The sequence below is a fragment of the Trematomus bernacchii genome, unplaced genomic scaffold (genome assembly GCF_902827165.1).
Source record: "Trematomus bernacchii unplaced genomic scaffold, fTreBer1.1, whole genome shotgun sequence".
In the NCBI taxonomy this organism is placed as follows: Eukaryota; Metazoa; Chordata; class Actinopteri; order Perciformes; family Nototheniidae; genus Trematomus; species Trematomus bernacchii.
The window spans coordinates 5,143,963-5,216,051 of NW_022987477.1; the positions used below are offsets into that span (position 1 = coordinate 5,143,963).

The 72,089-nt window shown below is 39.7% G+C and overlaps 1 protein-coding gene across 3 annotated transcripts; it reads left to right on the forward strand.

The window, feature by feature from the left end:
* Nucleotides 1-18,414: 18,414 nt before the first annotated feature.
* Nucleotides 18,415-45,818, forward strand: LOC117495971 (enhancer of polycomb homolog 1-like). 3 transcript variants are annotated; one of them, XM_034147628.1, is made up of 15 exons: nucleotides 18,415-18,740; nucleotides 19,417-19,537; nucleotides 30,769-30,928; nucleotides 32,539-32,684; nucleotides 32,992-33,198; nucleotides 33,308-33,456; nucleotides 34,511-34,664; nucleotides 35,907-36,065; nucleotides 36,639-36,728; nucleotides 37,067-37,215; nucleotides 38,376-38,788; nucleotides 41,419-41,540; nucleotides 42,415-42,556; nucleotides 42,678-43,059; nucleotides 44,297-45,818. In XM_034147628.1, the coding sequence occupies exons 3-15, from the start codon at nucleotides 30,829-30,831 to the stop codon at nucleotides 44,367-44,369; spliced, it is 2,286 nt and encodes a 761-aa protein (XP_034003519.1). In that variant the 5' UTR covers nucleotides 18,415-18,740; nucleotides 19,417-19,537; nucleotides 30,769-30,828; the 3' UTR covers nucleotides 44,370-45,818. The 3 variants fall into 3 exon arrangements, with proteins under 3 accessions (XP_034003519.1, XP_034003501.1, XP_034003510.1); XM_034147610.1 differs by lacking the exons at nucleotides 18,415-18,740; nucleotides 19,417-19,537 and adding an exon at nucleotides 21,545-22,065; XM_034147619.1 differs by lacking the exons at nucleotides 18,415-18,740; nucleotides 19,417-19,537 and adding an exon at nucleotides 21,913-22,065 and having other exon boundaries at nucleotides 42,678-43,074.
* The last annotated feature ends 26,271 nt before the right edge of the window (nucleotides 45,819-72,089 follow it).

Consider the following 72,089-nt stretch of genomic DNA (forward strand, 5'->3'; position numbering starts at 1 on the left):
TCAAACATAAGCTGCAGATCCACTTGTGGCTCAAATAAAAAGAATAGGAGAGGGATCGGCGGACGGGAGCGTCTGTCCCTCCCCCACACGGTTGAATCGTTGCAAGTAAGTGCCCTTTTTATTTCTTTTGTATAAACCAAACAGCCAGTAGATCAAATATTGGGCTCTTTTGTGAGCTGCTGGGTGTACAGATTATTTTCCTTAAACAGCAATTACAACTGCACTTCACCTTAATGATTTGAGAGGAAAGAACGGTTCACATTTTCAGTCAGTAAATTGCTTTCCTTTTTTTTCCCTCCAGATGAGCGTGCTATTTGCCACCGTCCTGTTATTGTGCTGCAGATACAACGCCACAGGAACACAAGGTGGGTCAATACTTTTCTCATTGAGGATGCAATAAAAGTAAACTGTCTCATTATTCTTCCCACTCTGAAATTCTCATTTAGATTGTAGCCTGGATCCCACCAGTTGTTTGCCACTTAAAATGTGCACTTGTCATCTCCTCGGGCTGAGGCTCTGCTTTAAATGCAGTTTAAATCCACACAAGGGGGAGGGGGGGGGGGGTGTTGATCAAATGAAACCAGTTGGATAAACTGAGAAAGAGGAGGAATGGCTCTAAAAGAAGTTGTTTAGGAGGTATTATGCTTTTAAGTTTACTTGTCGACAGTTAGAAAATAAGTTTACACTCTTGAAGATAATTTATTATTTCAAAATATTATATCTCCTGGGATTCATCTACATTTTGGGGTTGTCTTTTCCTGCTTTGAAGGCTGTAATACAGTAAAATCATATCATGTTCTGAACTTCCCAGACTGTCCTATTATTTACCATTACCCAAATATTGATAATATCCATATTACTGATGATTATTTATGAAAATCTCATTCAGCAATTCTTTTTTGAAAGCGCCAATGATCAATATTGCAGCCATATCGAAGTTATTATTGGTCAAAAATATTGGGATGATTGATTTTCTCCGTATTGCCTAGCCCTAACTGGAAAACAAGTGAAAACATCTGAGTCTGTTCCAAGGAAACTACACACAATAACTGACCCATACATACACAATTTTTTTAACTGTACAAACTAAAACATTTTGTTTTTACAAGATGTCTGCCAGATTTTTTCTTGGCTGGCGAGCATTTACTTCCTGAAGTCTCAACTGACTGTCTGGCAACTTGAGGATGAAGGCGAGATTAGGTACTGTGCAGCCAATAAATGGTTTGGCACATGATGTGTTAGATAGCCCACACCTTTTTACTTATCAAAAGTATGAGTACAAACCTTCTATACACATAAATACATACTGAAAATGAAGTAGAATAACCTCTAGTTGTTGTATTTACTTCAAATGTGAGTCCATCATGTGAATAAGGTGGTATATACAGTATGTGTATAGATGTGTGTAGATGTGCAGCCAGCCAGCAGCACTCTTCAGATCACAGGCTGCCTTCAAATGGAATATTTAAGGTTGTATTTCTTTGGAAATTCAAGTAAAAGACACACATGGTTTTTAAAATGGTAAACAGTGAGAACACTGTCGCTAGGCAACTGACACCCAAATTGATAATGAGGAATGATAGCGGATTTTTGGGGCAAATTCAATCACAAGCATAAAGGGACGGTTCACCCCAATATCAAAAATACATATCTTTCCCCTTATTTGTAGTGCTATTTATTAGAGTTGATTATTATGGAGGAGTGGGTGTTGGAGATATCAGTGTTGTCTGCTTCTCATTAATATATTGTATATAAATGTCTTCTTCCAGAAATCATGACCTGATTAGTAAAGATAATCCGTCAGACTGTGCCATTTCATGTAGGAACTATTTTCTTTCTACACCCGCCAACAGTATCACTGCACAGTTACGTTGCATCAGAAAATACTTTGCTGTTGAATATTCCAATAGTATGTTTGAGTGATGGCAGACATCATTAAAGCCCATATTTCCAACAATTGGCAATTTACATCAAAGTTGTTCGAGGAACAATAAGTACATTTCCTTTGCTCCCAAAATACCAACCAAATATGTGAAATGAAAACTTGTACAAGTATGGTGCATTCATGCAGTGGAAAAGTCAAACTTTCTGCTGCTTTCTGTTCCACTGACAGACCATTCAGATCACGGATACCAGAGTCAGGGGTCAGAGGTCACTGAGGGTCTTCTGCAGGGCCACACTGACTTCGGGGGGGTGATGGCCTTGAAATACACTCTATGTTCTTCTGCACTGGGATCACTGTTAACACAACCCCGTTGCACTGTTTGAGACCAAGAAGAAACTCCTCAATGCACAAATTCCTTTTTCAAAAATGATTGTTTTTGTGAAATGCTTTGAGTTTTTTGTGAATTCATTCTTGGTTTAAAAGCAAAATCAGTATTTATTTATTTTCTACAGTCGTAGAATTCGACCTACAGATTAAAATATTTTAAGAGGTTGTCAATGTTTATTTCCCATTATTGACTAATATACTATTTCATAGAATTGTTCTACTATGAGAGGAATACATGGAGAATTGTTTGTAACTCTTTAAAACTGTTTGAAAATGCACAATCATAATTAATAATATATATTATAACCAATCACACAGTTATAAAGTTATGTTATAGTTATAGAACTCTCCACCAGACTCTGAGCTGCAGCGCTAGTTGCGATTTGGGATTAAGTGCTTTGCTCAAGGACACATGGTAGTTTTTGAGGCAATTGAGAGCATGAGTGATTCACTTTCCACCCTTCAGTCCCCAAAATCACTTCCCAAAACTTCTTACTCAACCTCCATTCATTCCCTCTCCGAGAGGATTTGGTGGATTCTTGGATTAAACGTTGACATGGCACTGCAAGGGAAATGCTCAAAAATCCCCATCTTCATTTACTCAAGAACTGAATTTAAGTAACATTTTGAGGAAGGTGTACTTATGTATCTGACTGCTTCACTTATTTACAAATCGAGATTATTAGCTAATACAAAATGTAAATCAACTAAAAAATAAACATTGAACTTGATTATAGGTCAAGATATCCAACAGCTGTCTATAACGTCATTAAAATAAGCTCCACTTTGACCAGCTGTGATGAACGCTTTAATGCATCGATAATCATAATCCAGCAGTCCAATATATATCAGAATCAGAATAATTTATTCCAGGGGAAATTGGGTTTTGTGAAGAGCTGTTCCATCTAAGAATGAAAAGGAAAATGTAAAAGAATATAGAAGTAGATAACATATGTACATAAAATAAATATATAAACATGGAGTTAAAATAATATGGGCAGATAAATGGGCCATGCCGCATGATTAGTACTTTTACTTAGATATATTTTGCTGCAAATGCTTTTGTACTTTTACTTAATTGAGATTTTGAGGACTTTTACTGGTAACCACACAGTTTTGCAATTTAGTATTGATGCTTTTACTTCATAAAGAGATCTAAGTACTTCTTTCACCTCCGCTGTGAGACAGGTCATGTGAGGAAGCCCAGCGGGGGGGCAGTATGCAATACGGAGATTGTTCTGTTTGGTGGGCGATGTGTGGAGGAAGTGTGAAGACTGCAAACAATAAACAAGAGGGGGTTTTCAGAATACTAAGCCTTCTTTGAGAAAATGCACCAGTCAATGTGGGAGGATTCTAACCTCGTTATGATTTTTTTAAACATGAATATTTCACTTCAATAATTTCACAATGACAGGTGATAGATTTCAGCCCTGCAGAGCATGAATGCAGAACATATTACTCATCTGCACTCATTTGATAACATGCAAAAGCAGAAAGGTAATTCTTTTTTCCCGAAGCCTGTCAGAATCGCTTCTATCAGACACGGTTCTCCATTTGCTGCCAATTGGGCGTTCATTGACTGTGATGTCTTTCAGTTGCAGGAACACCATCGTACTTCCCAATGAAGTGTCATCTGTATAACATGTGGCCACCAGAGGAAATTCACAGGTTTGGTATGAAGCTTAAATATTCATGTTTTTTATTGCAAAGCCCAATTTAGCACCATTTTAAGGGTAACACAGCAATGTGAATGGGGCTTCAATGTGAATGGGGCCTTTTTACACCAGTGGCGGAGCCAGGACATTTTCAGTGGGGTGGCCAGGATGGAACCAGTGATCATTTTGGGGTGGCATTGAAATCACTATTATATGAACATAAAAATACATCTCACTATAAAATAAGGGGTTATTTAAGGCACCTACAACACACCTCTACATTATTTGGGATTAAGCTAGTGGTGGAATAGATCAAATAATATTCAGTATATCTAACTATTTTTTTCTTATTCCCACAGGCAAAGTAACAACGAAGCTTACATTATACAAATGTAATGCAATATACAGATTGTTTAGCTTATGGTGATCAGCAGCCCTATGAGCTCATTCTCTCAGTGTATCATCAGGAATACAGAGACACACACACATCATTTAAATAAGAGTTTTTAAATTAAATTATTGGTTAAGAATAAACATCTTAAAGTAAATAACAATAAACAATAGCCCTTAACCCTGTAAGGCCCCCGGTTGTAATTGTACAACATTACTTTAAGCTATCCAAAAAAGTCAGTAAATGTTTTAGTTTTTTTTAAAGACTACATTTACATAGTCAAAAGGTCCTTTTGTTCAGCCTCACAATGCTATTGGGTAGTAAATGTGTTTATAGGTCCTGCCCTCTGGCCATACATATAGGCTAAAGCTGGTTACACAACCCGATTTTGGGAGTCAGAGGCCGTCAGAGGCAGTCGGCATTCGCGGCGCCCTACTCAGGTTGGTGAGGTTGTCCCGCACCGTCGTCTCTTTACGGCACCTTTTCACACCTCCCGATGCCGAGGTCAGAGAAAGTCGGCCCAAGCAATCACTCTGATTGGCTGTTCACACTACCGCTGCCTGCTGGTAAGGACAGTTATTGCCACTCGTCGACTGAAGTATTTGCGGTGTGTTCGTAGGCGGGGCATAGCGGGCGGCATAGCGGGCGGCATAGCGGGCGGCATAGCGGGCGGCGTAGCCGACGCAGGCGACGAAGCTGACGTAAAAGTCGGGACGCCTGCGGTACGCGTTCTTTGGTCTCAGGTGGGTGTGTAGCGGCCTTAAGACTAACATTCCTGACAATAGATCTCAATAGTCATCTTTTATGGTGTAAATGCCTTTTAAAATAATATTTTTTAATGGAACATTCTCAACATGAATGCATAAATCCAAATAAATATAACTTAAATATGTGGGAAAATACTGTGTTTGAAATGTATAATTGAAATGAGATGTTAGTTTTTTGTTTTGATATATATATATTTTGTATTCCAGTCTCCCTTCAGATATGTTAAGTGGCATGTAATTCAACACAATGCTGCTCACCTCCTTCAGTTGGGAGAAAAGCTGGTTCAGGTTCAGCATTATGGGGGGACAGCAGGGCTGCTGAGCCTAAGGATGGATCTGTTGGTCCTGGCACCAGGGGGAGGGACAACTGATTTAGTATGAATAGCTGCTAAAAATCTACCTGCATTTATTAAATGTCAGCTAAAAGAGCAGTGAAATTAAAAACCTCTGCATTTTCTTTATAGATATTAACAGTACTTAATGTCAGCTTAGTAAAAAAAAAAACATACAAATTATTATTTACAATGGACTACGCTTAGCTAACAGACTAATTTCCACCACTCATGGACCACACCCACCTTTTCTCTTGAAAAACTGTGACAACTGTCGCCCTTTAGTCCCTCTCTCTTTTCTTTCTCTCCTTTCTTTTCTTTTTGAAAGCCTGACTTTGTGAGTCGTTGAGACATGGTATACTACACACACAAGTACTAGCATCCCTGCTCCTCACATGCTCTCACTCTCTGCTAGAAAGTGCCGTTTGGAGGCGGAGGCGGGACCAAACCAAACCATTACATGTAAATAGAAGGGGGTGTACAGAGGCTTTGGATAATTAACTTTTGGAAGAAAATAAGTTAAATGAATTGTAAGTTTAGTGAGTACATTATCAATATAACGTTATATTAATGTTAATTATTGATGAATGATGAAAGGTTACTTAAACATTTTTTTCTTAATGTTCTAAAATTCTTTGGGCCAATAGGGTGGCCACGGCCACCCCCCAGCTCCGCCACTGTTTTACACTCAGGTTTGTTATTCTTTAAGGCTTAATATTCCCTTGTTAACTTCTCCCTCCATACAACAAATTGAGGAATATAATTTATAAAACTTGAAATAATGTTATGTTCTTGAAAGTAAACAAAATAAATAACAGTCATAATGAAACTTAAACCTAAATAATATATAGTTTGAAATTTGAACCAAAAAAAACTGAAAAGTATGATATGTGAAGGCAGTGGCGGCCGGTCCATAGGGGCGCTAGGGGCGCCGCCCCACCTCTTCCCATATTGAAAAAAAAAATAAATAAATAATAATTAAAATTAAAATAAAAAAAAAAAAATATGTTTAAAAAAATATATATGTTTTTATTTTTATTTTTAATGAACAAGGTAAATATTATATAATTGGTATCAGTAAAATGTATAATCTACAATAAAATCTCGTTTAAAATTGTGTTACGATGTCTAAAGTTACTGATAAGTCACATGTTTCCTGCCTGGCCTTGCCCATGCACCTTCTCTCGTCTGGGCGCTAAGAGAGGAGCCTTCAACCAGTGCAGCAGCAGCCACCAGCAGCTGACTGTTGCTATCTGTAACGTGTAAACTATGCCGCGAAAATATAATTTCAGCCAATCAGCGTCGTCAAAGATGACGGTCACCGGGCGCCAATGTCAGCGCCCAGTGCAGTCTGTGAGTAGTTTGGACAGTGACTCGTATCCGGTTGACGCAGTAGTTGATGAGGATGGCTTCGTGTGCAGGTGGAGTCTCCGGACCTCGGTCCCCGCCTAATTCTGTTCAAGAGCTAATCTCCAATCCTTTCGAAAGGAGAAGTTTGGCAGATAAATTGTTGCTTAAAGACCTTGCACCGGACCAACCCGATTTGAATATATCGCAGCAATCTCGTGAAAAAGACAACATTTATACACGAGGCTTCACAAGTAGCTGGTACACAAGAAAGGCTTGGCTAGCTGGATGCAAACAGGTAAATGCTGTCTTTTGTTTCCCATGCTTGGATATCACTTTATATGTAGAGAGGAGGTTTCCCATGGTTGTTAGAAGTTTATTAATAAGTGGGCATTTATCACAGAAGTGATTGTTCTGTCTCCACGTTTGTTGCATTGTCTGTGATGTATTTTCCAACGGTTATAGCTCCTGTTCTGTCCCAGCAACACTACACGGTTTGCAGCTCCACCACATTTTTGGTTTATCTTCGGTGTCGCTTAAAATCTGCTTCCCATCGGACTAAAACCTCCACGTAATCTGAAGACAGATACTTGAAGTTATTTAAACCTTTTGCAAACTTTATGTTCTTTCTTGCTCTAGCCTTGCCAGTTACATTGTACATAACACATATATTATCATTATGCTAACTGGTTGTTCGTGTTAGACGATGTAGCTTTTTCATTTCTGAGTTATTGCTATATGTAAATAAGCCTGTTTGTAAATAATCCTCAGAGAAACAAAGAAAAAACACAATTTATGACATTTTGTGCTGTGGTTATTTTTTTTAAATTGCATTTATTCACAGTTCAGTTTGAAATGCTGTAGTGACTTGTATTGAACCACTTAAATATTTATAATTAATGCTACTGAAAAGATGCTATTAATTTTATATCTCACATGCAGTTCACTGTAAAGCTACTTGGTGAAGGTGTTGGTTCATAAAACATGAACAGTTTTAAGAAAGAAAAAAACAGACCAGTTCTGAGAACACAAATTCCTGGTAAAGTAGTAGATGTTCAGGTTGATAAATAATATTTTCCACACTGAAGATTATGGAGGTATTGATCAGTCTTCTCATATTTTTAAGCCTCGATTTCTCCTTTCCCCCCCCCTCTAACATCACCAGAAGTCATCATTTAAGGGGTCATTTCTCGAAAAAAATTTCCGGGGGGAAACCCCCCGGACCCCCCGGGTAGGTCACTTACGGTACGTCAAGAGCCCCACCAAAAAAAAAGACCACCGGCCGCCACTGTGTGAAGGACTATCTTAGTCCATCCATGTACAATATGTGTGGAAACGTTTTCATGGTAAATTTGAAAAAATTTAAAGAAAGGAATGTGTGAAGAATAAGTATCAAATATTATACTAGTAATTAGGTGTTATTTACGCTGGGGAGATGTCCCCACCACTTTCTGAAATGGCCAATTTTATCCCCACCGCTTTTTAAAAGTATAACTTGAAATACATTTTCTGCAAAATAACTTGCACAAAGAAATGTATTAAAAAACAACAACGGTTTATTTTTGCACAACATAAAATGTGCATCTTGAGAACAGTTCTTCCATTCACACTTGGTGGGTGTATTTCTGGAGACCCAAGATGTGCAATTTGGACATGTTGTAGTAAACCTTAAATAGAAAATGTAAAAACAAACATTGGTCCCGCTTTGCAGCAGCAGAGCACAGGCAATAAGCAAGTAATGTAAACACAAAATTATTCCTCTGACTCTAAAACGACCCATCCTTGCGGCAATGTTGTTTGGCTTGTTTGCCTGAAGTAAATGTTGTGTTTTTGATAAAGTAGTACCTGAATAGGTACATAGTTCCCCCCAGACCCCCCTACAGGGTTTTGGTTTACAATCATTTATGCAGGTATGTGTCTCACCGTGGAGAACAGGCGTGTGCAAGTCTAAAAAAAGATGGAGATTATTGGCTTCCTCAATCATTTTCCCCACGCCACACATATAATGGTTCCTACTAAAATAGTCACCCGAACCAGTTTGTACAAAAAAAGCGCGCAATTCAGATTTATATTTGTCTGAAAAAAGTGTCCCCACCACTTTTCAAAACAAAGTGTTCTAGTTAATATATAATACAACATTTTCAAATCTGTTCATGTCATGTTATCCTCTCATGAACCTGCCTGGGTTACTAATAACATTGTAAGTTCATCGTGATATTGTTTTTCTGTTTTTCAACTGACTTTTCAAAGATGTTACCCTCCCAGAACTCCACTGCAGTAAAATGTTTCGGCAGAGATTCAGAGAATAAGTCATCTGAAGAGAGACTCTGAGAGAGGACAAGTGGAACAATAAAGGAACAACTTCAGATGAAAAATAATTGAAGTGTGAAATCACCCGAGGTGAGGCATTAATATTGTAAGACTTAAAACTCACAGTTTAATTTGCAAGACATGCTGTGATTCCACTTTAAATATTTCATCTATAAGTATAGTTTCATTAATATTCCAAGACACATTTGATCATTTTCTTAGTAAACGTTATGAAAATTTAATTTGGGGAATTATGTGAGTTAGCTAATTCAATTATGTTTTGTTTTTTCAATGAAAAGTTTTCTTTAACACATTTAGAACAAATCTATGTTCTAAAGATGTGTCAATAAAGAAGAAGATGTGGTTTCTTTTTGTAATTAATTAGTGAAGTTAATCAACATTATTTCAATCAAGAAAAATCTATCAAAAATTAAATCCCAGGCATCCTCTTAGATAATGACTGATGAATTGATTACATTTGGTTTTATGTCAGGCATCAGTGTTGATTCAATTTAACTCATCAAATGTTGCTATTAAGGCTGCCAGGGGCCAAAAACAGACAAACTAAATTAGCAACTAGGTTAAAAAAACTTTAAGCATTAAGCTTTTTATTATCAAGATCATTTTCCGAGGACTTCAATGTTGTACTTCTTTCCAAACTTGAACAGAAAAACTTGAATGACTTTAATAAAAATGTTGCTCAGGACTGCTTGTTTTCCAATTATTCTCCTTTTGTGGAAAAAAAAAAAAGATTGATGCAGCTTTATGATATATAATTCTTATGAAAACCAAAGCTTTAGCTCAGCAGAAAGCCACCACAGCTGTGTGTGTGTGTGTGTGTGTGTGTGTGTGTGTGTGTGTGTGTGTGTGTGTGTGTGTGTGTGTGTGTGTGTGTGTGTGTGTGTGTGTGTGTGTGTGTGTGTGTGTGTGGTGTGTGTGTGTGTGTGTGTGTGTGTGTGTGTGTGTGTGTGTGTGTGTGTGTGTGTGTGTGTGTGTGTGTGTGTGTGTGTGTGTGTGTGTGTGTGTGTGTGTGTGTGTGTGTGTGTGTGTGTGTGTGTGTGTGTGTGTGTGTTTTGTGTGCACTCTGTTTGTAGCATCCATCAGGTAGCTGTGGTCCCAAGGAGCATACAATGTTTATCCTATGGAGCAGGTTCTGCAGCGTGTGCTAAATTGATTCCCGTCGGCAATCCTAGCGGCAAAATAGAGGTCCAGGATTGTGCCGACAGAAGTCAAAGACAGTGATTTAAAGGTCAGCATCGGCAGCACACTTCTCTGGGTGAAGGAGACGCTGACAGGCACACCCATAATGGGAAACAGCTGGAGTGTTTGCGGAGTAATCCAAACCCAGGCTCTCTTCTCGTCATCGCACTGCGTTTCTGTATTGATGTCGGTGTTGGGGTGTTTGAACGTGCCTGTCTTCTGAGTGCACTGTATGTCATTGTTAAACATCCATTTAGCTCTCTCATAGCGCTGATGTATTTTTGTTAGCTGACCTGGGAGTTAGCATCGCAAAGGCTCCCTCGACCAAAAGCTATAGTGGGGTATTGGATTTGGAACATTGCAGAAAATAGGAAATGTGGGTGTGGTTCAAAGGGATAATCTAAACATTTTAACACCACTTTTGTGATTGTTGAAGCGCACATAAAATCTGAACAAATAATCTAATATAGGCTATAAGGGATCAACATATCAGTCACATGACTTCACGTCACCACCGCTAAGCTAAAAGCAGCTAATGTTCGACGTGATCACCGTTAGTTGTCTTATTTAAACACTTCTTGCTTGTAATCAACCATTTATCTATGATACATGAGGCTTCAGACATTCACCAGTGAAGTATTTACTTCATGTCGTAGATCAAATTGTGAAAGTCTCTTAACATTGACTCCGAGACGAGGTACCCGAAGCGGTAAAATGCTGACTCATTCCTGGGTTTTGGGACTCATTCCCTCTCTATTAAGTAGTGTTTTGTTTCTTGACCTCATTGCAGTCCAGGCTGTTGACAGGTGGAGTAAATATAGATACATTATTAATATCTTTCTGTCTGGATAAATGACCACCCAAGGCTGAAAATGGATGCGTGCGATGCAGGCGCCGCTTCTCTCTTGAATGGTACTTATTTATCTATTTGCAGGAAATGGAGAGTCTGTCAGGGAGAGTGAATGAAAGGAGCGATAAAAAGAGTTGTTAGATGGGTGGGAATGGGGAGGACAGGAAGAGAGGGAAGAAGGAGAGCAGGCCTAACTCCTGATTACAGTATATATTCTTGTCTGAGTGTTATGCATCATGTTTTGCATCTTTCATGGCTCCTACTCTATCAGGATTATCATTTGGGGGCTCACATCGCTAAATCATTGAGACAGAGGAACATCCAGATCGTCTTCACTGTCAGGAAAGAACTGTCACACACGCATGAGTTACAGCAGGGACTATCTGTAGTCATTCATTATTCATCTTTTCTTTTTTTTTTTTCGTATATCCATACTTTGGAACTGAGAAGTAGTTTTGAATAAGATGATAACATGTAACTTGCTAGTCCAGTGAAGATGAAAAAACAATAACAGTGTAGTGTAGTGTAACAGTGTTAAAAAAACATAATGAAACTAGAAAATGTATTTCCTGCTGAAAATGCGTGTGAATGCTGCAAACTGTGCAAATTTGTTGCTGAACTTGGCTGAAATAGCGTAATATGCCTTGAAGCATACACTGCTTCATTGTCTATTTCACTCTAAATGGGAACATAATTTACACAATGATCATCATGCTGTATTGAAGAAAACATGAAACTAGCAATTGAGAAGATTATAAATAAAGTAGTAGGCACATTTTTTCGTAGACTTCTACACTATCTGACTTCTTTTTGCAACCATTATAGTCGCCCCCTGCTGGATTTTTAGAGAGAAGGCAGGGGCTTTGCATTGGCCTAATATCTTATTGGGAATTTTGCTTTGGTATTCATATATCCTGTGAAGGTCAATCAACAGTGAACATTTGCGTTGTTCAGACACTTTTCCCTTGACTACCTCCATCCATCAGAGCGGGGGAATTCTGACTGTCTCCAATTGAAGCATTCATGCTTTGACACTGCGTTTAGTCGTGGATGCTAGAAAGAGTAGCATAGTAAATCAGCTGGCAGATTGTCAATGAGCTCACATTCATTCATCTGTGTTGTTGCTTTGCTGCAGGGCATGGGAAACATCTTCCAAAAATTGTGCACTTTTTGCAACTCCCACAACATCCTGCAGATAATAGTGGAGGCATAATGTAACTGAGGTAATTAGCATCATGTGTATAGCATGCTGGTTCCTCCTCAAGAATAAGAGGTTACCTGCTCTATTGACCGCAGGCACTGACCTTTACAGTTAGTATGAAAAACGGGTTATCACATCGCCTATATCACACTGTAAGGACCTCATGTGGAGGCACAGCGAGTAGAAAAAGAGGCTTCGACATCTTCCAGGGGCCAAGATGGGGATTCACGTGGCTCTCTTTCTGTGTGGTTAAGTGCTGCTGTTAGCATGTGGCCATTCAAAGCCGGAGCGACGGTAATGCTAATCATGATTACCTCATTAGTAGAGCATTGTAATTGTGCGCAAAGCAGTCTCCCCCCCAAGGTGAGCAGTAATGTAAGCAATACGGTCACTCTGTGATATTTTTAGGCCCCAAGGCTGCAAAGGAGCCGAGGTCCTACTGAGCCCCATATGAGTGTACTCACGTCAAAAGGACATAATTCCTTATAGTCCTTCATGTAGCTATGGCAACAGCGCTTTGGAGTGCAACACATGAAGGGAGGTGAAGTGGCTTTATGGCACCAATTTTGCTAACAAGCTTAATTTCATGTTTTCCAGGAAAGAAACCAGGGAGAGTTATTTGTTTCTGTGTTACAAAAGCGAGGAACAAGATGAGTCCGGGCCGAGCAGTGGTGGACAGTAATTAAGTGCATTTACTCATGCTAAGTACAATTTTATGAAAATTAGATTATAGTTTCTTTAGCGGACAATCAGCAGAGGGGACACAAATTCAGAAAGTCAACATACTTAAATGTTAGTACAGTAGCTTGAAACACGCCAAACCTTTTGAAGTGCTACATACTTTATTTCATTCATTAATTTGTATTTTCGAAATGTTTTATATTAGTTTTTTGTTTTCTTTGTTTTCTTTTGACAAACAACCTTTTTTTGGTTTTTTGCCAAGGTGCAGCTGGAAATAATCTAAACCTTTTCAAATACTACATACTTTTGAATTTCATTTTTTTTAACTAATCTTTTAATTTTCCATGGTGAATTGAAACAGATGGGTTACTTTTAAGTCTACAAAGGAAAAGTTCTGCTGTCCTCATTTGAATCTCTTTTCACCACTTTTCTTTCCATTAACTGCTACCTTATACTTCTCCACTATCTCATAGAGAAATACATTACATTTATTTAATAACTTTAGTTACTATAAGATTCAGATTTAATAATACAAAATATAATCAACAAATCTGAATCTTTCTCGAGCCCCGGCCCACGCTGTGTGTTCTTCGTCGCTTTTAGCTAAATGTCTCATAATATATAATTGGAAATTATGCATAGCCGCTGGGTAGAGAAGGTAATGGTTCATACGAAGTTAGAAAAGCTCAGTGTCCTACCACTTAGGGCTCGGTGAATAAATTCCAATAAGTATGGAAATCATTTCTGGACTACTATAATAATGTCGACACTGCAAGATATATAACTTAGTGCCTGTAACTAATAACCATAACTTTGTGGAATTGCTGTAGCATCTTTCACTTTATTCATAAATTATATATTAGTATGTTTTTCTTTTTTTGTTATCACTTCATTGTTTTAAATCATTTACTTAACATTTATTTCCAGTAATATTTTTTATTATACATTTTTATTATTATTTAGAAAAATAGAAATCTAGGTGTGTTGGTCAGTTTCCCAGGGGGTGGGGTGGGTGGGTTGCAGATGTTTATATAAATGTGTAAATGTTTTTCTTGGTTGTATTGGCCAGTGTCCCAGGGGTTGGGCAAAGTGGGATGCACATGTTAGTATGCATATGTTAGCATACTGTATAATGTGTAATAATTCAATGACAAACAAATATATATTTGGATATACTGTTATCATCACACAGTAATATTCCTGGACTTGGCAGATGTGTGTATGTCACCCAGTTAAGGCCCAGACACACCGGGCTGATTTCAGCCATCGATAGATGTCTGGCCGTCAATGAGCGTCGTGTCGCCCTACTCAGATTGGTATGTCCCGCAACGTCTTGTGTTTTCGGCCGTGCCGACACCTTTTTGGCCGAAAACCATCGGCCAAAGGCTGTCGGTCAAATAAATCACTCTGATTGGCTGTTCAGCTAGCGAATCAGTGCATGAGAAGCGAAACGGAAGTGAGGGACCCAAACAAACGATTAAGAAGGCACACACAGACGGCTATTCTTTTTCAAGAGTTTATTTTTCATTATAGCAATCTGGAATGAAGAAACTGAAGACCAACGCACACGCTATTTGTTGTTTGTTTATATCACGCAGTCTGTTCTTCTTCTCTCGGTGTATCACCCAGTCTGTCTTCCGGTTGTTGCCTCTTTTGAATGACGAATACACACTACCGCCACCTGCTGGTAAGAAGAGTTATTGTCACTCACGCATGCGCAGTTCGTACGTGCTACTTGGCCGTCGGCTGAAGTCTTTGCGGTATGTTCCAGTGCGACTGTTGGCCAAGACGCAGGAGACGTGAGGCGACACAACAGTCGTGTTCCGTCGGGTCGTGTTCTTTGCTGTCAGTTTGGTGTGTCTGGGCCGTTGTGGTGGAGCATGTGAGTGCACTCAGCTTGGAGTCTTGTCTGTTTTGGTATTAAACAATGGGGATTATTACTGTAGCTCCTGCCATGGCAACTACTCCCAAAGGCCCAACATCTGCACTGTGCACAGGTACCACATCCTTTTTATTTCTGGCAAATCAAGCAGAAATTCCAAAAGAGTATGGACGTTTTTACTGGATATTTAATGATGAAAAGATACCAAAAGACTCTCTTTGCTTGTATGCCCTCTGGTTCTTTCTTTGATTACACTGTTCGTTTTCACAGAAATGCATCTTTTGTCCTATAATCTAAAGGAGCGCGAGACGGGGTGTCCCCACCTGAACCTCACGCTGGTCTTTCAGGCTGGTGTCTTAGCAACAGAGCCTCCAACTCCAGCCTCCTCCTCAGGTGTATGGACGTGGACACTGAGGGCTGAAGAGAACAAATCCTGCTGACGACTGGACAAACAGAAGACTCTCTCACTGTTCATAGACCTTTTGAAAGGGGTAGTTATTTTATTACTGCACCAATACATCCATAACAATGGAACAGTTCAATAGATTGTGTCAGTGAATGCAGCTTTAAGTGATGTTTTTCCTTAAAGTGGCAAATGGCAGCTTTTTCCCCACCATGCTTCTCTATGGGTGCGTCTCACTTCGGTTATTTTTCATTTCCTCGCTCCTCGGGCTCGGTATCACCGGAAGTTGATTTGTCTGCGCCATCTTGAGTACCGTCCCATTTTTGCCGGAGGACCGAGGATCGAGGAGTGATAACGAAGGAGCGATAATCAAGGAACTACCAGACCATCCTCCGGTGAAATCCTCAGACACTCGCCCCGCCCCCTTACTGTGTATCACTCACTGATTGGACGATGCAGCGCATGCACTGATCTGGCTGCTGTCAGACGATCAGCTGTGCGGCGTCATCACAAACGGACGTCGCTTCACATGACGCTCCGGAGGAAACGACGTCCCATTGCTCTTAAAACTCATTTCCCTGCTTCTCGTGGTTTCCTTGCGTCTCTCCATGCTTCCCTGGTGGGAGGGACTAGTCGCAGGGAAACAACGCAAGTGAGGGACGCAAGGAATCCATTTAACCGAAGTGAGATGCACCTTAAGTGTTATTATTGTTGGCTTCCATTTTCCTCAGAGCCCAGCAACTACCAAGAACAAAGGACCGATGTTCCCAACGAGGAGATTTCCTCCCGAGAGGTTGCCCTTTATTCGGATGTTTGAATAAGTTTGACCCTCTAATATTCCCTGGAAAATCCTTCTACACAAGTCGAGAAATGTAATAGAGGCACAAACTGATGTGTATTCAGATAAAAGAGCAACCTTTATTTGTTATTAGTGTATCATGTGCAGTGCAAAGTTTTCAGTATATCATTTTATCCACTATTAATAAGCATGTATATCTTCCTAACTAATATACCATTGTATGTATTATAATATACATATTGTAATGTAGAACAATCTGCACATTTGTACCCTTACTTTTTATATATGTATTCATTTTGTCATCTATTTTTACTTTTTATGGCACATTCTTACTTTTTTTTTTTCATGTTACTGTACATAACTATTTGTATTCATTAAAACATTTCCCCCGGGAAAGTTTAATCACTTAATGTTTCTTTCACTCACCCCCCTTAAGATTTAAAAAGCATATTCATTTCATGCAAAATACGTTTTTGGAATGAATATCGACAATCTGTTTCCGATAAAGACCTCCGGCTTCCCCTGTCTCTCAGGGATGCCCATGAGGTCCAAATGTAATCCTGATCGCTGCAGTGCTATGAGCTGCTGATGCTGGGTGTGGCTCTGTGGCTGCTATGGAAACTACTCACCAGCATCCACAAGAGTTTGCCTGTTATCAGAAAAAGCTCGAGCAGAGACGTGAGAAGAAGGTGAGCCATGCCCAAACAAAGCCTTCTGTCGGTGCCTGAAAAAAAATCTAAATGTATTGGTGAAATTAACACAGGAAGTACAATAAGAGCTGAGGAAAAAGCATGAGACTTCCTAAAAATGGTTGCAAACATATTTTGTATATAGAATGCAGAATGATATGCTTATGTCATAAAACTCAAAATTACAATAAAAAAACACTTTAATCTGTTGTAATGTGACACAATATCAATATCTAAGAGTAATGTTTCTACTGTGTTGCACGGCCCGTCTTTAAAAGGGCCATCATGACAACTGTCAACCCCTAATGTTAACGAAATCAGTAATAGCAGCCAGGGAAACAGATCTACTTCTCAATCAGGATCCCTGCTGTGAAGCACAATGAAGCAACAGCCTTCCTCTGAACTCTTGTCAGCAGTTGGTCCAACTTGTTAAGCGGAGAGGGGTTTGAAACGGATGTTGGGGTCTGACTTGTTCTCCTTTGATCTCAATATGCAACCCTGACTGCCATCTTAGACACTTCCCTGCATGCACTGCACGCACACATTCACACGGCATCCCCACATGAACTGCTTGCAACACAAGTTAGTTGTCTGTGGAATGCATGCAAAGTTAAATTAATGTATTATTCACATTTAATCATTATTTGTCATATTTTCCAAGAAGAATCCCATATATGCTGACATGTGGCTCAGCTGTGTAACTTTGCTCTCAGAAGGCAAAAGATATTGAGGTTAGCATTTTGCAGTGTAATCCCAGTGGTGACACATTTCTTTACAAAGGTCTCCACTGCCCTCTAGATGACAGGAGAAGAAATTGCCTCGCTGCTGCAAATGATGAAGCATCTTCACATTCATTTACAGTTCAGCAGTCATAGAAGATGCTATTCTGACATGCAACCTAGACTCTCGGTGCTTCAGTATTCCGGCAAACACCTTTGAATCAATCAAACAGAACACTGCAGGCTTCACATGGTGATGTACAACTCTTAAAAGAGCAGCCAGTGTATGTGCAGCCACTTTGCCAGGGCACTGGGCTGCATCGTGTAAGCGCAGAGGAACAATGGGATGTTCAAATGTAAATGGATATTAGGGTTTCTCCACTGCCTACAGATGGCTGCTGATGACCTTACTTGGAGTGTTGAACAAAGCGATATTAATCATAGCCATGCTTCCTCCAATCCAAGAGTCACTGGGCTGGCATGCAGGCAGCTTTAGCACCTAGTGGGAGGTGGTGCTGCTGTTGGTGGTGGTGGAGCATCAGAGAAAACGACTCCATATGCTTCCACTATGCAGCTGTGTCATCATAAAAGATGTGGCGTGCAAATATCACAGAGGAGGCGGCATTGCCCTGCATGTGAAGGGGCAGAGATGGGGGGGGGGGGGAGACAGTTACATAACAAATACTGCAACCATGCTGAAAAATCACAGTAGCATCATCTGTTAATGGCCTAAATCAAGGAGTAATACTCAGTCAGAGGTTGCATTTTTTATTTTATTTAAGGCTATATTGTTATTTGTTGCTTTTGTACTTACTACAATGCATTTCTTAAACCAAAACATTTAATGAAATACATTATTATTGTTATTATTAGTGGGTGGGCGGGGGGAACAGTGAGCTCTCCACAGGTGATTGGTGGCGTGCACCCTCCAATCACACTCCGCCTGCAAAGTGGCTTGGTGGTCAGTTTGGATGTTTTTTCTTTTTTTTTGTTGTCGAAGTAACCTTAGGAAACTATCAAAGTTTACCGTCAGCGACAGGATAACACTTCCTCTATTTTGGCTTCTTATTCCCAGCGACCTCTCACGGTGTGTTAGTGCGACTTTTTTAAAGGATTTATCATTTTTTATTTCCTCTGAGGCGTCCTGAAGGGAGCTAACCAGCGTTAGCATTGGGCTAGCATGACAACCAGAAGAAGAACTGCCATCATCATCATCCTCCCCTGTGGCTTTGCTAGCAGCAGGTAAGTTAAAACTCTGGCTCAATGTAGTTTTACCCCTCTTTTCCCCGAGGAAAATGAAAGTGGCGCATTTCAATCGCGGACAAGTAAGTTACGAGTTGAAATAAAACTGTTGGCAGCCTGTTAGCTGGCTGGTAAATGGCGCAGGGTCAGGGGAACTGTGCTAGGATATCGTTAGCATCAGCTAGCCTCGGTTGTGCAAACACAGCTGTGTCTGATCTTTGGGCTCGAAGCGATTACAAACCCGTTAAAAGCTGCCTTGTAATCGGCTTCGTATCGGTGCATGGTTGTCGTCTACATTTGTTAAGACGATTTCTCTTTTTCTGTCGTGTGCTGTTATATTTACCCCTCTACTCTTCCATAAAAGGGTTGCACTAATGTTATGTGGCAATACTTGTTCAGCATTTATTAAAAAGCGAATGCATCCCAGCAAAAAATCATGCATTGAAAAAATTGCAAGTGTGAACTAGTGTGGGTGTGTATTGTAGATCAAATCTTGCTCCATATTTTATTTTTTCAGTGATCCCTCATATTTCAGTCTAATTGTAATGCCCAATAGAGACGACAAAAATTGCTGAGGCACTGTGCCTAATAAATCATAGTAACCATGCATTTTGATAGACAGTTTATGATGTTTTCTATATTAATTCTGTCCTTCTTGCACATTTCTGTTTCACAGGTCTCCATCATGGTCTGCAGCTGTGAGCCTATTGCTCCCAAATGGATGATGATTATCATGTCAGCCTCCCACATCTGTATCAGTCACTCACTCCCCCAGGCATTCTCGGCCATCCCTGCAGGTTAATTGCATTTTTATTATTTCTCTCTCTGTTGTGATATGACTATAACATGTAAAGGTCAGGTAGCTAAGATCAGGCCCCACTTAAAAATGTCTGCAGAATCTTTTTTTATTTCTCAGTGTTGCATATGCAGATCATTTGTATTTTGACTGTCCACCTGGTGTTAAACATGTGTCAGACTGTACCCACAGAGGTGTAGTAATGATGCATATGAGTTTATTTCCCTCTAGACATAAGTGGTTGAGCTGTCTTGCATCATATGCAGCAAACATTCTATGTTTATAGATGATCGGAGAATTCAGAGATTTTACTTTGAGACATCTTTATTGAGGCATATTCTTGAAGGGCAAGGAGGAAGTAACTTTAGTACGTTTTAAGATTTCCCTATTGATTCTTGCACTATAAACTTTATAATTAGGGTGATTACTTAGGCTTCACACTGAAACATATAAAGCGAATGTATACCTGTTTCGCAAGTGTTGAGTATCATACGATGGGTAACCTTTCTTATGTAAGTCACTCTTTTGGGCCACATTTAGATCAAACAAACACTACACTAGCAGTTTAACTTTACATAAAATTCAGGGCTAAGTGTGTACCTCGGTTTTGATGTTAAGGATTGGTATGTTTTTAGTACAAAAAGGGAAAACAGAAAGATGCTGAAAATAAAAAAAAGTCATCCTTTACCAAAAAGTTCCTTCCAAAACATAACTGCCTTTACCCTTGTGCTTGGATGTTTCAAAGCCCTTGATTTGATAACAGTCGGATAATTTGTGCCGAACACATTCAGCATTACAGAAATGATCAGCCTTGAATGTTGTTGAGCCCTGTGATTGGTGAGGTAACAGAGACATTGATTTGCAGTTTTGATAGTTGCATTAACATTGTGAAAATGCCACTTTGTCAAAAGCAATTGGCGGATGAAGAAAAAGGCATGTCTTATCTTACGGGATGAAATTTAAACATCACCACAGTACATCAGTAATGTGCAGAAGGACCTGTCGAGATGCACAGATTCTCCATCCTGGAAGTGTTCGGGCTCGAGCAGCAGAAGACCGTGCATGTTTCCACGCCTGACAGCTACAAACAAGAAGAGGAAGCAACACTTGTTGATTTTTGACATATTAAACAATGTTGCCTGTGTTTGGATTTATATAGCTTGACAAGGCGTAAAGCTATCATGCCCTTGTTTTTTTGGAAACATTACAACACCACAGCATATTTTGTTTTGTGTGCATTGTCAAAAAGTCATGAATAACAGATTAGCTGTTCTTGTTCTGTTAAAAGAACAAGTCAATTTCCATATTGCTATATTATAGCAACATGGAAAACACTCTAGCTTTTGCCATCTTAACTTTAATAATTTCTTGCCATATATGCCATGTTTCAGTTTGCAACGAGCACTGCTATCCAGTACTACAAAAAATAATTAAAATAATAGCCAAAATAAATAATTTATCTTCCTCAACTAAAATTACATAAACTAAATTGGTATAAACTGCCCTTTCGGCATAGTATGTGATTAAACACAATCCTTAATGAGTGAAAAATATTGAAAACAACAATGACTGCAAAGTTGTGAGGAAGGCAATAATTCCCCACTTCTAGACCCTGTTTTTATGTCCTGTGCATTTCCAAAAAAAGTCAAGCAGATGCTGTTCACATGAGTGCAGAATAGTAGTATGGTTTGTTTGTACCACAGGGTGGCACTGTTTGCAAAACAATTGTATCGGACATGCAGAACGTGTCCTATTTTTGTTAGCAAATTAATGTTAACACACGACATACATTATATGATATGTCTTTGCAAGGTTTAAAAACACTCAACCTGTGATGGTTGACCCATAAATATATTTATTTGATTGCCATGGCGCTACACACTGCTGTGTTTTTTATTTATTTGATTATTGCCACGTTTTTTCATCAGAGAATAAATATGATCTGGTACGTCAGCACAGGATGAACCTGGGAAGTTCACATCCTTCATCAGCATCCATCCAGCCCCCACCCTCACTACACCGTACCCCAAGGGTCTCACGAACGCGCACGCGTGTAAAACTGCGTGGGAATGGCTGTTTGCGTGATCGAGGGGGTTGGGCCGCTTGCAGCGAGCTGAGAGCTGCATGAGTTTGTAATGTCCGCCATGTTGGCCATGGCGTATTGAACCGGGGAGGATCAGCGGAGCCTGCGAGAAAAGAGACCGACAGAGAGCGACCGAGACCCGGGCCTTCCCGGCTCTGTTCGCGCTGCTACGGACCCTAACCGCGCTCAATTGACTGGCTGACTCCCACAGATTCATCCATGAGAACTCGAGGCATACCTGCTGTTATTCCGAGCAGATCCAATAGATTTATGCTGCATCTTTTAATATAAAAATGAGTAAATTGTCGTTTCGGGCTCGGGCGCTGGATGCTAGTAAGCCTCTGCCCGTTTTCCGCTGCGAGGATTTGCCGGACCTGCATGAATATGCCTCCATCAACCGGGCAGTGCCGCAGATGCCGACAGGGATGGAGAAAGAGGAGGAATCGGTATGTTTTTCTATTACTGCCCGACTGGCGGTGGATCGGTTTGGCGGTATTTTCACATCGAGAGGCGCCACTATGCTGCCTGCGCAAGGCTGTGCAAAATGGCCGCCATGTCTGCTCTTTCGTGCACACGACGGATCTCGATGAATCTTCAATATTATCCGCCCGTTTCAACACATGTGTTATTATAATGCTGCACAGATTTGATTTTGTATTCGTGAGTCGTGTTGTGTGCGGTTGTTTCACTTGAAATTGCACCCGAAAGCACAAAGAAGTCACGTGATTTGTCTCTGCTCCACCATTTTGTTGACTTTCTCCTCAGTAAAGGCAGGCGGGGATAGGCCTTGGTTATGGTGTGATTTCCGTGCACCAATGCCAGGGGGAGACACTGAGCCCCGGCTCGGTTTGACAGCTAAGTGTTGCGTGTTGACAGCTCCTGCTCCGCCATGTGTGCTGCACACTGCCCGCGCATGCAGTCGCCAGTTTGGCGGAGACATTTTGCAGATCCTGCCCTCTATTTAATCATAACACACACCTGCAGGATTGCACAGTGTCGTGGGAGCATAATGTGTTAAGACATGCATGGTATGGCTATGATAGTGTTAGACTACAGGCGGATTCATGTTCTCGTTGCACACAATTGACAGCAGTCTTGAGTGCTTCAGCTATATTTCAAGTCTCATGATGTGCAGTGTAGGAATGAGAGAAGAGAAACTAACAAAGTGTCTCTTACATTAGCGTGTTGTTTCAGTAATAGTTGCTGATTATGAAATTAGAAAAGGATGCCTTTTTTTAAACTCAGATGTAAAAGAAATCATTTTGCAAATATGTGTGGCTTAAATGATAAAATTGCTCACGTACTTAAAATATAAACTTGATATGGGCTTTTTTGAAGGAAAAAAACCCTCATTGCAGTTGCTTAGCTCCTGTGCACCAAGAACATTGTGTTGCATGTTTTTCTACTTGGATAATGTGTTTTTTTTAATTAATGAGAAGTGAGAATGGCCACCAAATTGGCCAAAACCAGGCTGGTTTCCTTCAGTTTTGTTCGAAGACTGTTTTGAGTATAGGGGATTAATTCGTGACATATTTCTGTAAAAAGTTTAAGAGTTTCATGCAGAATATTCTATATAACTCAGACTTTAAGTAACAACTCTGGAAGCCTTGATAAGCCCTGTAGTTGTATAGTATTTCTTTTTTTTAGGTTATGTTTGTTTTAGCTTATGTACTATATCATCCTAGAATCATAGTTCAGGTCATTCTCAGGCTGTATGTAACGTTCTGGATCCTTTATTTAAACTCAGGTCTTTTTATGATCATATATAGCGCTTGTCTTATATATTTTCTTAGTTTGTGGAGTCTGGTGTGTACTACCTAACCCTACATTTGTTCCCTCTTTTGTGTAATAGGTTGGTAGTACACATTATTCACATTCAACTCGCGTTTAAATATAGACATTATTTACATTGTGGCTGTAGACAGATTATGCAAAGCCATAAAGATATGACCCATTGAAGCACAGCTTGTCAGATTGGAGTATAGCCCAGATTTAGCTATTCAAAATGCATTGAAAGTCAAATGGGGTCACTCCATTCAATTCACCTACTGCAGAAATGCTAGCCCTCCATGTCTACATGTTTTACTTTAACTGCTTCAATTTGTTAAATTATTGATGAGTGTATGTTGTCAGTTAATAGGTAGTTAATATTGCTGGTGCTGGAGAAAGTATAAATTGGCAGTGTAATAGCAGGTGTTTATTACTACTCCTGGTGCCGATATGCCAGATTTTTCTGTCACCTTATAATCAAGAGAGCCGCTGAGACAAACACTAGGAAAGCACATACAGGAGCTTGCAAAGTCAGCAGAAATCCTCCTCCCCCCCACTACTGTACACATACACACAGTGGCATTACATAACAGTGTGACGGCAGAGATAAAGAGGACAGTTTTACTACAACGCTCCGCATGGCTCAGCTCCCTGACCCACATCCTGTCCAGCAACAATGTCTCGCTCTGCTGAGTGACCGCACGCTAACCTCAGCGTTATGTCTATTTAAGAAGCATGCAGAGGGAATTTTGAAGTACATGCATTGACAAGTACATGGAAGAAATATATTTTTGGAATCTACTAGTTCTATTTGGGGGATATACAGTTTGTTCATGGACATTAGAGCTGCAAAGAAATCATATTGTGATCATTTTTGACTGATATTACAATTATTAACTGATTCACGATATTGGGGGAAATTGATTATTTTTGCATCATTATTCCCGTTATCATTAAAAATGCATATGATGTGACTTTTTAAGAGAATTTGTACCAAAGAAGTTGTTTTTTTAAAGCCAATAGTGAACGTAGGCTTGATTATCTCTGCATCTTTTCAATACTAAATCCCAAATTATATTTGAACACATATTTTGACATGAACAAATATTGTGCTTCCTGTCATTTGAATATTGCACAAGTCCATATTTCTTTTTTTTATTACATTACGAATCATTGTGCAGCCTCAATATAAATAATAGATCGGAAGCCAGTGTATCTTTTCTTTTCTGATTGAGTTCTTTTTTGTATGCCTGCCTCATCAGCATTCATGATGGCAAACCTGACAGAAATAATTAACCTCTAAAGAACAATTTGTGTGCCATCAGTGGTTGCAAAGGAATTAGAAATATGGCACTTCATTCACTAGTAATCTGTGCATGCACAATGTCCTGCACAGCATACAATAATTCACCTGCTGTACTCCACTGTGGCTTTCAACATGCATCAGAGTATATGTAAGGCTTTGTATTTCAGTGCTAGTTTGCTGTTTGTAGAAGCACAGTTAGTAAATGTATTCACCAAGACTGTGGCAAACAGGAACATGTTGTGCCAATGCCTAATCAGGGAGTCTGTGATTGTTACATTTGCACTGATGGTTGGATATGTAGTGATTCATTGAGTGCTGATCAGAGGAGCAGATGTATCTCGTCAGGAATCACAAGGGTCAGTAGGACAATGGCTGTCGCAGTAAAGTCTGATGTTGAAGAAGCAAGCAGAAAAAGATGAACTCTACTTCAGATATGCACAGGCCATCTTTTGTGATGAGGTATAAGTTTCATTATATGTGTGGCTTAATCTATACATTCATTCTAGTACTTAAATTAAGAAGTTGCGATGACAACATGAGTTGAAATGTTTGAATTGTAGTTTATTAAGTGAAACGCTGATTCTACTTTGAGCTTCAGAAGTCAATAATGTCTTTTAGTTTGTCTCAATGTTTAGGATTGTTGTGATAGTCTGGTTTTCTCGCTCCCCGCTTGTCTCATTGCATGCATCGCTCTGCTCGGTGGATTTTAGATATGCCTTGACTGACTGAGCAAATTGCCTTCCTCAAGACTTCCTCTGGTCGGCGTGAGCTGAAAACACCTGCTGGAGGCCACACTTTTGTTTCCATGGCAACTTTTGTTGGAGTCATCTATTTTTTTTGAAAACATTTAATGGAAGTAGCGTGTGGTGCTGTGAAAAATAGATTTTCATTTGTGTTTCTCTGCTATCTGCATCTGTGGCCCTGACAGAAAGCAGCAGCACCACCGCTGTGAAGGCTCCACAGTGCGAGCTCATTTTGTGAGGAAAGAACAAGACAATCAGAGGTTCGATATTAGGTTATTTTCTGGAATAAAAGGCAGAGCGGTTTGCGACTTTTCTACAAGGGGTTTTAGCATTTGTGCACAATGCGTCCGTTGGCAGCCAGCATTATCATTATGTTGTGTTTTTTTCTTTAGGTGTTCTTGTACTCTTGCAGGGTTCCTGTGGCTCTTTGAAAAAGTCCCAAAACGCATTGAATTAATTCAAAATATAGCCTCAATTTGCAATAAAATGTCTCAAAAGTCTTTAAAATGTTAAGTAGGATTCTATGACTGGTTGTTTTCCTCAGAGATATCATCTTTTAATATAATTATCCAAATTACCCTCATTAATGTCACTCAGTTAAGGATAGAAAACCCATCAACTGTCTGCTCGCTAACAACGTTATGGCGAAAAGACTGATCATCAAACAATTTAGTGAAATGGTTCTAAACTCTAGGTAACTGGGGTTGTTTCTCTTTTTTATATTCATTGAGTGGCATTAATTCTTTAAAAAGTCTTAAATGTATCTTGCCTTAAACTGTAGGAACCCTTTCTTACCTATTCTTTTTTATTTGTGTGAATAATTAACATAATTGTTTCAGTGTGAACACACTTCTAGAAATTGGTTCAGAAACAAGCATTCAGGAGTGACATGTTCACTATAAATTGATTGAAACAGACAGTTGCACAAGGTCTTAGGATATCGTAGTATACTCGTCCCCATGTGCCATTCTCCAAAGCCTTTTATCCCTTCTCACACAATTCCTCAACAGAGGAAATCCCAGGCTGTGAACCGCGGTCGTGAGGATCACAGCTGCCAAAGATCAGGATATCTTTATATCTGAGGCAGCTCAGTGTAGCTTGCTGAAATGTGCCGAGCATATATCCTCTGCAGACGCTTGCAAAGGCCAGTCTGGGCCAGGCTCAGGTTTAATTGGTTCCTTGCGCTCACTCTTGTATGCATGTTCCTTAACCTCGCCATGCTCAGAGTTCATCGTCGTGTCAGACGGTGGGATGCACAGAGGGCGACTTTTAGAGGATGTCTTTGACAAGCAACAAGAGAGCAAACCCTGCGCCGTGTTGGTAAAGCATCAGTTCAAAAAGTTTACATAAGGTCATGTCATATCTGCTGACAGCTCTTTGATGAATCTGTAGTCTGTCCTTGTGTGTGCCAGATGGGGCATACAATATTTATGGGTGTTTATAAGCAAGATATTTCACATTTAGATGTTAAAAATATGGTGAGTTCCCTCTGGATATTCTGGTTTCCTCTCTAGTCTTGAGTAAGTGTGAATTGAAGTGTGAATGGTTCTATCTCTACATGTATTCCACCCTTACCCTATTACACAATGTGATTAAGCTTAACCAGAGTTAATATTATGCTTTCCATCTTTTCTTAAATAACCAGTGTTTCCATTTCAACACATACATGTCATTAAAAAGTGTAATTTAAGTATCCAATTCAAAATAATTTCACCGTAGATTTACTGTGGCTTTAGCTTTGTAATAATAGGTTAGGGCTTGCAGTATTCTCCAAATGAAATAAATTTTCCTCAGTTCACAGCTTTCAAACTGATATTGAAGAAAGAGCTGAGGGAATTGTGTGAATGCTGTAACATTCCAACCTTTTGTTAAGAGATTTTTCCAATTAAATTAGTTTATTTTATTGTTAAACCTTGCTGAGATCTGAAGATGAAGAAGCCCAGCATTTGTAGGCTAAGGGTTTTCAAATGTAGGATCACATAAAACGGTTGACTACTTGCATGTTTTTGTGTGCAGTGAACAAGAATGTGCAAAAGTTCCAACAAGCTTGGCTGGACTCTCTGCGCACACTGCAACAAAGCCAAACACAGCGTTTCTTTTGATCCAAAACCTGTGATTTGGGTGTGTAAACATGCCAAATTCAGTCGTAGCATGCCAGCTAATCATTGTGACAGAAATACCCAATGATTTGTGAATAGATTGTAATTTGTGGGTTGTATCCTGAACTCATTTAGAGCCACTTACAAGAAGACAGTGGGTGATGGTTTACTTGGTGCCATACCCTTTAGTCCCGAGGTTACGCTAACAATAGTGTGGCTAACGCAATAAGCTGTTTTCTTTGTGTATTGGTTGTAGAGAAAGTGTTGTTAATCTTACCAGGGGCAGATGGTTGAGTTTGGACGCATGCTGTGTCCTTTCATGGCAGCTCTCGGCTCTGATATGGTTCTCCTGTTACTCCACGCAGAGCTCCTCATGGCTTCGGATTACACTTAAGGCCGCGAACACTCAAAACTCCCACGCAAGTGTCTACAATTCAATGGCTTCGTTGATGGTAGTATTTGCCAGCCGCACTTGGTATGTCATTGACCCATATCTCCAAATCCAACCAAGAAACTCTGGCTGTGAAAGTAAATTGGTAATGTGTAAAATGAGTAGGAGCCCTGTTAAAATACTTGTTAGAGCAAGTGAGATATTGTGGTGTTTGACTGGATCTGCCATCTGTTGCATTAGCTGATAAGAGAAGGCCTGTAAAGACGGTAAGAATAAAAGCTGAAATGTTCTAGACGCAGATGTTATAAAGTAGTTCTCCACTTATATTCTAGTCATTCAATATTATAAAGAATGCCTTGATTTCTCCAAAAACAAACAATATGATGCGTTTAAACTCTACACGGTAAAAACAAGAATTAGAGAAGTTCAATAATGTAGTCTCGTGAAATGTTGTATTTGGCAAGAATTTGAAATACTAATTGATGTTTCAACAGCAATATTAAATGGATATAAGAGAGGAAACTACGACCTGTTTAACTTCCTAACTCTATCTCTAAACACCCTTTGTAATGCATTATATTATCTACTAATGTACATATTTATTTAATCAGGGCCCGTATTAAAATCATATTAAAAGGTATGAAGCTGGAGACTTGTAATATATGGCTCATTTGCTAGGGATGCTCCGATCGCCAATTTTGGGGCCGATCGAGTGGGTGGGGGCTATGGGGATCTTCCATTTAAAGTGATGTTTAAAACTCAGTTAATGGTGCTCATTCACTGGCGCTTCCACAAACAACAACCAACTTAACTATTACATTCAAATGAAGTACATTATTCAAGTTTACATTCACTTTGGATAATAACACGGGAGAAATGAGCGGAAGCGCTCTCTTTTCCTCTCTCCCCCTCTCTCTCTCTCCTGACAGCCTGTCAGTATCGTCTCATGCAGCTCACTGATCCAGTAATGAGTGACCCGACAGTGAAGAATAAATATATTTATAACTAGTTTAGCTAGTTCCAGAAGTAGATAAAATAGCTAAGTGTGTTAGGTCTAACTCTTAGTGTGTGTTTTGCTCCGCTCACCTGTCCGTCACAGCGGGTGGAGCTGCAGGATTTCTGCTTCACACACGTTGCATACCGCTATTTTATTGTCTTTTTCGGACACCTTAAAATACTGCCAGACCGGTGAAGCCATTTTGGCGAGCTTGTTTTGCCACGCACAGAGAAAAGTGTCATGTATTTTACGTCATGTGATCGGCTCTCCTGATCGGCCTTTATAGAGAGCACCGATCGATCGACAGAGAGTGAATATCGGCCGATCGATCGGAGCATCCCTATCATTTGCAATCTGTATCAGCAGCAAAAAAGGTGTGGGAATCTTTAAATGAGGCCTATCCGTTATAAGTTATTCTGGCATATTTTCAACAGTATGCCATTTAAAGTTGTTCCTGGATTCTTCTTTGCAGCACATTTTAATTCAGTGACTCAGTTTACATAATGTAAAACATTCTGCGCCTGCTGAGTTCAAGAGTCAAACTGTGACTCATGGTTGTGCTGCAGAGTTAGTTAAAGCAACATATTGTTTGCTGGAGAAACTTGCACATATTTAATCTATGATCCCATGCGCAACAGTATCGGTGTAAACTTTGGGACAGATTTCTTTTCAGACTAACTTTGTGACTTCTGCGAGTTGCAGTAAATAATAACAATGAGTCACTGGTGTAAAATGAGGGTTACCTGTGCAGGTCTCAAGATGCCAGAGAGCGCATACTTTGAAGTACAAATACACATACTGAATCTGTGTACTCGCAGTGTATTGACACAGTAATGCTCTTGCTGATACTCTGCAAATCCTACACCATGCTTCTACCAGTGACTAATTTCACTTGAGATGCAGCATTGGGATGTGTAATCCTGTGTGTGTATATATGTATATAAATAGATATCTAAGCATAACGTACTATGACAAATAATATGCTCTGCCTGGTAAGATGTGCCTTGACAAATAAGAGATGCGGTTGTAAAATAGGAGCTAAGAAATACCAGAGAAATAAATTGGAAGGTATTCAGTGAAAGGAATTGAAAAGGATTTGGGGAGATATGTGATACTGGCAGCCTGTTTTAAAATGCTTTGTTTTTGGATAATTGCCAGAACATTTTGCACTCTTTATATGTGCAGGCCTTAATTCCCATTACATGCCTCAGGACAGAGATGTAGAACACATTTGTAAGGGTGCACCAATTTATAGATTCTGCAATGTAAAAGAACTGATTCTGAGAGAATTAATTGGCAGTGATTATTTACAGAATTATTTTGAGTGATCTTTTGGGTTTTCTGCATCAGGTAGTGCATTGGTACTTAAGTAGGCTGTGAATACTTTTCCAATTGCTGCGTATTAATGAAATACAGTTTCTGTCTACTTGTTGATCAATATATTTTTCACTTTGAGCTGCCAGTGTGAGTATGTAAAGGGACTGGATGTCATCTTGAATATCTGATAGTTTTATGGTTTAGTCGTCTCTGAAATATACTCGTGTTCCTCATCTGGAAACTAATTAAAAAAAAGTGCATTAGGCTGCTTTTTTTTCAGTAGCTAAATCAATTTACATAATTTGTATTCCAATAACACAACAGTATTCTTATTTATAGATGCAGTTCCATACAAAGAAGTGATTATTATGAAACATAGTTATTGTCTACTAGTTGACACATCAGATGTTCACGTTGCCGTGCTTGTGTGAACATGTCTCTGCGAGGAAAAACGAAATCAAGAAAACTTTCGGAGAAGAAGTGTGCAGACAGTGTCAGTAACACCTGTTTCCTCCCCCTCCTCCAGGAGCACCATCTCCAGCGGGCCATCTCGGCGCAGCAGGTATACGGCGAGAAGCGGGACAACATGGTTATCCCCGTCCCCGAGGCGGAGCGCAACATCACGCACTACGATTCCCTTTACCCCGGGGAGTTCAAGATGCCAAAGCAGCTTATTCACATACAGCGTGAGTAGAGGAGGATTATCCCTTCAACTGTGTTTGTGGCCTGTGAGCACGTAGTGGTGTAGTCGCCGGATATGTCTGATTTCACAGGCTATAAGCTGCTGATTGAGAGATTTGTGTATTTAACTTCAGCCCCAGTTGTGTAAGATCGCATGCTAAAAGACTAAGAGAGTTGTCGTGTATAGGGATGCATTGATTTCTTAGTCCATACTGACACTATATATTATATATAACTATTGTGCTGATGCTGCTATTTCTTAAAAAATGTTCATTTGTGCCAGGGAAAATTATACATTTTCATAATAACTTGAATTAAGAGCTTTTCAGCCCTTTTTTAAAAGTTGTTCCCATCATCACACCTGCAAATTGGGTGACGTGCAGAAAATTATTTAAAAAAAATCTCGTCATATAGACTAGATACAAAAATTCCCCACCATATGGGGATAATCAAACTCAGCAGTGTTGCAGATTTCATATGGGGACAGGACATCTTATATCTGTCTTGTGTGGTACAGCGGGTTTGTAGTTATCCCTAGAGGTTCAGAGAGCAGATGTGATTTCAGAAAATGTTCGGAAGTGTTGGAGCGGTTGGAGGAGGGAAGAGTTGCACCCACAGCACGCTCTATTCTAAATTGAATTTGGCATGTTTGCAGAAGGTGAAATGATAGCTCTGCAACCAAAAGGAAGTTCAGCCTGTATCAGCCGTCTATCATTTGTGTTACCGCCTTGGATTCCACACTTCCCTCTGTGCTGTAACATATTGTGCGAGCATAGTTTGTTTTTCTGGTTGCAACAGTGATTTGTTGAAGTTCCCTCTTCTGGAGAGAATGGAATCACACAACAGACTGGAAGTCACATGAAGAAGTATATCTCAACATACAATTACAACACATTTCTTGTTTTGCTATCGACGCCAGCCATGACAGGTGTTTGAACAGCAACATGTAGACCTGAGGAGTTATCTAACAGTTCAAATACAGGGTGGTGAAGAGGATCACTGCATACCTTTTACAAAGCCTCATGTTTTGGCAAGTTAATGCCATAGTGACAGTGATGTTTCTTTTGCTGTTCACAGTATTTAATGGATAATAACAGACACTGTTCATATTCGACCAGACTTCCATGTTATTGTCTGGAGGATCTCCAGTCCATGGTTGCAGATTCTGGCCAGACGAACCGTAGCCACGGGCAATATTTATGAGCAAATATCTGGTAAAGTTCCCAGCCTGGATTCTGGGGTTCGCCCTGCAGCTTCATTGAGTTGGGGAAGGCACATAAACAAACACAAGCTCAGTGCTTTGTCATAAAAAAGTGTGTGTTTGTTTATTTAACAAACACAGTGACTTGTGTTTATTGCCTGAAATGCACTGCTGCCTAATTTTATGACTATGCATAATAACCATGACGTGGAAATATACCACTACTACCTTTGAAAGGGCTGCACAACGTGGAAAAATAACGTAATTGCAATTATCATAATGACTTGATAATGGGTAATAAAGTCAGTTTTAACAGAAGCAATGCTGTGTCTACTTGAGGTTGCTGTGTTCCTGGTGATGCCTTTTTAAATGAGTGTCTGTCTCTTCAGTAACCATCTCTTCTCCGTCCCACAGCTTTCAGTTTGGATGCAGAGCAGCCAGACTACGACCTGGATTCAGAGGACGAGACGTTTGTGAATAAGCTGAAGAAGAAAATGGAAATCACAGCCCTACAGTTTGAGGAAATGATAGACCGCCTGGAGAAAGGCAGCGGACAGCAGGTATTTATCAGTCTGTGTGGGAAGAAAACACTTGTTTGCATGAACGCATCTCTGGCTTTACTTACACAGACTGAAATACTGGTTCTCACCCTGTCATTTAGTAATCATACATCTGTCAAACTTAGAAGTATAAGTTTACTAGACTTGCTAAAAATCTGTGTTTTGTCATGTTCATTGCTGTTAAATGGACTAAAACACCTGGTTTCTCTCTGTGGTTGGTTTGGTCTCACTGTATCCTCCATGCATCCCAAGAGGACTTGTTAGATTTTAATCGCACTGACTCTGTCTCTCTTCTGTTGCCCCGCAGCTCGTCAGTCTCCAGGAGGCCAAGCTGCTGCTGAAGGAGGACGATGAGCTGATCAAGGAGGTGTTCGACTACTGGAGCCGCAAGAGGAAAACCTGCACGGGGGGGTCCCTCATCCCCACCTGCAAGGGAGAGAAAAGGGACGGCTCCAGCACCAGCGACCCCTACGTGGCCTTCCGCCGACGGACGGAGAAGATGCAGACCAGGAAGGTAGGACATTTGAGCTTGTATGGGTTCTCGCACCACTACATTGGATAGTCATTATTATACTGAAATCAAAGTTCTAAGAAGCACTCTATAACTTCCTTTCTGTTTCCAGAATCGAAAGAACGACGAGGCATCGTATGAGAAGATGCTGAAGCTGCGCAGGGACCTGAGCCGAGCGGTCACCATCCTGGAGATGATCAAGAGGAGGGAGAAGAGCAAGAGGGAACTGCTGCACCTCACACTGGAGATTGTGGAGAAGAGGTAAGAAAGACCAGCAAGAGTTGTTTTTTGGAGTTGTCTGCGAGAAGCTGATATTTGGGGGTCTTTTCACTTGGATTCATGATGCAAGAGTATGATAAAGGCATGCTTCACTTACTTGATGAGACAGAGGGTTCATATAAGATACATTATTATATCATATCCTGTCGTTCTTTGGCAAAGTTTTCTGGTGAGGTTTAAAGTGAATTGTGTATCTCCTGATGAGTGTCAGACCTGTGGTGTTTTGACTCGTGTGGTTAACCTTCATGTTTGGTCAAGGTTTTGTTTGCTCGTTAATAAGTTGGAATCCCAAGTAGAGGTCATTAGGAAACGTGTCTGCCAAGATTGATGCTGTAAAGAAGTCAACAGCCCTTTTTCTGTATCGTCAGGCTTCGCTGCATGTGTTAATTGGGGGCACAGTTATGTACAACGCCTTATCAATTTAAAGCTCATGTTATTTATTCAGCAGTGTCAGGAGCAAATTAGCTTATTGACTTCTCTGTGTGGATCTTTTCAGGAAGTACACTAGACTGTATGTTAGTATTATTTTGTGTTTCCATTCATTCTTTTCTTACCCAAGCTCCACTTTGAGTTGTTCTTTGTTTCCCCTGTGGAGCCTTTGTGATCCATCTTAACATGACATGCGAATGGAATGCATTTGCTCTGAAAGTAGCTGTCAGTGTGAGCTTAAATTGGACCCTTCTCCTTGAAGTGCTTTTGATTTGTAGTGACATTTCAATTTCCTCTTGTTATCCCGGGCTGGTTTCTGCCCGTGCATCACTGCCAGCGTCCACTCCCAGATTGGACCTCTCCACTCTCAATAGATCACTTCCCCTGCCCACTTCATGATATTATGCCGGCATAGAGAATGTGTAGTCTGACAGGAAGTAGTGGTTTTAGGCGGCTCCTGTGTACTGATGTTAAGGTTGTTTTTTGTGCTGGTCATGGCTGTATGCAGTTGAAAATTATGCTTAAACCTACAATCATGTTGCTAAGTCCTGCAGTTGATTTGTAAACATCAGCTACCAACGCCTCTACCTTTTCTTTCTTTCTTCAGGAATGTAATGCCAGACTATGGCAGTGAAGTGATGGCGGAGGCTCTTGCACAGCGAGCTCTGGTGAAGCCTGTCTACACCATCCCCATCATTCCCCCGTCCAACAGCAACCAGTACAGACACCAGGACCACTTGGACATGAAGGACTACAAGAAGGTAAAACAATCCACATGTGCTTCCTCCTAATAATGTCCAAAATCTATCCTTTCCTCCTCGATTAGCGAGAAAATGTTGACTAATTAAAGTGGCAACTAAGTATGAATTATTTAAAAAGATTACCATGAATGTGTATTTTTCTCAGAAAAAAATAATGCACATTTATTTTTCAAAGGACAATACGTTATAGTGTAAAATGAAAGGCTCTTGAGGGTAGCTAAAAAGACTCGCCCTATAACACTTCGGCCTCTTTCACACATGCAGTGCAACACATCATTTGAAGAGCTATACGTGTGAATGCAAATGTCCGACATTAAACAGACGTTAGCTTCCCAGCTAACTAGTTCAAAGTCAGCATAATGTCAGATCTTTGCTCACAGGGGAAAATAGTGAATTTCTGTTCCATGAATTAGTCGTGTCCATGATGTTTCTATCATGCAGCTTGAGAAACCTTAAGAAAACAAACGGGGTGAAGAAGAAGGGTCATTTTACACCAATAATTGTTTATTATTGTCCGACAAATGACCCTCTCCTCTGGACATTGATCAGAGGTCATGCGAGAACACCACTGAGTGCGATTGAGGCTGCTTGGTACATATTTGAATATGCTGACTCCTTCAAACTCAAACCAGTTAATGCCAAGCCAAGCTGCCATATGTTTCTGCAGTGTAGGACTTCATTACACAGCAGTATGGTGAACTCTGAGTCACCTCTTGTCATTAAGACTTCATTAGCTTCAGTGTCCAACAACCCCCTCCTCTCCTCCCATTTCCCCTTCTTTTCTGCCTTTTCCTCTACCAGCTGGTTGACTTCTCCCTATTGTTTACCAATGCTTATTTAGCTATACCCCCCCCACTCCCTTCCTTGTGTTGATTTGATGCAGCAGTCCTCCACTGTAGAGTCCCTGCCTCTCTGTTTGCTTTGTCTAAGGCCTGAATGGGATCTGACTAATCCTAGTAGAGTTGGAGTCTGTTCAGGGAGGGGAGGGGTCGTCCCGATGGGGAAGTCGGGGTGAACGGTGGCACGGGTGGCTTGAGAAGGGGGGGGGGGGGGTCAGCCATCTGGCTAGGCAGCAGCATCTGGCACATGCTGCCATCTGCATATCAATGCCTCTTTTACTCGTGGTTGTTTCTACACACACTAGACTGCCACCAACAGTATTGCATTGCATCTTTAAATGCCTTTCTGATTACGCACACTGCAGTTATAACATTATTATAACCCCCCTTCACCTCCTCACAGCCGGAGAAGACAGAGGCAGTAAGAACCAAGAGGAAATACGAAAAGAAACCCAAGGTCCCGCCTCTGTCAGCGCCTCAACATTCAGGACCCTCCGTGTTCAATCCCAAGGACCTCAACCAGTACGATTTCCCCAGCTCAGACGAAGAACCCTTCTCACAGGTAATTTCCTTTCAAGTGCGAGTGTTGTGATGTCATGTTGTTTCAGTTCAGTTGTCATATGAATATTTCTATTAAAAATGAAAAAACAGAGGGGTAATGTCCCTATGGCTGGCCGATATATCGATATGATATCCTTAGTGTAATATGAGACTAGATATCGTCTTAGATTTCACAATGAGAATACCTCATGGGGACATTGGGTTTCATGACAATCTTAGAATAAAATAAAATATTTGAGAAGAAGTTATAGAAAAACTGCAATAAAAGACATAATTAATAAAATATGATAAAAGTATTCCTAAAACATAAGTTCATTTAAAAATGTGCAGTAAATAAGTAATGCCATTTCCCTGGATTTCTGATGATTTCTCAACATCTCCAATCCCTAGATCACCCAGCATTTGATTTATTTCATTTTCAAGCAACATTATTTGCATCAATAATATGATTTTTTTCTTTTCTTCCAGCAAATCTTAAAATGCAGATTTGCCAGTGATATGCTTACCTGTGTATACAAATGTGTGGTTTCAAGTCCTTTCATCTTTATTAACTTAAGTTGTTTTCCTTGTGTAGATCCATTCAGGTTCTTCAGAGGCAGAGGAGGAGAATGACCCAGATGGCTGCTATGCGTTCAGGAGGAAGGCCGGCTGTCAGTACTACGCTGTGAGTGCCCTCCTGTGACTCCTGGTTCTATTTTTAGTGCCAACAACAGCAGCAGGCTGGCCAGACTGGCTGTTAGTCTTCCACTCTGCTGGACCAAACAATGCAATACAAACACGCTCCGTTTGCCAGTGTCTTATTTGTTGCCCTATATTTTAATATGTGACGTCTCGTTGTGTTTTCATATATAACATAACATTTAGCTGGCAATTTTATCCATAGCGACTTAAAAAAAGTGCAGTGCTTGCATTATATTACATTTTTTGAAAGCCTATTGTTTGGACTTGTTTTATAGTTTTCAATCAAACATTTTTCTCATTTTGCTCTCCTCCTCCCTCCAGTCTCGTCCGGAACAGAGTGGCAGCTGGCCCTGGGTCAGCCCGTCTGACGGGGGTCTCGGAGACTCTCGCTTCCGTTACTGTCTGACTTCGCTGAACGTGCCGCGGCGATGCATAGGTTTGGCCCGGCGCCGGATGGGCAGAGGAGGAAGGTGAGTTCAGTCCCGCTGAGTGCTCCACATAATGCAGAGATTTGATCAGGGACGCTTGGATTGTTCCAAAGGTACACAAGCGAAATGGAAGTGGATCGCTTCCAAGTACATTTAAATAAATCAGAAAAAATATGCATAACCTCATATTTTGAGAAAATGGTAATCCTGTTGCCTAGGGCTGCAAGATTAATTGGAGTTTTATCAAATGTCCATTATTGAATAGTGCAATATTCAAATTGAAGTAGGGTTAGGGTTATATACCCTTGTCCATCTACTTTGCATTTATTCTAAGTGATTGTAACTGGGAAATTCTGGTATAAAATGAAGTCTGATAAAATGTTGAAAATTGTAATTGAGGAGTGTGCAGGAATGCTGCCAGTGCCAATATTGAGCGGGGGGGAAATGGAGCCAAGTGTTGGCAGTAGCTGCTGGGGCTGTTTACCATACCGGCTCTTTGGCAGGTGACCAGCTTTCATTGGGCGGGCTCATTTTATTATGAATATCAAGCTGGCTGCTAAAACGATAAACATGAGAGTCCCTTTTGGGGGATTCGCCCGCCACTGTGGCCTGTCGACGAATCAGGAAACTAAGAGACGGGTTCAAACGGCAGCATGTCCTTCAGCTCTGCCTCCTATCTCCTGAGTAATTACACACACGACTGAATTAAACACTGACTGGAGGAGTGGGCCAGGTGATGTTAGGGGGGATCTGTTTCACTGACTCTCATGAGATTAGCAATAGCATGTTGTGCGTGTGCAAAATATGTGATTTTGTATCTTTTGTTTATGCACAAAAGCAGTGTAACCTGTTGGCATGAAATCCAAAATTGTCACTACCATTACAATTTCTTCAACAATATGACTTTTGCTCTCATAACAACCCGCAAGCGGAATTTCTGGAGTTTAATTATGATATCCGCGTGTCTGTAAACCTTCCGTTTTTATGCAATACCCAGCTGTATTTAGTACTAGCCAAAGGCACATTGTAATTACATGAATGGTATGCAAGGAATATCCACTCCACTTGTGCAATCCCTCAAAATAAGCAAAGGATGTTGGCGCTGTAATGACCTGCTAATGACTGCAGGATGTTTCCCCTTCCATCTGACCTCAGATGCCTGTTGAACAGCTCTCTGATGTGCACGTTTGTTTCTGTTTCAGGGTCTTGTTGGACCGAGCGCACACAGAACTAGACGCCGTCTGTCAGAGTTTGGACTCCGACCCGGAGCCCGAGCCGCTCTCCTCTCCACTTCCACGCTCTCCGCTCCGCAACTCCAACGGCAGTACCTCAGAAACCAATACCTCGCACCCCACCAGCTCCTCCCACCCCCCCGCCTCTTCATCGCCATCATCGCCAGCCCCTATGGACCTCAGCCAGATTCTTTTGAACATTAAATCCAGCCGCTGGAGGCACTTCAGACCACGGACGCTATCCCATCACCCCTCGGGTGGAGGAGACTTGTCTCGCAGAGGATTTAGGGATTTTAGCCGCACGGTGTCAGGACTAACCCGGACTCTGTCGGGAGGAACCAACTCCCGGACCCGCCCCGGACCCCCGCCCCCCCCCATCAACGGTGAGTCACATGTTTTCTCTGCCATGCTGTGCGCTGTTCTGGCATTTTACATCTTAAAAGTTGTTTAACATTTAATTTACTAGTAGTAGTTCCATTTTAGAACATACAATTATTCATTTTAACATAAGAAACTAAAGTCAAATACAGCCTTAGTATTGTAAGTATTTGGTTGTTTCATAACGTTGAAAGTAAAGGTGTCTTGGCATCACAATGAGCCCATTTAATGTTGTTTTGATAAGCTTAAATTCTGCAAAGTTCTTTGCACTGTTATTAAAGTAGTTGGTATTCAGCCTGAGCATCTTTCAGTGTGTCTCTAGTTATTTTAACAACTTCTGTTATCAAAGGTCATCCATCAGTTTGAACCTCTTCCTTCTAGTGTGTGGTCCGACACACTTAAGGCAATTTAGTGTTACTTATTTTTCATTTATTTCTGCTTGAAGTTTTTCTTGTTTAAACCTGCTGCCAGGTTATCTTTCAGCTTGTTCTTCAATGTGATCTTACTTTTTGCAATTACATGTAATCTTGTGCTGTGCGCTGTGTCATCATTCTGTTATCATGGTGTAATGTCTATTTATACTGTTCATGCTCACTGGTTGTAGCACTTCGGGATTTGAAATCAAATATGAAGTGCTTTATAAATGGAACCCATTATTATTATTATTGTTATCACCATTATAAGCTAATAGCATAACTCTGAATGCTTGCCTCTTTTCACTTTGTCTAAGGTAGATTGCTCTGCTGGTGAATCACACCAGGTTTCTGCTTTCATCCCCCGCTCCATATCACAATACATTAGTTCCTGCTCCCATGTCATGGTGGAGTCGATTAGAAAAGTTATTGAATGAATAGATTCATGAGATGTGTTGGCCTGAGTCTGGGCTGGTGGCTGCAGAAAGGGGCACTGGCACATCTTCAAACTAGTTATACGTGGCGGTCTGCAAAAGGTCTCCAGGGAAAAGAGGAGACCTTATTTGAGTTTTTCATGTTAGTGATCGATGCCTGTATTTGTAGAAGAAATACATATTGCTGCATTGAGGGCTATTCCAGTCATTAAAGTGGAATGAGGTTGAAGACATTGATTATTTGTTGAGGATTAAGCCCACAGCATGGAGGTATGAGTGGGTGTTGCTTTCTTTTTCATTCATCTCCGGATTAAACTCACTGATTTGGGAATGTATCCTTCCTTTCCCCCCTCAGTTGGAGTAGGTGTTATTCTCTGTGAAGGCCTCTCTGATGCATTGTGTTTTGTTTTGTTCAGTCCTTTTTTGTTTTGTGAAATAATCTGAAAGGATTCTGGCTAGTATTCTCCTCAGAAGATTGCACTGAAAGACATTACTACTGGACATATAAGGTCCGGATTTAGATTGGGTAATATATGATCATGCCATAGTAGGAACATTGCTGTACATGATGAGATGAATGCTATGCTACTTCAGTATAGGGATGCCAGCGATTATTCGATTTTTCGAATATTCGTTACAGTCTCCATAATTGAAAATTATTTTTAAAATTCGATTTTATTTATATAATTTTTTATTATTATTTATGTTTTTCTTTTTTTTCCTGGCTTAGTTTCAACCAAAATATAGACTAATGCTAATAATAGTAATATTAATAATTGTAAATGGCCATTGGTCACACCACCAGTTTGTTTTACTGTAAACTTGGAGGAAGCCAGCTGCGCAGAGTGCAGACTGCTGCTGCCTGCTGCAGTCTGCTACACACCGCCCCCGCCCCCCCCCCCTTCTCCGTCACACGTGTGATTGATTTATTGGCGATATACAGAACAGTGAGAACAACACAACTAAAGATGAACAAAGAAGAGTTCCTCGTGGAACTACTTCGAACTGACAAGTGCAAATGAAGTCAAATGCAAGCTCTGCGAAAATACTTTTTTTTCCTCTCCCGCGGGGGGGGGAGGGGAATAATCGATTAATATTCGCCAGGGCTGTCCGATTTTCGAATTTGATCATGGTCAGTTTCTGGCATCCCTACTTCAGTACCAAACCAACACTTTCTACAAGATACCTTTTTTTATCAATAAGACCGGTGACAGTTGTTTTAAAGTGTTCTGTCTTTACAGATTTATGATTAAGTAAAATACTCTCTTTGTCAAAAAATGGTTTTACTTAATTGGTTATGTTTTTTTGTGACGCAACCAGTTTTTGAATGCAACACACGGTTTTAACCCACAGGTAGAAGAACCTGTAGCTTGAACCATTATGCAAATTCCGAAAAAAGCGTTACAATGTGGCCTCAGGAGGATAAGCTGTGTGTGTTTGATAAGCCTCAAACTGGACTTTCAAGCTTGTGATCGTTTAGTTTACCTTGAACCCTGGAGCATCACGCCCACATCTCCAGACACTTGTGTGGTTGTGTTCTCTCTGTGAAAGCATACATTCATTTCTGTCAGTTTCTCAGAACATTGAGGCATACTTATTGCATGCATACAAATCTTTGTTTGCCGTTCACAATTCATACAAATCCAAACCCTTTCTTGTTATATCTGCTCTCTGTGCACACTGCTCTGGATGAATCTCTGCTAAATGCCAAGTAAACTGAATGAACCCCTCGGTAAGAGATGTCAGAGTTGTGGTTGTGACCGGTGTGTTTGTCCCTCCTGTGCTCAGTGTTCACGGCGGAGCAGTACCAGCAGCACCAGGAGCAGCTGGCCCTCATGCAGAAACAGCAGCTGGAGCAGAGCCAACAGCAGCAAGCCAACAACCCTGCAGTCCCAACACACAACACACAGGTCAGTGAGGACACACACACACACCTGGGAGCACCGGAACACACCTCTGCATCCCCTGAGTTGAACTTTTAAACAGATCAATATCAAATGTTATGGGTGTAAAACTACTGAGAGGAAGAGGGTGTTATTTTAGTCAGCTGTTTGTCATTGTGTGCACTTCTTACATGCTTTTATTGCCAAAAATAAGGTAATGCATAGATTTCTCCATAGAGTGGTGCAGGAATGAGTCCTAAAACCAGGAGATGAGTCAGCATATTAGCACTGCCATGGTGCTTTATGGGCTTTTTGATTTGGTCTTTCTCCCGAGAAAAAAGGTCTGCTGTTCACACAAGCTGAAGAAATGTTGTTTTACAACATCAAATATGTCAGTAAACACCTCACTGGTGCATTTAACATTTGTTATCAAGTGACTCAATGAGACTACTCAACGTCATCATGCCGATCATTAGCCACCTTTAGCTTAGCGGTGGTGACGTAAAGTAATGCGACTGATGTAGTTCTGATGTAGTTATAGCCAAACATTAGCTGGTTCCTTCTGGTGATTTCATTTAAGATTCAAATATCATTAAAGTGTTCTTAATTGCGATTATCCTGATATACAGAGGTTCATTTCTGCGATATTCCAAAATCCACTGCTTTGGCACCCTACAAACATACGTCATCACTGCAGCACTCTATATGGAAATATTTCCCAGGTGAAGGTCAGTTCAGCCTTCCTAAGTAAAAGGGACACATCCTCATTCCCACGAGCATTGCTAATACCATTGGCTTACTTCCTGTCTGGCAGCAGAGGTGCTGACTCTGCAGTTGTTATACATTGTAACAGAGCGTTAATCGTTGGCCCACTCTCACATGTTTTCTCTCCGGTTTCCAGGCTCTCGTGTCCAAGACGTTGGACCAGGCCAGCGCTCAGTTTGCTGCGTCGGCGCTCATCACCACCAACCAGCTGCTCACCTTCAAGTCCAAAGAGGAGCTGGTTCTGGGGGGCGGGGTCAACGGGGTCATGGCGGGGGCAGGTAGGAGACCCTAAATGTTACCTGGTCTATGTCCCGCAGGACAAATATGTGATAGAAGCATGCTCTGTGGATTCATCTTGAATTTTTGTATTTACACTTCCATCCTTTTCTCTCTCTGCAGGTGTTTTCAAGGGCTTGCATCTCTCCGGCCCCCCCGCCGCCCTCCACCAGATCACCCAGTCTCCTCGCACCCCCCCCTCCATGGCCCCCGCCTTCCTGCAGCCCTCCTCCATCTCGGCGTCCCCGGCCGTCCCCACCTCCCTCACCTCCACCTCCACCCCCGGCGCCCACGCAGCAGCCGCGCTGGGGATTCTGGGATGCAGCGCCGCCAACGCCACCCCCGCCACCACTCAGGTCCTCATCGGGAACAACATCTGTCTGAGCGGGCGCCACATCCCCCGGACCCTCGGCCCCGTGCCATCCTCTGCCTTAAAGCTGTCGGCCTCCACCAACCTGACCATGCCCAAAGTCTCCGGGGCGGCGGCCATGGAGCTGGGCTCGAGGTGAGGGGAACACAGGTAGCATTCTCTCACAATCATTGGTATAAAATATCATTCATAGTCTTTCAAATACTTGGGAGACTACGGGAAAATATATGAATTTGTTGAACTGCATTTTTTAAATTATTTGACAAACCCTTTACGCATTACCACCATGCAGATCCGGATAGCTCAGACATTTCAAAAAACTCTTAAAGTATTGAATCTATGTGAACAAACACCAATGTGACATTACTCTCGAATAAATGACAAAAGAAGATATATATTTGTTTTGCATTACTTCGTACTGATGCAGAATAAACAGATGTTTGGCCACAGGCGGTAATAATCAGCAGAACCAAAGCTGCCGCACTAAGTGGGCGATCAGACGAGAGTTCCAGACACCACAGAAAAACACCCATTAATATTAATACATAAAAAGCAGGAATGTGTTTAAATATGCAACAGAAGATAACTTTATTGTAAGTGTGTCCCTCTTGTTGTAGCAGTGTTGGATTACTTATTGTTTGTTTCTGGATAAGTGAGTCAAGCCTCTGCATCAGCAGGCGATCCCTGGGTTCAGTCTAAATAAGCCGACGCAGAGTCTGCCAAAGAGAAATGTGAATCCACATAAATCCGTCTGAAAGAAGAAATGAATGTTCCTTTAGAGATCACTGACGGATATACAGGACAGTTAAAGATACCTCGTTAGTAAAGTGAAAACAGAAGAACATCAGCGTTAAACTCTGCCTACCTACCTTCTCCTAATATCTTATTAATACTATTTTACTGTTGTTTATACTGTAATGTACATATTGAATATTGCAGTACAATGTGCACATTTTTACCTTAACTTCCAATAAATATATATATATTTTTTTACATAATTATTTTATCTTTTATTGGACAACTGACTTTAACTTGTGTTAATGTACATATCTTTATTTTAACTTAATATGAACTTTTATACTTTAACTTATATTTAAATAAATATGTATTTTTGATTTATCCTTTATTGGACATTTTACTTAAACTTGTCATTTTTATATAAATATATTTAATTTTTAATGCACATTGTATACTATTTTTAAAATATATATTTATTGGGCATTTTACTCTATTAACTATATAATGACTAAATAAATATATTGTGTTTTTTTTATTTTGCACATTCTGGCTCTGGAAATGATTAGTCATTTCTTGTTGGTATTCTGAATGAACCCTGACTGAGATGTGAATGCCCCTCTTCCTCTGTCCTCAGGGATAATCACGACGAGGAGAAGCCAGCACTGAACAGTATAGCAGACAACACAGTGGCCATGGAGGTGACGTAGTAGCGGGGGAGGGGGGTCCCCTCTTTAGGTGCTGTGCATCGTAGCATCGGGAATGCAAAGGGACAGCAGGACTCTGATGCAGACTGACAGAATGATCCACATCTCGCATACTTTTTCAACCTTTTATTTTTTTTTGTTAAAAGTAAAAAGATCAACTTGTAAATGATGAATATGGCAAAATTAGTATCTGTACAGTAACTACATATTTGTAATATCCCCCTTGTATATATGACTTGAATACAGAACTGTCCATTTGTGATGTTTTGCACTTGGGAAAAAAAAGAAAGCCAAGTAACCTGTGGCAGTGAGAGGCGTGTATAGACCAGAGTTTTATCATCATGTGCATGGTGCGGAGCCTGCTGTTTTTATCTATTTATTGTGCTGTGTTTACAGTTTCTTTATTTTGCTTTGTTCTGTTTTTTATTTGTACACTGTACCTTTGTTGGTTCCTGTGCTGTAGTAAATGTTAGGTAGCTACGGACTCCTGGGTATTTTTGTATATTGTGAACACAAAGCAGGTTCTCCCCCCCCCCCCCCACACGTTTATTTCGGGTCCCTGTGCTTCTCTCTGTGGATCATGTGAAAATAAATGGTGACATACATACGGACCGGAGTCCAGGAGAAGGAGGAAGAGGAGGAGGAGGAGGAAGAGGAGGAGGAGGAGGAAGATGAGGCGCCCCTCTTCCTGGAGCTTCCATTAACATCGTCCCAAACACAAGTAACAAAACAGGGATGAAGTCTCTTCCCAGAAGCCTTTGCTGCTTCTGATTAAAGCACTATTTTTTGTGATGTTTTCGTTCATGGTTTTGATAAATATTAATGCTGCTTTTGTATTTTTGTTTTTTTAAAAGGGGTTGTTCTTCATTTTCATGCAACCTTTTATATTTGTTTTATCCCACAGACATTTTTTTTGTAAAACAAAAATTCAGTTATTTTTGTATTTTTATTTTGTGGTAAACTTGATTGTAAGCTTTTCGTTAATTGAAAGACTTCATTCTTTTGTTGATTTGTTACTTGTTCATGCATAGGTGATAAGGGAGGTGAATGGGCAGTTATCGCTGTACGTGTTTCATCATTCCATTTTTTAATAACAAAAAATGCTAATGAGGGGGCGGGGGTGGGAAGAACGGCAGTTTTCTCCACTCTCTCTTCCCCTTTTTCTTTATTTTCTTTGAAAAAATAATCTCCAGACGGCTGCAAGGCCAAAAACCACAAGTATTGGGTGCCTTCCTTTGGGGAATTTAATGTACTCTCTTCTGTGAAGAGTTAGGCACAAAGGCAGCATTACTTAGTAGTGCTTCTCGTCTTTGTCACAATCTGAATGCCCAGTCCAATGGCAGGATTTATCCTTGAGGTTTACTTGTCCCACCTGGAGGCTGAAAAACAAAAAAAAATGTGACAGAACTCTCACTAAAATAAGACAATAAAGCCCAGGGCATTAAATGTGAACTGTTTGGACTCTGTGTCATTTATATACGTTTGGGTGTGTATACGTGTGTTTGTCTGAAAGGATCTGAAAATATAGGTACAAAGTTACCATTCCTGAGGTTTCTCATTACCCCAATGCAATTGGTTTATAGAGCTCACTAGCATTTGAGAGAAGAAGAAAATATGATAATAGTCTGACGTTTTTATGAAATACTGTATACTGAATTATATATTATTTCTTGACGTTTTTTCAGCTAGGTAAAACTACTTTTTCCATATAATAAATAATTGTCTATACCCCTGTTGATTTTAAATGATTATATATTCATTTCAACGCATTGCGTAAGGCATCGTGCCGGAAAAGGGATGAAAATTAGATATTTCCATCACAGGCGATAAATAGCGTGACTAACAGGTTTTTGGCCCTGGGAATAAATGTTTATTGTAACGTCTTCCATTAAAGGCAAGAAGGGGGCGGGGCTTCACTGACCTTTTGTGACTGTACTGGTCCTGCTGTACATCTCCCTCCTTTTACACTTTTTGGCATCAGTTTCTGGAAAAAAAATAAAACAACAGTCACTAATTCACTGCAGCAGATATCACTTTCCCATCGGGAGCCAAATTACTCCAAAGTTTTCCAATATATGCGTACTGAAGCGCTGCCAGCTGCAGATCATTTATGTGAGAGAGGAGAAATCAGTCAGCAGTGAGACAACTGGCCCTTCAAACAATCTGGGGGGGGGGGTAACTCTCTCCCTTCTCATTACTACAGAGAGAGGTTTTGGTGGGGGGAAAATAGTTATTCTCATCAGCTTTTCTGGGTGTTAACAGAAGCTTTGTGGAGGAAATAAATCACTGATGTCCTCTAGGGACGATAGCTGCAGCTATAACATATCTTGGTGTTTTTCCATTCAATTCACTGCACATTTTTATCCTGGAATGACTGCCTGAAATGGTCTCAACTTATTTTTGTTTCTCTCAGCTGTTATTTAGTCTGTAAAGGAAACTTAAGCAAGTGTGTACGGCTCCAGGAATAAAACTTAAGTTGCACAAATCACAATATGTCTCATACTTTAGGGATAACACATATTTCTTAATGCTTTAATACCAGAATTCCTATTGCAAGTTTTTTCACTGGGGACTGACTCTTGTCAATTCCTTATTTGGAGTCACATAGTATTTATATATCTGCTTGTACAATCCAAAAATGTCTTCTATTTTGAGACGGAGAGTTTACAAAAGCATATTCAATCAAAGGAAGGGTCGTAGCTCTCACTTTTCCATGCTTCCTCAAATTCATTCTCCTGAAGCCTCACTGAGAAATTAAAATTGTCTTCAAGCAGGAGAGTTTATTAAAACTTCCATGTTTACTTTTGGCTTTTGCAAACAGTTTCCTCTGCATCCATGACGCGTTTCAGGACAAATGCAGACATCTGAAGGAGCTGCAGTGCCAGAAACACGTTGCAGCTGTTGGGCCACCTCTGGATCAGATGTCCAGATCAGGGCTGTGATTGGTCGAGCTCTGTGTCTCCTGCGGTGTCAGACAGCAGGTGTGAGGCCGGAGGCGTTGGTGGTGACAAACCCCACGATTCTGTGAAAGAGGACTCCAATTTCCAAGTAATCACAAAATGACGTGCACTGAATAAAGTTAGATCAGGGGTTGGATTGCATGTTGAATTAGATTTCCGAGGCCGTGGAAACACTGGAGTCAGTCGTTCGTGGCCATGCTTCTCTCTGCAGAGGAAATGACTCACAGACGGTGGACAGTGAGGTGAAGCAGCAAAGTATAACAGTGTAAAGTCTCTGAAAGCAGTTCTGAGAAACTCAAAGGTGTAGAGGTGCTGCTGGTGCACTAACCACAGTGAGGGGGGGTATGCATCTCCTCCTTCAGCCTTAGTAATAGTTATAATAAAATGTATATGTATGGCACTTTTTGCTTTACATACAATTAAAAGCAAAACAAGTACAACAAATAAATCAGACATAAGAACAACATGTGCTTATTGGCCTTCTTGACAACAATTAGATAAAATAATCTGCTGGCAATCTGCAGGTCTGAAACGTTTTAATTTTGTGGGTGACTATATCGATTGCAAAAAAAGTGTGATTCTATAGAAGTCTATGAAAAAAATATTGTTCTCCTCACTGTAACACCACTGTAATTATTTTCCTAATAAGTGTAATCTCTTAGTTGAAAGTCAATACATTAAGTAAGTCATTTTCTAATTTTAAAGCAAAATTAAAAAATGTACCCTTTCATAGAGTGTTTTCAGTTCATGAAAGTTAATTTGAACATTTTCGGTTGCCTCAAAATGTTCAGTGCTTAGCTCCACCCTCTAGTGTCACTTCGGGTGTTTCTCAATGGCGAGGACGCTTCCTTGGTAGCACATGTCTTCCGAGTCACTTGCTTCAGAAGCGAGGCAAGAATCCTTCCTAGCCTCGGAAAACGAAGAATTGTGGAACAGGCTAACAGGTGTGCAGGTGTGCGTCATATGCGAGGCCCCGCCTTAAATGGAGCGTGATTTCCGCCAAAGATTTGGAAATTGGGCCGTGCGCAAAGCATTGTGGGGATTTCGAAATGTCTCGCTACGAAGTACGCCGGCCTCGGTAGAATTCCATGTATGCTGGACATTGGAACAGTCCTTCGGCGGCACTCGATGACGTAGTATGCTTGAAATAGTGGCTCTGGAGCAGCCTTCCTCGACATTGAGAAACACCCTTCTTGTTCCAAAAAATCCAAGATGGCGACTGTCAAAAACCAAGATGGCCTCAGCAGAAAGCATTTGTGTACCAAACTTTTCTCTCACTGTTTTACAGTTATTATTTAATAACATACGTCTAGCAAAACTGTTAACACTGGTCTCTACTGTGTTGCCCTATTTATGGCAACTTCCTTATCACATTGACACTGAATTTACTCAGTAATCACAGCCTATAGGCACTTCACAAAGACCAACATGAAACGCTTGATTGGACTACAATGGAGGCAAATAATGGAAGAAAAGTGGGGTGAGAACTAGCAGAGGTAAAGGTACGATTTTTCAGTTTTTTACTTTAAATCAGTGATTCTGTGGGTCGTGCTGCACTGCTGTGAAACATCTAATGATAATATTGGTTGGCTAACCTCTGGCACACTCTTCTAAAGCAACACATGAAACCAGAGCATGCTCAGGCTCGCTTATAGTATCTCCTCTTCTGAAGTGTTTATAGCAGCTGCATGCTTCAGTGTGTGTCTGCTGTCTGGTGCATGCAGAGGCTTTGTCAGAGCATTCTTTGCTACAATCAGCTGCAGTGTCAGATGATGGTTTTATCTTCATGTTGTCGCCCTCTGGCTCTCTAACAGGTTTGGCTGCGTTTGTCTCTGCAGCTCCTGCAGGCAAACATACCTCATTTTAGAAATAGTGAACATTTTTTAATGTCTGTACATTTTTTCTTTACTTATGTTACCTAAAGGATGTGCAGCCTACAGCGAAGAATTTTTACAAATGCCTTATCTGCTGTTACAACTTTGTGCACAAATGAGTGCACAGGCCAATATGTTGGGACTTTGTGTTCCTTATTTATCTGGATTTGACTCAAAGAAATAATTCCATATTAAGGGAAATAAGCTTGTTCTTCTTCCGCTAATATTTGCAATGGATGTGTTTTGCAAAAACTTGGTTCCTCAGGGTGCCACTGTACCATCTTTAACCAGATGAGGGCATTTTCTTGAATGACTTTTGACTTGAAAACATTGACCACAGTGCCTTGTTTAAATTGGCCCTAGTATGTTTTGGGGGTTTGTTTCTTTCCTTTAGTGTGTGATATAGGTTTGTGTGCATGTAAATAGTCTGCAAAGGCTAAAATCCCCAAGTTCGCTCCCACACACTCAAGTGACGTCACTATGTAACCATCTCCCTTCTATTGGCTAGTGTTCTACAAGATTGTACGTGATAGGCTAAACATCGCAACATTGCATTTTGTATCTTGTAAATTGTGTAACTTGCTGCAGTTAAATACCATCATACTATGTGCTATATGTGCTATATGTGCAATATATACATTATATACATATGCCATTAATAACTGTGTAATATATACCTGGCTGCTAAATCCTAAGAACTGTTACAGGATTTGTATTTTGGAAAGTATTTTTCTTTTACTTTTATTTTTTATATTATATTTTTTATTATATCATAACTTAGTACTTTTTTCTTAACATAGGTAACATTAAGCTGTCTGTGGCTCTTTCCTGCTGTAACGATGCAAATTTCCCCTCTGTGGGACTAATGAAGGTATTCTGATTCTGATTCTGATCTCTAAGCGGTTGACCAATCAGAGCAGACTAGGCTCTGGTTTCAGACAGAGGGTGAAAAGAGGTGCTGCAGCAAAATAAAGAGCTTTTTGAACATTAAAACATGGAGACATTTCACATTAGAGACACAAAATACAATTATAAAACCTTGAAATGAGAATAATAGGGCCCCTTTAAAAGTTTCCTATTCATTTGTTTTGAAGGCAATGCCTATGGAATTGATAAGATTTGAATGACACCAATGCTATGAGAGTGTGAAGAATGTACTGTATGTTTAATAGGTGTATTCCTGTGCTATGTATAAATGCTGAATGATGTATCTTCTTTTTTTCTCTCATTCAATTCCATTGTTAATACTGCAGTGTCTGTAGGTTTTGGGCTTCTGTTTCTGTTCCTGATTTTCAAGTGCATTTGTTACATTTAAAAATCAATCTTTCCTAAAAGAATATTGATCTCCTCACCTCTCTCTGACATGTTTTCCAAAATGTCGAGTTTGCTGCTTCTAAATGAGTTTTCCATCACTGTGCTGGCTGCAGAAAAAGTGTTTCTTGGTTGCTCTGAGGAACACATGCTTGATTAACTGGGGTGTGTTCAAACAGAGCGAGGATTTAGGAGACTTGGATTCAATCAGAGAGAGCAACGAAGGTCCACAATGCCTTCACGATACAATCAGGTGTTATCAGGATTGTTTCTGTAATCAAACTTGGAGGCAGAATGTAAATATTACCTCTCAGACTCGGGCTTAATTTTTCTCTGTGCCAGGAACGAGCTGTCACTTTGATGACGCTTTTAATATTCTGACATGATAACGGAGACACTTGGTGAAAGCAGATGTTTTGTTGAAAGTGACTGTGGGGAATGTTAATGAGACACGGCCTCTTATGTCCCCCCCCCCCCCCCCCCCCTTATACAACCAGTACTCTGCTGACTGTAGCTGTGTGTGTTCTTCCTTTTGATTATGATGTGGAACTTTATTGATCTGGTCAGAGATCTATAGATGAAAGGGGGACGTTGAGAGAAGTATTTTTCACAATGCAGATCTTTCAACCTCCTAAAGTATTTTGAATGGCAATGCAGTACAAAACTTGAGTCCAAAGTTTTGATGTTATACATTTCCTTTAAGTGACATATTTTGCTGGTGCAATGGAATCCTGTGTGTGATGAAATAATAATGCAATTAAAGTACAATATGCATTTTTGCATTTCTGCATCAAAAGGACCAAAAAGACAATTGGGCATGGGGTATATGGGGTATATCAAATATTACAATATGTTTGACCAAATAACTCAATATGGATATTACAATGGTGTTGTCTGGTTGATTATTTGTGCTCTAAAAATATTTTCACGTTGAGAATTTTGATGAATTATTATAATTTATGTTGATTCAATGAGTAATAGGGTAAAGACAAATAATAACATTTTGAAAATGACGTCACTTTGCTGTAACGCAGCCTTTTAAACCAGTAAAAGACAACAATTTTGACATATTGAGATATCCAAAATCAAAGACAATATATCACAATATAATGATATTATATTGTATGTCCTTGCCCTAGGCTCCACTGTTAAGCTGTTTTAATAGTAGTCAGTATTCAGTTTCCTTAAATACCACTCTACAGGGCCTCTGAAGAGAACAAAAACAGAGGGAATGAGTCTTAAAACAAGGAAATGAGTTAGCATTTTGCCAATTCTGAAATTTTAGGTTGGATGCCTGAAATACGGTCTGTTGTTAACACAAGCAAAAAATATTGTAACATTTTCATCCCTGCACCACTGTATGGAGGCCACATCAGTGTGTGATGAGGATAGCGTGGCATTATCGATCCCCTAGCAGACCCCTCCTCTCTGCCTCCACCCACCCCTCACTGAGAGTTTTCTACCCACTGTGAACCCCCCCTCCTCGACACAATCTCAGTGTTTTCAGAAAAGATAATGTGTGTGCTGTCAGACAGGAAGTGAGGTGACCTTTCAATCATTCCTCGGGGACGGAGAGGGCGGAGCGTCACTCTGACAGGAGATTGGAAAAACGTCTGCATGGATTTTGTTGCTAGGCAGCGAGGCTTTGCAATGACAGCGTGTCAACAATGGAACGAGAATGAGGAATAGATTGCAGCCGCAGAGAGGGCGAGGGATTCAAGGCCGGATTCAGGTCTGATGAGAGGCGTTCAGGCACTCTGTATTTCATGCCTTTAGTTATCCCCTCAATGGCACAAAAGCTTTACATGACTGTAGTGTGAGTCATTGAAATACAATCCAGAGTGGGAGCTAATGAAACATTAATAGAGAGGCGTGGATTACATTTAAAAGTTTGGACAGAGAGCAGTCTGTCAATATAGTGGAAGCAACTTGTATCCCCAACTGTGGATGCTTAAAGGTAATAAAGCTTATATTAATACAAATTATTCAGTGACATTCATTTGTTTTCATAATTAAACAGGTAGATGATATTTAACAGTCCCACAACAAACTGCTAATATCTTTCCAAACACTGTGCAGTTCAGTAGCAGAGGCTAAATATGCAACATAATGTACTTCTATTCTTTGACATTTGGAGAAAATGCCAAATAACTCCTTTAACATTGCATTATTTATGCATAAGCAATTATGTTCTAGGATAGGTCATTGTGACTGGGCCTTTTGTGTTTACAGTGACTGCATGAAGGTCGGCAATTAAATCTCAATGATATTCACATACCTGCTACACGTACTGGATATTGATTTGACGTTAAAATGTCAAACAGCAGCTTTGAGGGTAAAGTAAGAGTGTAAAATGTGAGGTTTCCATGTTTTGTCAGAGCCATCCGTCTGTGGAGAGATAGAGATGAGCTGTAAATGAGAGTTTGATCACTTCTTGATAGTTGATCGCCTCTCAGAGAACATTACCCTTGATAGAAAAGTCACGCTGCTGAGAGAATCGTCTGCTGAGCAGGTGTTGTTCACGGTGACGGGGAGAGAACACAATCCAACAACACAGCTAAAATACAAGTTGAAAGACTGTAGTTCGGGTCTGTGTAATGATTTCTAGTGTCCAATTAATCACTGTGTTCCGACTTTGACTTTCAGCCATTTCATAAATAAATGTTTGGCTTTATTTTCCTTAATGTTCACCTTCCAAGCTGCAGCAGGCATGGAAATATGGCTTAAATATAATCTGTGCACAGGTTGAATCAGATTCCGAAAATTCTATTTATCCAAGGGGTAAATAAGGTTTGGTGACAGTTGTTAAACTTTAGAGTAAATACAAATCAAAATTGTAATTATTTGATTTAGTTTGAAAGTAAATTAAATGCCATCACAATAAGTGTCAAATATTGCTTAAAAAAAATATATATTATATCCATTAGAAAATATTTACATTAAAATAAAAAGTTAAATTAAACATTTGCAATTAGAAAGTAAAAAATTAAATAGAATACAAATATTATTTAAAAAATAATATTTAAATAAAAAATGTGCAAAAAAAATATATATATATTATTTAAAAGGTCAAGTAAATATGTATGCATTGTACTACAATAAACCTGTACAAATATGTATATTACAACATGTACAGTGTATTCCCTCTGTGACTTTGATGCCATATGTACATATGTAGACGAACCAATCAAAATTCAGTTAACCCATAAATAGACTGTGTAGGTAGAGGTTAAAAGAAGAAGAAGAAAATGATGAGGATGGGGGAGGGGAGGCCTCACACCTGTTTGTGATGATGGTGGGGGTGAACAGTGTGAGGTGATGTGAATATAGAGGGTGAGGGGGGGGGAGATGCTGAGAGATGGACTGGTGTGGAGAGACACTCAAAAGAGCCACAAGTGGGCCACTGTTCCCCTGCAGCAGCACCTGCCTCCCCCCCCCCCCCCCGCTCACCCCGGCCTCATCACCCCCGGTGCATTTAAAGGGAGTGTTGGGGGGGTGATACATGCATACAACAGAGTGCGTGTGTTACATCACAAAGAAGGTCTCTTTCCAGGTACTTCCTGTCCCCCCCCCCCCCCCTTCATCCTTTAGGAGGAGAGGAACGATCTCATTCACAAAATATCAGATTTAATGTTCTGGCGTATGTTCACTGAGGCAGTGTGAACAGAGAGCGTGTTTGGCTTCTACTGTTACACCTGTCAACCTTTAGTAAGGGAAATATGCAGGTCACAATAGAAAAGTGGAAGATTTACTACATATCCTACAGTAAGTGTTGTTACCTGTGAAATTATATGAATTAAGAATGCTGGTGTATACAAGTCTGGCCTAAATCTTCTGTCGGAAAGATTGCAGCAAACCAGGGGGGTGTATAACTTTAATTGTTCCACATGAGTTATGGTCGTACAGTATGTTATTTTGTTGTGGTTATCACATAACCCATTATTTCAAACTGAAAAATACCAAAGAAAAGAGGATAATACTCAAAATTGAAATTGTTTTAATGTTATATTTTTAGTCAAGGAACCACATTGCTTTACACCAACATGATTAGATAGACCTCACTACACCTAGCAAAGTAAATAATGTCAGATAACGTTTTTTTGTTGTTTTGCTTCCACTTTTGATTTCAGTTATAGCATGATGTCAGGTTTACTAGAATCATTTTTTTGTGTTTTTTACAAAAAGTCCTTCAAGTCCTTAATATCAGATACAAGTGTACCAGAAGATGTGGGTAATATTCTGCGAAAGAATGCAGGATTTTAACATTTGAAGATATATTTATGAACACAAAATGTATATAGTCTGAGGTAAGTCACGAGTCACGAATTTAACAAAGAGACTACATTTATGAATGTACAATCGTGAGGTTGATCTAACAAGGGTTGTATTCACATAAATGTATGCACTTTTTAAATCATTTTCTGAACACTCTCCTGTTGTCACTCCATCATTTAACAGTCCTTTTTCACTGCACGCAATTTGACATGTCACAACTTCAAACAACACCGGTGTATTATTAATAAATGCTGCTTCCTGTTCATTTTTTTCCTTCCAATTCTGCAGGCTCTTCTGTATGGCACTTGAACAGAGGTTATTAATGTTATTCCACCTGAGCTTTTCCTGCTCCCACAAGTCAAGATGTGTGAAAATGAGACGCCTCCTCATTATTCAGAATTCACAAGTTATTGATCTGTGCAGGGTGTGTGTCTGCTAAAGCTACATTTCCAACAGAGAAAAATCACAAATGAATGGTCCTGGAATGAAGAAATAAGACTGTTTTGCAGTGTAGATATATTCCATTTTATATATATATGTAATGGTACAATGTAAGAACTGTCTGTTTCTGCAAAGTGGATGAGGTGAAACGTTTGAAATCACTGGTGTCTTGTATTGTCTCAGGCGTTTCAATTTCAACGTTTGACTCATTCAACCAAAACTGAGAAAATGTGTTGTTTCTGATGTGTGTCGTACAGCAGTGAATGCATGTGTTTGTGTGTCTAAGTTGTTCCCCCTGTTGTACTTAAATGCACCACTGTTCATCATGTTGAGATACTGTACTGCCAATGTATTCAGGCCTGCTCATCCACACATTTGAACATTAAAATCTGCAGACAATCTTACTAGTGTGTATTTTGTTGCAGCAGTTGCTTTCACTGGAGCATCTGAATCAACAAGCCAATTATCTGCGCTGTAATTATCTTCACAGGCAGCACGCAGACACTCGGCTCGGCAATTGATTGACCATTGACTTGCAGGATTCGCCCTTGTGGCAAATTGCATTTCAAAAATCCGTCTCCTGGCTCCTTGCATTTATTTTCCAGCGTACAATGGGGAAGTAAATAACAGATCCAAGGTTTTGCTACAGCTGATTTAAAGTGAGGCACATAAAGAAGTGTTTCACTGCCGTGCTGAAGGTCAGTTTTTGTTACAGAATATTAGACTGGAGAACATCTGCAGGGCATCGATCGAGGCTGGAAGCTGAATGCAGAACAATCAGCAGAACACTGTGCACAGAGTGTGTTAAAATCAAGAAGATAAATGCTGAGTTAGGTTTATCAAAAGGGATTTTGTTTAGAATGTCTTTTTGCACTTGGCCCGTGAGAACATTTCTAAAGAGATGTTTTTGTCAATTCAGTGCATGCCAATTATTACAAACGTGTAAAAACATAATGCTGAAAGCCCCTGATTGACCAATAGCAGCCCTAGCAACAGTCACCATGCACAGCAGGCCTGTCAATTTGTAAATGAGCATGGGGCTGAATGAGAGACATACTCTGCAGCATCTAAATCACTTGGAAAGATATTTCCTATCCTTTCCAAAACCAAAAACATGTAACATATTTTGTTTATCTGCTTTAATGTAAGCTGCCATTGTTAGCTTGTCCACCTAACTCTTACTGCCTTCAGTGGTAACTGTGTATTGATTCCAAAACCAAGCTGCACACATTACCTTACCTTAAAATGTTAACAAAATCATTACGTTAAGAAAAAGCAGCTCTGTCCTGCCTTTTTAATATTATATTTAGTCCTCCTTAAAAAGGGAAAACAAATGAAAAAGACTTCCATAATTTCTTCATGTATTAGCATTAGACTATATTGCATTTGTATATTTAACATAACATTTTAGAAAACTTGTAATACAAAAAATGTTTTTATGTCTGTTATGAACTGGGGAAGTTTTTGTTTAACTATTCACCTTTAGTGTCGATGCTTAAGCAATCCTAAACATAAAATCATATAAGCTATTAAAGTAAAGCAAATGTGTACTTTGAAAAACTACACTGTTTTATTATGCATATGGCTCATATTTCACTAACTATGGATTAAGTGCTGAAACATTTTAAGGGATCATCACAAGTGGAATTATGCGTGGTTACGACCTCACACACTCCTCAGTTAATGGGAAGGAGGACTCAGCCAGCTGGTGTAGCACACACACCAACACACACACACCTAATCCCCCTTCAATTTGTCACCCCTCCCAAATCCTATTCACCAACTTCCTCTTCAGAGCTGTGGCGCTCCAGAGGAGGCTCATCAGCCTCGGCTCTGTTCTGCGTCTCCACACTCTGAGCCACACACTCAGAGAGACAGCACTACAGCTCAATGCATTGCATCCGGTCTGTGACAAATGTTAGTTCACTTCATCTGATGTTTGACAGATATTTTTTCCCTTACATTTTATTAATTATTGTTATCCTTTAAGTTCCTCATTCTGTTGCTGTTCAAATCAATTTAAAACAAATTATAATTGCACGCCTGACGCCCTTATTTGCTCTTGCCAAAATTAGTAGAGCCAATAGAAGTCGCCATCTACTTCCAAGCGTACATTGAATAACCTTTGTGATATTCTTTTGTTCAGCACATCTTGTTTATATTCAGCTGTAATGTCTTCTTAGTGGAAAAGTTTGAGCTATGGACAAAATACAAAAATAATGGACATCTTTTACCCTAGTTTTGTAAGATAAAAGATAAGGCTAACTAACACGCTAACGTAGCTAACTGCTACATGCTAGGTAGCTTCCCATAGCACGGCCTGTCTTTAGGGTACCTTGAGGGTTTTTTATCAGAGTAACTTCTTTATTTATTTGTATTTGTTGTGCAGACACATAGGGATGTGAGTGACAGGCTTCACCATTGTTCTTTTTATTTGTTCTGAAACCTCAAAGTCAAGAAAGATGAAGGCTGCATGAATGTGAACAACGCATACTTTGAAATATTCAAGAAATTCCTTCTAGCGGAGGGACAGAACAGATCAAATTACACATAAGGATACACACAATTTATTTTGGTGACAGAATGTTAACATAACTTTTATTTTAAAGAACACCCTTATCTGTTTAACTAGGCCTCGCCTCATTAAGCTCCACCTCCTGAAGTTTAAATCAGCCAATGGGATTAATTTTGCAGGAACAAAAGCTTTGCTTCTTAGACAATTTAAACTCCAATCTGTTCCCATCTGAAGACCGTTTCCACAAACTACTTAACACTAATCTCTGGCCACCTTATGCCCGCTGCCACTAAGACAAATCACACGCTGGCACACTCTGACCAATGGCTGCGCTGTAAACACATTTAATACCATGGTGATCTGTTAATATCACACCAGGTAACCCCATTAATTCCTTATTACTATTATTATTACAGGCCAGGCCTTAACACAATATGATGACACATCTTCGTGAGGTAATAACAAGCATTTACACTTCAATTAAGCAATTTAAAAATGATGTAATTGTCTTTAAGAAACATTTAAGGTTAGAACAAAATAGATTTTAATCCGTCAAAACATATGTTCCAGTTTAAGAGACAAATATAAACCAAGACACCAATGACTTAGATATTTTAATACACACCTATCCCTTGGTGTTCATTTCCGTTCACCAGGTATCAGCCTGTGATATCACAGATTTTTAACTCCATCCTGTGGTAAAAAAGTGGCATTACACCCTTAATGTGAAAAGGCAGAATAAGTTCCAAATTCATATTACACATTATACTTTTTGTAAACTGTTTGGTAACAATGAGCTCTTTTAAATGCCTGAAAGTTAGCTGCAGCTCCAAAACCCCCATAATTAATTTCACTGAGCTATGGTGGACTTTATTCAGATTTTGTATTTTCTTTTACTTTGCAATATTTAATACAGTTCTCTCTCTTTTGTTTGACTATTTCTACTTTTGTGAAGTTTGAGTGTCTTGCTAGAGTTGTTTAGAGAAAGTGTGTTTGCAGCCAGTAGAGGAACGTGATGTTTCACATTTTATCAAATCTGAACAGCGCGTTTAATTTAATTATTTCTATTTCCCATTACTGCTCTTTAAGTGACACAGACATTAACATGACAAAGTCTGTATTTGAAGTTCTATTAAAGTTGAGTATAAGATCCTTCTTGGCAAAGTCATCTTCTCTAAAGCTGAACATCTGCAGCGGGACAGATGTTCCTCTTCATCGTCTCTCACTCATAATCCAACTCAACTCCATATAAAGCTCCCAGATGCTCGATTGTCTTCTAAACTACTTTTTAATCATGCCATAACAAAACAAATTTAAATAGCCTATTCACTTTAATGCTTTACTCAAAACCTTAGGATTGTGTGTTTATTTCTCTGTACCATTTCTCCACTTTTCCCTTTTTTCTCCTTTTCTTCCTCTTTTCTGCATTATTTATTTTTAAAAATCCACCTTTGACCTCTTGCTCCCTTCCTCCAGTTCTCTGACTCATCTCCCTAATTTCTCATTTCCTCTCCTCAGTCCTTCTCCTCCTTCCTTTTCCATCAGATAATGAATCTGACTCATCGGCACAAGTGCTCTCCATCAAGCGTCCTCCCTTTATCTCTCTCTGTGTTTTTATGCTTCTTCCAAATGCTACTGAAGCTCTTCCTCTCTCCTCTTTCAGCCTCTGACTCAACCTCTTGTTATTTTCCCGGGAAATGTATTAGCACTTGTGCAGGAATGTGTGGGAATACATGATTTATTTCCCTGCCATGTGAACAGAAGTGAGCAGAATATCACAACATGTACAGATGGGTGAGAATGAATGTCAGAGCGGAGCCAGGACGCTGTAAAATGGTTAATGCATTACTCGTGGCAATGTTTGAACCAGAGCCTTTGCAGATTGTATGAAGCTATAGTAAATATTAAGGCATAACTGAACCCAACCTTTAATAATTAAAGAAATGTTTTCAATCCCTTTTGGTTATTGTACCTTTTTTTTAAAAAGTCTAACAAAGCTGTTTAAAGAGCAGATCCCCACCGACAATTAAATTAGATTTAACCAAATATATATGAATAAATATACATATTGGCCTGCAAAACTAGCTTAGTCTGGAATTAAATAAGGAAAGTACATTTCAAACTTTAAATGAAGGTAAGACATTTTAGGGGGTATACATAAGAAAACACATTTTTGGGTGCAGATGATCTTTAATTAAGGAACATTTATCCTTGAATATGGCTCCCTCTAGTGGTAAAAACATGGTACTACCACACCTGAGTTGCAGTATCTTTTTTATTTTATGGTACATTTTAAACATGCAAAGATAATGCTAGCATCAATTATTATATAGTATATAAAGGAGGGTAATGTGTAGCCCTGAGTTGAGCCTCTCAGGCAGCACTGCACTTTCAAGCTCCGAAAATAAATTGTAAAAATCGCTGTAAAAATGTCCCAATGTGGAAGTTATATTTGATTTTTGGATCATTTCTTTTGGACTAGCATCAAAGGATTATGAGGTTTATTTTCAAATTGCCCCTCATCATTTTTTGTTATATTTGGGTTTATGACTTTCTGTTAACAGTTTTCCCACCTGCTCCCTTTGGAAGACTTCAACACCCTGCAGACAGTGTAACTCAAAGTGTTCACAGAGCATTAAATGCGACCCAAGAACACCGTCTGGTTTCATTCAAACTGCCAGCATCAATTGTTTTCTAGCTATTCTCTAAAATGTGACTTTGTATGCACTAATCCACCTTATGCTCATATGAACAAGAGTATGATTTACATCTCTGACTAGAGGTTTAATAGAATAAAGATGCAGCCCAACCCAACCCAACCCACTGGGATTAATCCCAGTTCCTGAAAGCTCTTGAACTTGATGTTGTAACATGTTAAATATGATTACAGGGAAATATTGTGTTGCATGAACATAGACCAGGCAAAGAAAATAACAGCTGCCCTCCCACAGAGAAATCACCTTTGTTTTAAAGTTTATAAGGAAGAAATGTAATAATCCATGACAGGATAGAACCCAGATTTAAATCAGGTTTAAATAATAAATGCAGGATGAACCCAGGTAGCCTTCCAGCCTATTACAGTCTAAGTCTAAACCTATTCCAACACAGACTGAAACCCACCTGATTAAAATGCACCATGCACATTAAAACCTGTGGTAGGCCCTACTTTATGTGGTTGGCTAATTTAAAGCTAATGCAGGTTTCTTGCTGTTCTGTATCTCCATGTGTTTGTTGCTTTGGATAAAATAATTAGCTTGATGTAATGATAGATGATAACAATGTGTCTGCTCTGTACCACACATCATGGCCAGCTGTGACTCCAAACATGAGCTTTTCCCCCCGCTCGTTCCCCTGCAGGAGGCTCTTGTCATGTGGTTTGGAGAGTGTTGTACAGCTCGCAGTTTCCATGAATGCATGATCCAGACGAGGCACAGAGAGCGGTGACAGTATGGTTTTAGCATGTTGTGAGGTCCTCAGTGTGGCCGTCTTACAAGTGGATTTTGTAATTGCATCACACATTTGCATCATACATTTCTCACCCAGCATATGCTCAGCATGCTTCAGCTGGAAGTGATGTTTCCTTGCGTGGCTCCTAAAACATGTGCAACTCTCTATCTAACCACGAGATACTGGGCCTAGATTTTAAAGTGGATTTTTATGGACTCTGCTTCGATAAAATCTTTAGCAGCAGATAGAAATGACAATAAACAAGTAGTTGTAAAGACGAATAGAAGTCTTATATTTCACCAAATTGTTTTTGTGACCTGGTGGCTCCAGTTGGCTCCATACTCAAAATCACTCATGGTTCGGTTGCCTGGAAATTCAGTAAATAGATTCATGGTCTCCAGAGGATTCATTCTTAAGATTTTGGAGATTCCTTGACCTTACATTTTTCACTAAAATGTCTGAGCAATTATTGAATGAATTCTCTTTCCAGTATATCCATTAGCAAGCGAAAATGTTCCCTTTTCCTATAAAATATCATGACATACTGGATGGATAGAAGATATTCATGCTCCTGAGATCATGCATCCTTATGACTTTGGTGATACCCAAACTCTTCCCCTAGCGCCATCATGAGATTAGCATTTGTGGTTTGAGTTAAATACAAGTTACAGAATTTCCTGCACGTTTGAGTCATTGCACATTTGATATCCTGTGTTGGCTTTGGGAGATTTCTTTGTCCTTTTTTGGTCTTTAGAAACAATGCCTTCATCTCCAGTAAATGTCTGCCTTTGTGTAAAACTTCAAAATATTCCCATGACGTTTTGGATGAACCAATCTTTAACCTGTAATTGACCATAAAAAAAAGATCTGAAAGGGTTTTGATTGTGTGTTCTTGTTGGTTGGTCATCCTGAAAACTCATTAACTGTTTCTCCGTGGAACAGGGTTTAGAAAAAAAATCATTCACACGGGCAAACCCCCAAACTGTTGCTTCACTCCCCCACAATCAGGGGATAAAACACTCTATCAACAGGGGGGGGAAGACAAAGCTAGACACACACACACACACACACACACACACACACACACACACACACACACACACACACACACACACACACACACACACACACACACACACACACACACACACAGACAATAGAAGCTGAGGCCAAAATGTTGTATTGTAATCCCAAAGGTATTCTTCAGCATGCTGGACACTACTCATGTTTAATGAGTAATTTCCTCCGTCGCACGCACGCACGCACGCACGCACGCACGCACGCACGCACGCACGCACGCACACACGCACACTACTCTGGGGTCAAAGTGTATTTGTGGTCATAGTGTCATGGCAACAGTGGAAAGCCCCTGTGCCACAGTGTGTGTATTTCCTGCTCTGCTTCACTCCCCTCTGGCAAACTTTTCCCAACACCGTTATCTTCCGCTGACCTTATCTAACCACATAATTAGCCGGAAGAGAAGAGAGATCTGTTTTCATGCTCAGTGAATGCTTTAACACTCCGCCCTGTGAAGAAAATTAACTGTTGTGCCAAAACATTGTAAAAAAGTGCTAAATGTCTCTGTTAGCGGCCAGATATATGGAGAAATGTGGGAATTGTAAGTGTTTTATTTTGTTCCTTTGAAGATATTAAATTATAATCCAAGTGTGGCATAAATGTATCAGTGTTAATACCTTTTTCTTGACTATTAAGAGATATTTTCAACTGCTTTTACACCGTGTTGATTGATGAAAGATGAGGGAATATTGCACTCGTTCCACAATTTTTAACTAATTAATTTTGCTCATTGGCAGTGACAACTTTTTCTATCACTGTAATTTCTCCGAAAATTTAAAAAAGAATACGTTTGAACATAGTCCATAATGTTATCAAATTGCCAGTTTTAAAAGACTTATAAATCTCCTCTCCCCATCTCCTGTGTCCTTGAGTTTGCTTTTGACTAATAAGATAAACATGTGGATTTGGCTGCTAACCTTCTGTATATTACTGGGCCATTAAATGACTAATCCAATAAATGCTTTAGTTCATTTGAAGTTTGCCATGTTCTCCTGCTGCATGCCGTTAAAGTTACGGAATAAAACAGCACACTGATAAGAGCCTCCTGCCAGCTATGAGCTAGTTTCTGGAAAAATAACAGAATCTAACAATCACATAAATAATCCCATTTACTTCATAGACGTATTTAACTGTATAGAAAACGTTTTTGTCATGGTTTAATTACATTTTGGATCATACGACACACATTTACATTGCTTGGATAAAGCTGTTCAAATTCTTCACATATTAGAGTCTACAGAAGGAGTTGTGAATGTCTCTTTTTATCCTCCAAAAATCACAACATATTTGCAAAATGGAGAACAGATAAACAGACCAAACACCTCGACTACTGCTTGTGAGTACATTAGGAGAGAAGCACAAACAAATCAATATGCAATTTAAGCGCGTAATGTGTTTGGCTCCAAAGCAATCTTGAAGAAAATAGGTGATTATCACATTGTACAAGTTCCTCTAATGGCAAAACATTTTCAGATATTTCAAGTAATAAACTGTATGTAAGGAAACTAGATGTCTTTTACAAGCAGAACACTTTGATCCTGTGTCTGATGGTGACTTCACAAAATAGTTTTTCTGGAATCTAAAATATTTGAGGCTGGTGTGTTTGACTTTGAAACAGCTGAGCTTCAAGGCTGCAGGAAGGTCACTGCACTGTGGGGGAGACGGGGGAGGACACTCTCCCCAAATTCTTCAGCTAGCGTCTCTTGAAACTGTTTTATAGGAAGCGATGGATCACCTTTGTGAGTCATTGTTGAATTGTAGCACATTGTACCAAGGTGTTAAACGTGTGATACGTATTTCAACCAAAGTTAACACATGCATGTCGTCGAGTTTTTAAACGTGATATAACCCTCCTAAACTAGACGACACACTCCTCTCACATTGCCTGCACACAAGCCTTCCTGATTTTTTCCTGGTGTCATGTTTGAGAGCATACAGCGGTGGTTTCTTCTTCTTTTAATAAATGTGACTTATTCAGTGTATTTTTAAACTCTTGAAGAAGAGTAAATGTTTGCAACAGCCGAAGTGCTACATTTTGCACACGTCTTGTTTGTGGACATTTTAATTGTCCCATGGCTCCAGATGCTGTTACAGAGGCCTCCTGACTCCAGCCTGATCCAGAGGAAGCATCAGAGTTACAAGATCTATCCTGTAGGGCAGAGAGGACGTTCCTCAGTCGGCCTCTCTGCAGATCCTCACATTTTAAAAGAGAGGTTTGTCAGATCCTGTGTTTCTGCAGAGCCTCGGAAGCAGCTTTCACATTTCCACAGTGTCAGGCTGCTGCAACACAGTAAACATATATATATATATATATATATATATATATATATACAGGAATGTATAGGAATATCAGATCTCTCTGGTTCATGATCTGCAGAGAAGATTGGTTCATAGATCAGTGTACAAATTCAGTTTGCATGAAATGTTATAAGAAGCACAGAGGCTTTCTTTACAGATTTGTTAACAACATTTCTTTGCAGACTAGAAAAAACTGAATGCTTCCATAATTTTTATTTTATTATTTCCATATGTTGGCATGTGTAAACATTCAAATTCAGACCAATCATGGCTTGCATGGTCTTAAAAACCCAGATTTCGTCTGCAGATTTGACATTTTTAATACCCCACCTCAAAAATACATTTTTTCAATCAAACATTAAATCCCTGTGATGTAACAGGAGTTAAATAACAGCAGTGGGCGACTCTAAAAAAGGACGTCTGCTTACGTCTGATGGAGTGTGAGCGCCCACGCTCCTGTAACCGGAGAACATCCGAACCCGGAGAGAGCCCCCCCCCCCAGGCCAACTGACACATTTCATTTCAATTTAAAATGTGATGTGTGTGTGACAGTGTGTGTGTTAAAGTTTCTTTAGTTTGTTGACGCTGTGCTCTCTTAGTGTGGGTGCTTGATGTCCTTCACAGAGTGATATTGTGTATGTGCGTGTATTGAATAGCCATGTTAATCTGAGTGAAAAAGCATATGGGAGGAACAAAGAGACGCTGTGCACCTTCAGAAGATATGTTATTGTTTCAATACAGAGCAATAATTTCACCATATTAAAGAAATCACCAATAGGCACACAAGACAAATAGATACTTTTATTTGCCTTTTTGTTGAGTTAGCAAACTAGCTTAGCTGATAGCGGGTAGCTTAGCTTAGCAAAAGACTGAAGCAGAGGGAAACTGCTAGCCTGGCTCTTTTTAAATGACACAAAAACTCACTGAACATCATGTTATAACTTGTTTTTTTGAACTGTACAAAAACATATATTAAAAATAAATATTATTTGGCCTTGCATTTATTTTTCAAGCCACCATGGAAATCAAACATATTGCTAAACAGCACCACAACTTTACCTGCTGTACCGGATTTGGAGTCCATCTTTCTGTATCACTCAGCCATCCTAAATGCAATTAGCATGTTATTATATTAGAAGCTCAAAGACTTACTTTCCAGATTTATTCATAGCATTAAATGCAGACCAGAAAAAAAGACCAAGCTTTAGTTCAACATGGGTCAGATACGCGTTTCCCTCTTTGTCTCACCTGTAAACAATTTTGTAGGAAACATGTTTTGTAGTGGTGACACACATTGACATAAGGTGAGGCCAGACGTAACAGATTTCTGCAAATTAATGTAAAATCTGAGGGCAGATTCCAGCATTGAAAGCCACATATGCACAGGCAAAAACACACACCAACACAGACACACTGACACAGTAATCCCTGTGGGAAAGGGGCAGCAGTTTATGTGGAGGTTATGGAAGATAGGGGGGGCATTCATTACCTGTAAGCGATACCCGGAGAACCAGAGCAGCAGAAACACTCAAAAAGTCTGGAACCGAACATCCACTGAGTAAGATTACGGAGATTATCATGAGGTTACCCAAAGTCAGGAAGGATTTCAAACAAAAACTAATTGTCTACTAAATATCGTATTTAAGTGAGCAGTGTTTCAGAAGATGCTGTTATTAAACATTAAACATGGTGATAAGTGAGAAGATGAAAAGTCGCCATCACCTCCTCTTCTTTCCTAAAGTTTTAATGAGCATCTGGATCGCAGCCAGTTGTTTCATTAGACTCTGCCAACTTTGGAAAGGCCTGCGCTCTTTGCATGCTTTTAACTTTATTCATTTGAAGTGGTAGTAGCTATGTGAGTAACAGGGCAACCCGTCCCGATGATTATAATATCAACAAAGGAAAAGGATGATAGAAATAACGTGTAACAGCCCTCTTTTCTGCAGGAAAGTTTCAACGGTTCTTTAATGACTGGAGATTGGATATGGAAGAAGTATTAAGATCCTTTACTTCCAAAAGTGCTAATACTACACGGTAAAAAATACTCCATTGCAAGTAAAAGTACTAAATAGAGAGAGTTGTACATGAGTAAATGTATTTGAGTATGATCAGGAGAAGTTCTTCACACGTTTTCTGTGTTTTAAATCTGAATCTCCAAAGTAACTAGTGACTAAAGCTGTAAAACAAATGTAGCAAAGTACAAAGTACAATATTTAAACGTTTGAAATGTAATGGAGTAGAAGTATAAAATCACACAGAAAGAAAATAATTACAAGCACCTTCATTTTGTACTTAAGTAAAGTATTTTCTACCACTGCTGAGACAATACCCTTTTTGAAAAATGTAGTGTTAGCAAGAAGAAGCAGGTCAACTGATATGGAGTCCATCAGGATGTAGATGGCTCCAAAACTCTTTAGAAACTTCTCAACCTTTTCTTATCTGTCATGTCTGCGTAAAACAACTGCAAATGGATTTCCTGAGTCCTTTCATTAGAGATCACAGTAGATTAAATTGTGATTGTTTTTATTCTCCCGATGCAATCTATGCTATTTTAATGGTTGAAGGAAGTTTAGCTTGCAGGCTTTTAGAAGACGGGCAGAGGAGCATTGCTAGTTTTGCATTTTGGGGGGGGGAAATGTCACATGGCTCCAAATCTAGTGTGGTTTCATTGGTCCAGTTTGAAATCTAAAATATGTTTGTTATGAATTAACAAAGTTAAACAGGGATTGATTTGAGTGGCAAAGTTCATACTTGAACTTGAAAAGAGCAGTTGACAAACTCCTGCATCTCACTGCAAATAGAAATACAAATATTGTCAGTTAAAATAGTACTGTATAAAGCAGGGCTACTTCCTTAAATGGTATCAGAGCGTTACGATGCATATTAGAAACCAGATCTTTTGTAATGGGAAAAAAGTATTCACATTTTGTCCAGGAAGAAGCAGGTTTAATCTGTTTTCCTGACTACTGTAATGGTATTAGTTAATGGTCTGCGCTTTGGCGCTGCAGAGAATAAACAGGAACAAACAAAATGAATGGACGAAAGCAAAGGCTTAGTCACAGCTTCACACTCTTTAAAACAGACACACATATTTACTCCCACCCTATTCACACAAGTCCAGCATTTTTATATTCTATACAACTATTTTATTATTTTGCATAAAAACATTTCTATCCTAATATTATATATAATTATGTATTAATGTTTTGTTATTTTTATTTTCCTGTAATATTTGTTAAGTATTTGGTTGTTAATTGTTTCTACTTAGTGGTTGTTTGTATGCACATTGTGTGTGTTCTTTGTCATTATTTTTTGTTGTATTTTTCTAAATTATATTGTTCGTGTTTTTTGATTGGAGTTCAGTCTAATAACCATTTGATTTCCAGGCCTTTCCTGACACAATTCTTATTTTTTATGGGTTTTATGCAGTCTTGTGTGTGCAAATATATTTAATAAAAATATATTCGGCCTCATACCGTTTATTTAAACTAGTGAAACAGTGCCTCTCTGGTTAGCAATCGGTAATACACGTTAGTCGCGTTGGAGAAAAAGGGCCCAGGTGCGTCTCATATGCTTGATTAGCAATATTAGTCAGTAACAGTCATGCAAACCGAATTATTGACAGTTTGTAAAGTCATTTATATGAAATACATTTGGAGGGGTAGCTAGTTTAGTAATGCGGCTAATGTTTTTAGCGCCTAAACAACAAGCTAGCAGAAGCGAAGCGTCCTAATGACAAACTTTACAAAGAAGCATACGACATAATGACGACATGATGGATATTAACAACGAGCCGCCATGATGGACCGGAGGTCTTCATATAACGTGAGTTAAATACACTGCTAACATGCTAATGTGTTTTTGTCTGAAAGCTATCAACACTGCCCTGCTGTGGCTCATTTTTCTTGCTGTGCAGATGTTATAATCATGGAGGTTTTAAAGCTAAACTTGCTTTGTTTGACTGGGCCAGATGTGTTATTGTTGGCTGTCAACAAATAATTTGGATTTTCCCCTTTTCCTGCATTTCTTAGTATCCACATTTATGTGCAGAGTGTTTGCTACCATAGTTTGCTCATTGTGAAACATAAGTCATGTTTTGTATTCCACTGAGTATATTTGCAATACTGTGTTTATTCAGTATTTTGTACGTCATGAAGATAGATAAGTTGGGTGTAATAAGCTTTATTTGGAATTTGTCCTTAGGGGCTGCCAGTTGGAGAATCATTTTCTGGCTGTTGGTCATACACCAGGAAGTGAAAGACAGGTTTCTTGTGTATATGCAACCCTTTTAAATAAGGCACATTAATTGATGATGTAGTTTATTTCTAAAATGTTGTTTTTAAATGTTTTTCTGAGGTTGACTATTTAAAAGTTGTGGTTTGTTGGGTAGCATGTGGTTTCAATGGGTTAGGGTAAGGCCACTGCTATCTTCTGTTTTAGATTAAAAGCGGTATAATACTAATGCATTTGTGGCCAATTGTTTGTACAGCATGTGTGAAGTTAACTAACATTTCAAATCCCTCAATAGTAATAAGATTGTATGTAAGTGTAAATAAAGGTAAGGTTAAGGCAAGGTCAAAGGTTCAGAAGTTAGCCAATGCAGATTATTTTCTATTATATGTGAGATAATAGTAAAATTCCCAGTGACTCAAAGTCCAGGGTGATTTTTTACATGTCTTTTTTTACCTAACCTAAATAAATGATTCATCAGTTATCAAGATAGAAGCAGACCATTTTTCTGTTGCAGCTCCAGTTAAGTCAACGATAATATACTCTACGTGTGCTTTTGTGCATTGTGTTTCCACGTGGTCAAATGAAAAGACCACCTGTGGCATCCCACTCGCCTCCATCAGCTGCAGCTTCACTTTCCTGGTTTCCTGTCAGGGGTGGACTGGAAAAATCCTGCAGGAAAAACAAAAAGTCAGGCAGGCAGATAACAGAACACTTTCCTATTAGAGCAAATAACTCTCCTTTTTTAATATAGCCTCCTATTCCAAAAGAAACCAGTAGCATTAGTTTATATTTGTAAGTTAGCAGTAGAGTATGTTTTCATACTCTAGATGTGCATGGCTTTAATGTAAAGTCATAGTTTAGAAATAGGACCCCAAAATTAGTTTCTGTGGTTAATGTTTTCCCACACTCACATTTCTTTAACAGATCCTGACTCAGAAACTTTGAGGCCAGTATGTGGCTTTCTATCATTGTTAGAAGATGACATATTGTGACACTGTTTGACACAGTATTAATCATGTCTTTATTATTGCTGCCAACCAATTTATTTTCATCCTCTTCAAGTGAGACAAAGGGTCTTCTCCCAGACCTCAAGAATGTGTCTTTGTTTAACAATTTCCCTTCTGAAACATCAGCTGGCACTCAATATTTCCACATTATTTTTTTATTTTCAATTCTTGGATGTGACAGCATTGTCAAGATATTCTGGTTCAGTCTCAATGTCATTCTTCTGAGACAGAAAAAGAACTGGTATCAATTATTATTATTATTATTATTATTATTATTATTATTATTATTATAACCATTTGATCAAGTCCAGATAGAATGTTTAGGGAAAGTGTGAATGCATGGAAATAAATAAAGTGGGGAATTTCCTTTAACAAATAAAATCCACTAGCTTGTCATAGCTTGTTATTGTTTGCAATGATTACTTTGAGCTTTTGCTTTGTTAATTAGGTATGGGCTTTGATACATTTTGACAGACACTTTATACTATTTTCTGACATTCAAATACCAAAACAATAACCTGATCAGTCAAACAAATTATAAACTAATAATGAATTGTTCACTACGGCAACCTCTGAGTGTCCTTCTTGTCCCCTCTTTTCCCTTCCTCATCAACATGAAACATCAAAGCAGGGTCACACACACACACACACACACACACACGCGCGTTTAGGCCTGTCCCTCCCCCTGTCACCCAGCTTGAGGTCTGGTTTACATCTGCGTGCCACTACCATTGCAGGCGTTACACAAAGGCATCTGTGTGTGTATACGTGTGTGTGTTTGTGTGTGCAGAATCCCTGGTGTTCTCAGCCGTGGGGAGTGTGTTTGTTCATGGTACCAGCTTCCTAAAATCTTTAACACCCCCACTGAGGAGACCCAGGCCACTCAGATCTATTGATAGTGGGGATTCTCTCTCTCTCACACACACACACACACACACACACACACACACACACACACACACACACCTGGATAGTCTTTAGTACAGAGGAATGCTTCCAATATGGAAAAAGATTTAGATGCGTCCTACATAAGATTTCACGAGCAGGAATTTATTATACTGGTGTGTGTGTGTGTGTGTGTGTGTGTGTGTGTGTGTGTGTGTGTGTGTGTGTGTGTGTGTGTGTGTGTGTGTGTGTGTGTGTGTGTGTGTGTGTGTGTGTGTGTGTGTGTGTGTGTGTGTGTGTGTGTGTGTGTGTGTGTGTGTGTGTGTGTGTGTGTGTGTGTGTGTGTGTGTGTGTGTGTGTGTGTGTGTGTGTGTGTGTGTGTGTGTGTGTGTGTGTGTGTGTGTGTGTGTGTGTGTGTGTGTGTGTGTGTGTGTGTGTGTGTGTGTGTGTGTGTGTGTGTGTGTGTGTGTGTGTGTGTGTGTGTGTGTGTGTGTGTGTGTGTGTGTGTGTGTGTGTGTGTGTGTGTGTGTGCACACATCATCATGTGTTTACATCAAGTGTGTGTGTGATGGTTAAAGTTTTAGATAGCTTTTGGTTTAAATTGTGTAGACTGTTTATGTTTGTACATTTAAACCCACATATTTTTACTTTACCTCTTTATTAATATTTGAAAGGATTGCAAGTATGGCATACTGTAGTTAAAATCTCACTGTTTATTCCTGTGTTGCTGGATAAGGCAGGAGCAAATCATGCGAAAGTAATGAGGTGTCCTGCAGATGTGCGAGTACATCCAAGATACTGTAAAGATAAAATATGTATTTTTAAGCACTTTATTAATCAACAGAGGGATTCTATATGCTTTTAATTAAATGTTGTCTTCACCTCAAAATATGTTCACTATTCCTTAAGGTCTTGTCCTAACAGATTGTGAAGTATTTTACAATTATCATCATGTTTTTGCTTCACTGTAACCTAAAAGCCACTGAAAATGCTTCTTCTTAAATGAGTTGATAAAACTCTCAGTTCTTCTTTACTCTGTTGTTGTTGCATTACAAAGAAAGACTACAATTGCATTGATGTTGCTGACATCTTTGGCACTCAACTTTATAAAGCCAGAATGATCTGAGAAGGACTTTAATAAAAGCAAAGCTCCATGGGAATAGTGTATAAAAAACAATAAAACTAATGAAAGTCTTCTTGGAGTAGATTTTGTGTTTTCTTCTTTTAACATCAGCCGTACAGATTTGCAGTAGGTAGGCTCATACACTTGGGAGGTAAAGCATTATGGGTAATCCTGCCTCCAAAGGAGTCTTAGCCTAATTCATTTAGTTGTCTTTTAATTTATTGTAATAAAATGGAATTTAAAGGAACAGTACAACAATTTTGCAAGTCCTCACAAG

Excerpts from the sequence above, each read along its gene's own strand:
- LOC117495971 (XM_034147610.1), top strand. The coding sequence starts at position 21,913 with ATGAGTAAATTGTCGTTTCGGGCTCGGGCGCTGGATGCTAGTAAGCCT. Across the intron at positions 33,199-33,307 it reads AGAAGATGCAGACCAGGAAG|AATCGAAAGAACGACGAGGC; the intron begins GTAGGACATTTG and ends TTCTGTTTCCAG. Across the intron at positions 36,729-37,066 it reads CCGGCTGTCAGTACTACGCT|TCTCGTCCGGAACAGAGTGG; the intron begins GTGAGTGCCCTC and ends TCCTCCCTCCAG.